General features: G+C 43.8%; 1 protein-coding gene across 1 annotated transcript; it reads right to left on the bottom strand.

Annotated features, from left to right (window-relative positions):
* Nucleotides 1-2609: 2609 nt before the first annotated feature.
* On the bottom strand, nucleotides 2610-47989 carry LOC138265755 (complement C1q and tumor necrosis factor-related protein 9A-like). Its single transcript, XM_069213764.1, has 5 exons — nucleotides 47901-47989; nucleotides 43635-43878; nucleotides 39551-39631; nucleotides 36838-36918; nucleotides 2610-4507 (listed from the first exon to the last, which is right to left on the bottom strand). Exons 2-5 carry the CDS (start codon nucleotides 43867-43869, stop codon nucleotides 3546-3548), a joined length of 1359 nt encoding a protein of 452 aa, XP_069069865.1. The 5' UTR covers nucleotides 43870-43878; nucleotides 47901-47989; the 3' UTR covers nucleotides 2610-3545.
* Between the last annotated feature and the right edge of the window lie 12959 nt (nucleotides 47990-60948).

Here is a 60948-nt window from a genome sequence, read left to right as displayed (position 1 = left end):
AAACATAGCTCAGACCTGCGACTGCAGGGTGTGTAGTTTTAAACTGCCAATTCTACTTGGCAAGTGTACCCACTTGCCAGGCCTAAACCCTCCCTTTTCTTACATGTAAGACACCCCTAAGGCAGGTCCTTGGTAGTCCCATGGGCAGGGTGCAGTGTGTGTTTAAGGTAGGACATATACTAGTGTGTTTTATATGTCCTGACAGTGAACTACTGCCAAATTCTGTTTTCACTGTGCAAGGCCTATCTCTCTCTTAGGTTAACATGGGGTCTGCCTTTAAATATTATTAAAGCACAGATTCCCTTTGGGAGCAGACAAACATGTGGAGTTTGGGGTTTCTGAACTCACAATTTAAAAATACATATTTTAATGAAGTTGATTTTAAGATTGTGCGTACTTTTAGAAAGTAGGCATTTTCTTGCTTAGACCATTCTGTGACTCTGGGGGTTATTCCAACTTTGGAGGAGTGTTAATCCGTCCCAAAAGTGACGGTAAAGTGACGGATATACCACCAGCCGTATTACGAGTTCCATAGGATATAATGGACTCGTAATACGGATGGTGGTATATCCATCACTTTACCGTCACTTTTGGGACGGATTAACACTTCCTCCAAAGTTGGAATAACCCCCTCTGTCTGTTTGTGGATTCCCTGTCTGGGTCAGTTTGACAGTTGGGCTGTTTGCACCTCTCTCTAGACAGTGACACAAAGGGGGCTGAGGTGTAGCCTGCATATCCTGATGAGCCACCTGTGCTAGGAGGGAGGGGAGGAGTGGTACTTATACCTGAAAGGGCTGTGCCTGTCCTCACACAATGCAGTCTCCAACCCCTGGGGTAGTCTGGGGCCTAGCCTGGGCAAGGCAAGATCCTGAAAACAACAGAGACTTCTCTTTGCAGTAAGCCTACTTCAAAGGCAGAAAGGTGTATAAGAAGAGCCCCCAAAAACCCTGAAAATTAGATCACTTCTGGAATCAAGAGGAATCTCTGCCAAGAGCTAAAGAGCTGAGGAGAAGTGCTGCCCTTGCCTGTGCTTTGTTTGGCTATCCTGCAGTTGATACTTCTGCCTGTGAAAGGGAACAAAGACTGGACTTTGTTGTGCATTCCTGCTTGAGAAGAATCTCCAAGGGCTTGAACTGAGCTTGCCTCCTGTTGTTGAAGTCTCAGGACCATCAAAGACTTCCCCTACCAGCACCTGGACTCTCTGCTGAGACTCCTGCCCTACCAAGTGGTGCCCTATCCAGTGCCTAGGCCCTTGAGAGGTGAAGCAGGCAGCTAAGAACTGAAAATCCATGCGAAGACCACAGTGCAGGGAAACTTTCGAAGCACCACCCGCCTCGCGGCTGTTAAATGACACACCGCTGGCCTCACGGCTAAAATTGATGCTCCATCTGCATCGCGGCTGGGAGATCAACGCAACATAGCTGGAGAAACGATGCGCAACACCTGCAGTGGCTGCCGTTAACGATGCAAGCCCCCACACAGCACAGTTTATTGACACCGTGCGACCGGATTTCAATGCAACATCGCTGGGCACGGAAAAGCGACGCAAAGCCTGCCCGGTCCCAAGGTGCCCATCCACATCGCTACATTGTCCTCTTGCAGGAGAGAAGAAACAACGCACGCCGACCCGACCGAAGGAGGAACGACACACGTTCTCACTTGCGGATGAGAAATCGATGCATCGCTGACCTTTTTTGACGCACTCTCGCCTGTGCAGCTTTATTTTGATGCTAACCTGGTACTTTTGTGCACTAACAGCATTCTCACTGGTTTCTAAGGATTAAGGCCCTCATTTCGTCCTCGTGGTCTTTTTTTTAAAGACCGCCTTGGTACCGCCGTGCTGAAGAGCGCCATTGCAGGCGGTTTTCCGCACAGCGTATTATGACTGCTGGTAGCCCTCCGTCCTTTTTTGGATGGAGAGCCGCCAGCAGCCATACTGGCGGTCGGCGGGAAGTGGAGGCTGCTCCACCTCCACCACCCGTCTTCAGAACACTGCCCACCGAATCACGTCCCATGATTCGGTGTGGTGGTGTTCTGGTGACGCGGGAGCAGGTGGCGGAGCAGCCCACATGGATCCTGTCCCCTCGTGGAGGATCAACGGACAAGGTAAGTTGATCGTCCATTAGGGGAGGGGGGAGGGGGGTGGGGGTTGTTGTGTGTTGTGTGCGAGCATGGGTATGCATATAGGATGAAATGGCCCTGCATGTCATTTTAGGATATACTGAAGTGGCAGACTGCATTGATAAATTACAGTCCGTAACTTCCCCTCCCTCCTCCTCCCCTCTTTTCCTTGCTTAGTCTTCTGTTTCTCTTTTTGTTCCTTTATGGAACTTCGTGCAGTGGATACCACCTTATTACAATCGTTTCTGGATTATTTAAATATCTTTCGCCCTGATATTGACCTTAACTCCGTGGCATGCCCTCCAGCTTATGATTGTTTTGATGATTTTTTTTGTTTCTTTATTTATATCTTCCAATAAAATTGTTCTTGAATTAAAACAGATTCATTTTCTTATTTTCCTTCTGTTTCTCTGTACATAATGTCTAACAGAAATTAGTTTAATTTGAAATAAATCAAAAACGGAATAAAACAGAGCCTGGAACAATAATATTTTCCATATATTCACTTTATTATAAAAGAATGCTGCAGAAGGAGGAACAAACAGACCCCATTAGGAATGGGTGGGAACAGGTTCAAGGATCATAACTGGACGCGCCTCATGATACAAAACACCTAGAAGGCAGTTATCCGCCATAGTGCCTGTGACCAGAAGGTGCATATGGCATCTTGAAGAATATTTGGGACATCTTAATAGGAGGCCTCTTCACCTTTTACAGAGCTTAGCCGTACCATTGTCAGGGTAAAGCAATGAATGCATCACACCAGAGGCCCTCATACTGCAACCTTTACACTTTGACCTGAAAGAGGATCTATGCTTCCAACCACCCGAAAGTCGTCTTCGTCTCTGATCCAGATGGCTTTTTTCATGTCCATATTCACTGCTTTGCAATGAAGGAGACACTCACAACATCTCTTTATAATGTGGTGGACTCCTTTACTAAGTTTGAGAGAATCACTGCTTCTGTTCTGCAGATTTGGGCACTTAGTTCAGGCTCCCCCTACGTGGGATGGAGGATTAGACGGACATAGACCTTCCGTCCCCTGCTCACTCTCACCTCTGCTTCATCTAGAAGGAGGGCTGTGCAAACGATGCTACAGAGAGGGGTTCATTTCTCAATGGACAGAGTGAGAGGGCGGCAGCAGAAAAGGATGAATCTGACCCGACTGTAGGTGATGCTTTTTCAGCTTTTTGGCAAGTGTCTGGGACACTGTCGCTAGATTCACCCTACACATTAGCTCAAAAAGGAGGAAGATCACTGGGTAGAATGAGAGGGGTTGTAGCAACTGATATTACGCTAGTGAGCTCTGTTTGCGTGGTCGTCGTGAAGAGCAGGACAAACTGTGACAGGTGCACTTAGAGTGTGGAAGAGGGACTCAGCTACCAAAAAACAGCTGGTGGGGAAAGGATTCAAAGCTGGCCATCTTAGCCTGAAGGAGGCATGTGCGAAGGGTTAAAGGTGACCTCTGGTTCAGCGGGAAATCCTGGATAACTAGTAGGTACAGGAGGAGGTGCGAACCCAGCCCCAAAGCTGCGAGTCACTGAAGCATCACAGGTGTCAGGGTAGATCAGGTACCCGGTGAAGGTGCTGTCGCTGTTCGTGTCAAAGTAGACACCGTTGCTCTGGTCATTCTTGGTCTGGAGCCAAACGGTGTCTCCGGCAGAGAGGCGCATCACCAGGGTCTGCGAGCAGACTCCCCGGTTGGCATCCTGGGCTGCTCTGGAGACCACCCTACCGTTCCTGAAGAGGCCGACCACAAGGACCCTGCCGTAGACGGACAGCTGGAAGCTGATGAGATAGGTGCCGTTGGTGGGGGCAATGTAGATGGAGTTCACTGCATCGTAGTGGTTCTGAGGGTTATGAAGAATCCTGGTAAATGGGATGGGAAGGCTGGATTTGGGGTAGGAAACGGTGAGCATAGCAGAGAAGGAAGACTGCACAGCTGGGGTACAAGGACCTGGCACCCCTTGATATCCCTGCTCCCCTTGGCTCCCCTTATCCCCCTGCACTCCCTGGTCACCTTTTGCCCCTGCATTCCCTCTAGGACCCACTGCGCCCGGTAGCCCCTGTGGGCCCTGAGCACCTACTGCTCCCGCTGGCCCTGGGGCCCCATTAACGCAGTTGCAGAGTCCCTGTGGCCCCAAGTCTCCCTTGGCTCCAGGAGGGCCCCCTACTCCGGGGGGTCCAGCATCTCCTTTGTCGCCCTTGCTTCCGTTGACCCCATTGACACCTGCCAGTCCGTTGTTCCCTGAAGCGCCGGCGGGCCCGGGGGGTCCAGCGACGCCAGCAGCGCCTTTCTGGCCAGTACAGGGTGGGCAGACGCCTTGTAGTCCTGGGGGGCCCTGAGTTCCCGGAACTCCGTCATTGCCCGAATCACCTTTATCACCTATGAAGAAAAGAAGAAGGTGTTTTATTGCGCAGTAAATTTTAGACTGTTAGGCTCTTTTATCCCCCCACCCCCAAGAAGCCTTCTGCCGGAGCAAGTCCCATAAACAGAAGCAGCCTTTCCCGCAGGTCACTTTACGATAACAGCCAGTGCTTAGTTCGTCAAAATAATAGACACAGGGGGCCTAGGTTTATCACAGGAGCCCACTGCTAGTGGTGTCGGCTGGCGGGGTTACCAAACACCAGCGCTGCCTAGTTGTGATTCCACACCATGCCTCTCTCTTCCACACCCTACAGTTTCTGGGTCTTCATCTAACTCTCGCAGGTTCTTTTCCAGCCCTTCTTTCCACCTCTCTCGCAGGTTTCCTCTCATTCTCTTCCTTTATTTTACTCCCCTTTCTGCATCTATCTCTCTTGCAAAGTCCGACGGTGAAGAACAAGTCCGATGCTCAGGCAGGAGCGTTAGACCTCCTCCAAACGGTATGAATTAAGGACTGATAGCCCCTTAGTGACTCGCTATCTGAATGAGCACCACCTGCCAACTAACTCCCACAACAGGAAAAGCAACATCTGTAAAACATGGCGCCTCCCATTCCACTACACAGCGCCTCACCTGTTTTGCTACAGTTCTATTGCCTTTATTCAACTTCGCTATTCATTTACTACGACCTACATCATCCAACCACATCACGGTGCAAGGGATTAGCCAGAACATTATGATAGACCCATTTTAACTAAAATGCTGCTGCCACCATGTAAGGGAAGCAAGTGAGCCAAACGCTCACAACTTCCTTGTCTATTCCATCTATGCATCTATCCATTCATTCTCTCACCATTACATTCATCTGCTGAGACCCACCATTTCACCTTTACATACTTTCATACATCATTCTTTCATCCGTCATTCAATTTTCTCCATCCACCCATGCAGTCTGCCATCCATCTACTCTGCCATCCATCCATCCCTCCACTCTGTCATCCATTAATCTATCCACTCTGCCATCCATCTACTTTGCCATCCATGCAACCGCTCTGCCATCTATTAACTCACCTTGCGATCCTTCCATCCATTCGCTCTCTGATCCATCCATCTAAATACTCTGTCATCCATCCATCCCTACACTAAGCCTCCATCCAGCTACCTATCCAATCTGCCACCCATCCTCTCTGCCATCCATTCATCAATCCATCCACTCTCCCATAATGCATCTATTCTACCACCCATCCATACTTCCACACTGCCATCCATCCACTCTGACATCCATCGTCCCCTTCGCCATTCACCCATCAGTCCATCCATCCATCCACTCTGCCATCCATCCATCCACTCTGCCATCCATCAATCTACTCTGCCAAACGTCCATCATCCATCCACCCATCTATCCACTCTGCCATCCATCCATCCACTCTGCATCCATCCATCCATCCACTCACTCTGCCATCTATTGTTTCACTCTGTCATCCATCAGTCCACTCTGCCATCCATTCACTCATCTTTTCAGCCAGTCATCCATCCATTAACTCTGCTATCCTTTCACTTGCATGCCCACCTATCCATCCATCTCTACTCTGCCATCCTTTCACCTGTCCATCCACTATTCATCCCTTTACTCTGCCATTGTTCTACCTGTCCGTCTACCTATCTATCCATCTTTTTACTCTGTCATCTTTTCACCTGTTCATCCACCTGCCCCTTCACTCATTCATCCATCCATTTACTCTGCCAGCCTTTCACTCGTCTAATCAGCTATCCATTCACTCATCCATCCATCTACCCCTCCCTTTACTTCGCCATCCTTTCACCTGCTCATCCACCTTTAATTCACTAATCTTTTCACCACACATTCATCAATGCTTTCTTCTTTTCACCGTCCTTTCAATACTCCTTTGTTTCCCAGTTCTATTTACTTAGCTGTCGCTTTTTCTTCACCTTGCTTGCTCTTATATTGAACTGTACTCCAGCGTTATTGAAGAGGCCCACAAAGAACCCCACCGCCGCTGTAGCTACTAAAGCAGGGTGTTCGCCACGCCCTGGCACAGTGTCTCCATCAGACCCCGAAATGGGCCTCACACTCGTTCTCCGCACAACCGCAATTTGATAGATCTGTATCATGTAAAATTTAAACAAGACAATACCTAACTAGAGATACAGGGGAGTCTTGAATAACAAAATAGTCCATAAACCAGGTACACATCTAGTAAACATTTAAAGTTAGGGGAGGAAGGAAATAAAAAAACCAGGGAAATAGTCAATCAAAACATCGTAGCCCTGATAACAACTATGGCATAACAAGCATTGGCAAAACCAATAGGTCTCAACTATGCACAATGTGTTTTAGCCATGTTGTACATCAGTGAGGCTGCTGTTCAGCATGACTAAAGGTTAGTGGAGTTGAGTGGAATAGATTGGAGTATAATGGAGTGGGGTAGAGTGGAGTGAGTACATTGGGTAGAGTGAAGTGAGGTGGAGTGGGGTAGAATGGCGTAGAATGTAGTGGAATAGAATGGGGTACAGTAGATTGAAGTTGGGGAGTGGGAAATATTGGTGTGGTAGATAGGAGTGGGGTAGATTTAACTGCGGTAGCTTGGGGTAGAATGAGGTGGAGTAAGATAGACTGGAGTGGGGTATATTGGAGTGGGGTAGATTGGAGAGGAGGAATGGGGTAGATTGGAGTGAAGTGGAGTGGATTGGGGTGGGTTAGAGTGGGGTAGATAGGAGTGGGGTAGGTCAGAGTAGATTCAGGAATATTGGTATAGATGGGAGTAGATGGGTAGATTGGGGAAGAGTGGAGTGGGGTAGACTGTGGTAGAATAGAGTGAAGTGGCTTCAATTGGAGTGTGGAGATTTGGAGTGTGGTCGATTAGCTAGATTAAAGTAGGATAGATTGGAATTGAGTGGGGTAGATTGGGTTAGATTGAAGAGGAGTGGGGTAGACTGAGGTGGGGTAGATTGGAATGGGATAGATTTAAGAGGGCTGGGTTGGAGTGGAATGGGGTATAGAGGAGGGAGTTGAGTGGTGTTTGGTAGATTTGAATGGAGGGGAAGAGTGGTGTGGGGTAGATTGGGATGTGGTAAAGTAGACTGGGTGGAGTGGGGTAGATTGGAGTAGAGAGTCGAAGACAGGAGTGAAGCGAAGTAGATTGGAGTGGCACAGTTTGCAGAAGATTGGAGTGGGGGGGTAGATCAGGGTGGGGTAGATTGGGGTGGGGTAGATTGGGATGAAGTAGGGGAAGTAGATTGGAGTGAGGTGGACTAGGGTGGATGGGATGGAGTCTGTTCGATTATACTGTAGTGGAGTAGACTTCAGTCAAGTATAGTCGATTGGAGTGAAGAAGAGTGGAGTAGATTGGAGAGTGGTAGATAGGGGTACAGTAAAGTGGAGTGGGATCAGTTGGGGTGGAGTGGGGATAGACTGTGGTACACTGGACTGAGGTACATTGGGGTAGAGTAGAGTGGGGTAGATCGGAGTGGAATTAGATAGACTGGAGTGGAGATTGGAGTGGAGTGGGGTAGATTGGAAAAGAGGGGAGTCAGAGTGGAGACTGGACTAGGAAGGGGTAGATTGAGGAAGACTGTAGACGGTGGATTGGGGAAGAGTGGAATGTAGTGGACTGGGGTAGATTGGAGTGGAGTGGTGTAGATTGGGTGGGTTAGAGTAGGTTAGATTGGAATGGAGTGGAGTAGATTGGTGCAGACTGGACTGAGGGAGGTCGATTAAAGTGGGATGTTTTGGAGTGGGGTAAATTGGAGTAGAGGGAGTGAGGTAGATTGGAGTGCATTGGGTAGATTAGAGTAGAATAGAGTGGAGTGCGGTCAAGTGGTGGGTAGATTGAGGTGGCATCATGGAGACTGTAGTGGAGTAGAGGAGTGGATTATGGAATAGTGGAGTGGTGGGTGGTAGATTGGGTTGGACTGAAATGGAGAGGGGTAGAATGCAGTGGGGTAGATTGGGATGGGTGGAGTGGGGTGTGGTAGATTGGGGTGGGATGGGGTGGGGTGGAGAGGGAGATTGGAGTGGGTGAATGGGGATGATCGGGTTAGATTGGATTAAAGTGGAATGGGGTAGTTTGAATGGTGTGGGGTAGATTCGAGTGGAGTGGAGTAGATTGAAGTGGAGTAGACTGAAGCAGATTAAAGTGAGATTGACGGGGCAGATTGGGGGTAGAGTGGAGAGGATTGGGGTAAACTGGAATGGGATAAATTGGGATGGATTGGAGTGGAGTAGGTTGAAGTGGGGTAGGTGGGGGTGGATTGGAGTGGAGTGGGGTAGGCTGGAGTAGATTGGAGTGAGGTTAAGTAGTGTGGGGGGAGGGACATGGAGTAGAGTGGCATAGAGGGGCATGATGTCTCGTGGAGTGAGTGGCAAAGAGTGGAGTGGTGAGGAGTTGAATGGCATGGCAGATCATGGCATGTCGTAAAATGTCAGAGTGGAGGGGGTAGAGTGGAGTGGTATATCATAGAGTAGAGCGGAGTGTCGTAAAACAGAGTGGCATGACATAGAGTGGAAGGACAGAGTGGAGTAGTGTGTTTTAGAGCGAAGAGGTGTGAAGTGGAGTGGCGTAGTGTGGAGTATGCATGGTGTGGTAGCACACTGCCATTACAGAAAACACATTGTAATTGAAATGTTCATTAAATTTGCACCGACTTCCACTTTTATTGCGCACTAACAATAATGTGCGGGAATGTCACCACCTAGTGGATTAATGTATTTTGATTATATCCAAATATTTGATTCCACAATACTTAAGAATAACAGAAAATGTGCTTCATGTGTACTTTCCTAGTTATGATATATTCTGAAACAGTAGCAAAGTTCATTTTTGTTGTGAGCTTGAAAAAAGATAATCCTAAAGCCTCTCCATTCCATGGGTACCCAGCAGGATTGTCACATAAATGATCGCACTTTGGAGTCAGAGAAGGAAAAGTAAATACCAAGCTCCCTTGGATGACAGAGCCTGGCATTTGACCTCCGTCCTTAAATGTACAGCAAATGTAACAAGATAAGAACAATATTCAAAGGCCTGTTTAATTAAAGCAAGTATTCTGAAGAATACAGTTAACAGAGAATGGTTCGTGGAAAGGAGGAACTCAAGCTGGACAGTCTAAAGCAAATAAAGCCATAAAAAAGAAAGCAAGCAACTGTGAGTTACAAAAAACAAAGCATTCAGTAAGCAGTGGGTGAAATGCATTGCCAGGGAAGCTTTCAGAATGCCCACAAGAAGTTGTAAGCAACCCAGACAGTTCTGCTGTCTGGTATACTTCAACCTACAAACAACAACTTTAAAGACTTGGAAACTTAAAAAGCAGTCGGGATCTAAGAAAGCAGGGAGTTTCAGAGGGGAAGAGATGCAGAAGTGACACAATAAGCAGAAATACTAGCATGACAAGACTACAGAAAATCACGTGGCAATAGTCCTAGGTTATAGCCTAGTGCTTAAATTGGAAAAAAGGAAGTGCATGTGCAACATTTTTAGCTCTCACCTATGAAAAGCTTCTAACAGTCTGTTATCGAAGACATATTGTGAAAAGTAATACTACTTACAGAGGGTCTTGGGTCAGCCCATTGCTTATCTCTAGTTGTTTTTCTTTTAAGTCTAATATGCTTGCTTCCTCATCAATGGCTTCCCTTCCTCTTCTTGCATTTGTCCCTCCCCTGTCACTTCTCTACCAAACTTTTGAATAGATGACTTGGATCCAGCCATGGTTCCACAACAGGGAAGTACTTGTTCCTTTTTCTTTCAGCATTCTATGGGAGTGCATGTGTTTCCTTGGCCTCTCCTCCTTGTGCTGCTCTCCCCCTTATACCGCTGAGCACTATTGGCAAAAGCACTGGTAAAACCAAAAGCCCAAAGTTTGTTTTCCCCAGGAGCCCATCGCAGGCGCTGCAGAATGCCAGGGTTGCTGAATATCATGATTGCCTAGTCTTGATTCTACTTTTTGCCTCTTTCAACCACAACCTTATAATTTCAGTTGCTTCACCTCTTGCAAAAATTAGGCTTGTTCTAGACTCCCAGGAACTCTGGAGACTAGAAGGAAAGGTCATAGAGCCAGATGTACGACCCTTTGGTACTGCGTCTCACAATTTGCTAATCTTTGCGATTCGCATATTGTGAGTCGCAATACCAAATGCACAACAAGTGTAATTCAGACTGTTTACGATTCCCAGTGGGCTCGCAAATTACCCACCTCATTAATATTCATGGGGTAGGTCGCAATTTGCAACCCCATTGGGAATGGCCACACTCAAGAGGATGGTGGCCTGCTGAGGACAGCAGACCACAATGTCCGTGAATCCTTTTAAATAAAACAGTATTTATTTATTTTTAAAGACAGCCGTTTTCCTTAAAGGAAAACAGAATGCATTTAAATAACAAAAATGAAAAGTTTTCTTTTCATTTTTTCAGAGTAGACAGTTCTCCGTGGGACCCCTGTCTGCTCTGAAAAAATATTTTTGCATGCATTCACAAAGGGGAAGGGGTTGTGAATGGATTAGCATCAATTTGAAATTGGTGCTAACTGCAATTGTTTTGTGACCACATTCACGGTCCCAAAACAATCATACATTGCACTGTGACTCGCAATTAGAAAGGGAACGCCCCTACCTAACTGCAACTCGCAAACCCATTTTGCGATTCGGTAAAGAGATTACCAAATCAATAAAAATGGGTTTGTGCATCGCAAAATGTGAATTGGGCCGTTTGTGACAAGAAAAAAGCTTTGTAAATACAGCCCTTAGTCTTTCTGTTACACACGTTAGTAGGGTTTCTTTAGTATAGGAAGTTCTAACAGTGGAAGAGAGGAAGCATGCCATAGGGGCCAGAAGTCAGATAAAAAGACATGCAACAGGAAGAAATGCAAAATTGGTCTGAAAAGGAGAGATAGGAATGTTGCATCAACTTCCTGAAGGTACACGGTGTGACTTTCTGAAAGAGTTTTCAACCTGAGCAAGTCTGCTAGACATGTTACATAGTCATGGATCTGAAATACAACAACCCCAGACCTACAGTGTAGATGCTGACGCTGCCTACATTTGTACTGAATTCAGCAGAGTCTGCATATCTTTATCACACAGCACCTCATTATCTTTCCTACATTATAGCATAGAAACACAACTACATCACTTGAGCTTTGTTACAGCACAGAAACAATACTGCATCACATATGGTATTACAGAGTAGTACACAGGAATTTTCCTTTATTAAAGCTTAGACATGTGACTGCATAAACTCAGCTAGATTAAAACAGGCTTAAAACCAGTCTACCATTGCTAATAACACAAAAACGTCACTAACAATGTATGAAAACCCAGAACCAAGACTGCTTCACATCCATTAGACATCACAACAATGACACAACTGTATCACTTCTGCTATAATGCACTAGATACACAAGACTGCATCAGTGCTGAGAGGCTACATCACTGAGACAAAACCGTGTCACGTTTCCTGTAACACAACATCTGGTGTGTCACAACAAGAGGCAAAGATGAATTCAGTGGCAATAGACTTGAACTTGGTCAGTGAAGACCAACATAAACTCACACATCAAGTACTTCAGGCAGAATCTACCCTTCAAACACAGTACCTGCAACAAGAGATATGGATGACCATGTGTGGCTCCTAGAGGGGAGACTTGGAGAATCAGAAAGTCAGTGGCAAAGAAGGAACATAAGAATAGTGAATTTAGTTTAAGCAATGGAAGGCAAAAATGTGAATTAATTATTCCTGGAAAACAGGATCTTCTCATTAGTGCTTCCCCTATGCTTATCCCTCTTCGTTCGAAATCCACCCACCCTATAGTAGCAAAGTTTCTCTAACACAAGTATCAGGACACTATCCTTCAGGAGCGAGCATTACGGTCCACTACCATTTATAAAAAAAGGGCACAAAGAGTCACAACAAACGTTTTAGAGGGGACGGCATTCACCAACAGGTTGGCTGCATCTAGTAATTGCAGTTTACAACCATACTCCACGCAACTACCAACATAAGTAAATATAGTTTCCTAACTCTGTACAATTGGGGTTTAGGACACTTGCTTTGGATGAAGTCTGGGATTCCATTTGTGCCTTTTGTATAGCAGATTGACTCTGATGTTCGATATGTTTTTGTGTGTGGTTTACTCAGTGGTAAAAAAAAAAAAAAACATTTCTTGGACTATGGAGCCCTAATAGAAGCCAAGTAGTGCTATTGGGCTCTATCTACACGGTGCTGTTAGCAATTTTTCACAATCTTCCTTCAGTAGTGGAAGAGTTTAACAATGATTCAGGCACAGATCTTTATCTTGACAGATCTCATCCCACACTGCCGGAAGCAGTGACCTGGAGAATTACAGGATACTTAACAGAGGGGGCACTGAGGTAGTGACTAATGGAAACCTGGAGACCTGGAAAGTGACCTATTCCACAGCAAGGGAATATTCCTATTATTCATGCTTACACACATTACACGCCCTCATAGACTTACATTCCTGAACATTTCACATTTTTAAATTGACTCACAGGTTTGAAAATCTAGCTAAGACGGTGGCAGACCACAATCCTTTACTTTTAAGGGTACTATGGGGTATTCAACCAACCTTTATACCAGCATGGCGTTTACAACCCTCAGATGATACAATCTACAGGCTAATGCTGAATAAATAGCTAATTCCTTTGATACTTTGTCAGAGAGACACTTATTTATTGGGAGTCATTTAAGGCCAACATGAGAGGCATTTGTGTGAGCTCTTCATCAGTGGACAATTAGATATGGCCCACACCAATGCAACACATGACATCAAAGATCTCCTTAAGAAAAGGCTCTTATATTCAGAGTTGCTCTTTAGGCTAAGTTCCCATGATTACAAAGAACACCTTTCATTGATACACTCTGAAGAGGATAAACTGGGGAAACTGCTGGGCATGTTTTCTCAGTCCACAAACCCATATACAACTACCACTGCCTTAGACATCCCCAAGGGCATATATTAAATATTCAACTGTGTATTAATCAAGAATTGACCTCTTACTATGACAAGTTGTATGCTTTTAATGTAATTTTATAGAATGTAGGAACATTGCATTCAAGCCACCGGCCACCCCAACTTGGAGCCTGATCAATCAACTGTCCTAGAAACACTCTGGGGGTCATTTTGACCTTGGCGGACGGCGGAGGCCGTCCGCCAAGGTACCGCCGCTGAATGACCGCACCGCGGTCAAAAGACCGCGGCGGCCATTCAGACATTTCCTCTGGGCCGGCGGGCGCTCTCCAAAAGAGCGCCCGCCGGCCCAGAGGAAATGCCCCTGCAACGAGGACGCCGGCTCAGAATTGAGCCGGCGTAGTTGCAGGGGTGCGACGGGTGCAGTTGCACCCGTCGCGTATTTCAGTGTCTGCTTAGCAGACACTGAAATACTTTGCGGGGCCCTCTTACGGGGGCCCCTGCAGTGCCCATGCCATGGGCACTGCAGGGGCCCCCAGGGGCCCCGCGGCACCCCCTACCGCCATCCTGTTCCTGGCAGGAGACCCGCCAGGAACAGGATGGCGGTAGGGGGTGTCAGAATCCCCATGGCTGCGGAGCGCGCTCCGCAGCCATGGAGGATTCACAAGGGCAGTGGTAAACCGGCGGGAGACCGCCGGTTTACCCTTTCTGGCCGCGGCTGAACCGCCGCGGTCAGAATGCCCTCGGGAGCACCGCCAGCCTGTTGGCGGTGCTCCCGTGGTCGGTGACCCTGGCGGTCACCGGCCGCCAGGGTCAGAATGACCCCCTCTGTCTCTCTGGCAGCAATTAACTAAGCAATAGACCGACTGGTCACAGGAAACGTGCTAGGCAGTGATGGGCTGTCTTTAGAATTCTGCTGTTTAAATTCACAACAAGGGAGACCTCCGGTGTAGAAAGAGACCAGGGGTGTATGTATTTAAAAGGAACAAAGGTTCCTTAACAAGAAAATGCAGCTACTAATTATACATAGATATACAATGAAATCTATAGATCTTTTCCAAATGGAATGACCATTATTAATACTGATAAAGCATAATAAAAGGTGAGAAAACAAACACAGAAAGCCAAAAAGATTTGTCAGGCTCAGGCAGGTTGTAGTGACAAAACATCACAAACTGTTTAAGTCACATCCTTATCCGTACCAATGCTCATACACAGAAATAGATATACATAATTATTGAGTCAAGGTACATCAGTCGATCTCCTACATAAAATAAAGAGATCATCCTCAGTACAATTAGATTACGCCTGAGGCTTTATTTAGGTCTATAACAATCATAACCCTATATCACCTGAAGCTACAAACTATACCAAGAATAAGTAGAAAAAGGAAAAAAGAAGACTAAAAGATAAAAATGAGTCCCCATAATTAAAATCGGAAACGATTCTTTGTAAACGCAAAATGGTCCTATTAGGAGCAAAGTGAATACAATAAAGTCCCATTCATGCATTACAAGCATACACACTCATAGAAGTGGTAGCCAAATACTTGCAATAAAATTAAAGTGAAACTAAGATTTACCAATCATGTAACAAGGACAAAATATGCAGGGACTGTCTATATCTGCTTGTGGGCACCCAGGGAGCACAATAATGTCGACATGAAATTATGAGACCACAGAGATCAGCAGGCCCAAATTGGGAGCCTAGATGCAAAACTGAAAATTGAGACTGGGACGTGCGGCAGTCAACTATGCAAAATCGTGTACCTTAGAACAATTGTATACTTGTGCAATGGACAGAAGATGGCACAATAGGGCTTCAACCTAGACAACTGCTAGATATAAGGGACGGAAAGAATACATTCAGAGCGAATAGGAGACAAAGGAAGTGTCAACAGGGTGTTCAGGCAGGGTAATCCTTACTCAGTGGCCGACGTGAAGAATGTTGGCTCCCACCCGACAGTGCAACACGCGTCCTATTGAGAGAGTGATCTATCTCCTTAAAGAGATGAGGCATGCAGGGCTTACCAACCTGTAATGTCACAACATGTGAATGCAATGCTTTAACCACTAATGAGAAAGGCATTTTTCCATCTAACTCTAAAGAGTCATTTATCATGATGTTACTAAAACTGAATAGAGATAAGCTAAATGGCTTATCTTATCGACCGCTGTCCATAATAAACTTCTGGGCAAGGTCATGTCTAAATGCAGTTCTCCAGCAGCTTAATGCAGATCTAAATAGCTTTGTTCCCAAAAGATGCATAGCAGCCAGTCGCTGCAGATTGTTTCATGTCATAGATCAGACACCAAAGAACAGAGCTTATGCAGTGGTAATATCCTAAATCATGAAGAAGCATTTGATAACCTTGATTTCGGGTCTTAAAGAGACTGTGATTGGAGACGGGGTCCCTTCCTGGATCAAGCTCCACTATGCTATCCATAAAGCGCAAATTAAAGCTGGTAGAATTTTATCAAATCATAAACAAGTAGAATGAGGAACTATGCAGGGGGGTGCCCCTTATCGCCATGGCTATTCTCTTTCACAATGCAACATTTTGCAAGCCAGATGCAACATATAGGGGACCATATTGGTTTAGAGGTGCAAGGCCATGCTCACATCATTCCAATATATGCAGATGATGTCTTATACCTCCGAGATGTATCCATTGGTCTCCCAGCAGCCCTGCAGGCACTTGACGAATCAAGCAAGGTCTATGGGCTCAAATAAAAAAGGACTAAGGTGGTCATTACGATCTTGGCGGTGTTGCCCGCCATGCCGGCATTGGCGGGAAAACCTGCCGGCCGGCATGGCGGGCCACACCGCCACAAAACAACACCATGAGGGCTTCCATCGGCAGCCCTCACTCGGCGGTGGTCGGAATCATTATCCGACAGGGCAGCGGTGCTGCCCCTCGGATAATGATCCCTACATCTTCCAGCCTTTCCCGAGCGGGGAAACCCACCAGGCAAAGGCTGGCGGAGGGGGTGCCCCTGCACTGCCCATGCACTTGCCATGGGCAGTGCAGGGGCCCCTGTGCAGTGCCCCAGCGTGCAGGCCACTGCCCGAAATCTGCGCAACATGTGCAGCTGCACCCACCGCACAGAGGCATTAGCGGCAGCTCCATGTGGAGCTGCCGTCAATGTCCTGGCCAGGCATTCCTCTGGGCCGGCGGGCGGAAACAATGTTTCCGCCCGCCGGCCCAGAGGAATGTTCCTAATACGGCCGACGGGGATCTGGGGACGCTGGCGGTCAGTAGTTTGACCGCCAGAACTGCTGTGTTCATTATGAGGGTCTAAGTCTTGTATTTTCCCATTACAGAACTTGGAGCACAGGAGCTAGCTTTACTAGACACTGGTGGTCTTGAGCTATCTCTGCACACAATGAAATACCTAGGATTCAATATCTATATGAAACAACCTGTTTTAATTTCTGGCAAATTAGCAGCTGTCGGAACATCCATGGTCTTTTGGAAGAAATTGTCCCTTTCACACCCAGTAAGTGTTGCAAAAGCCCAAATGATTCTTCTTTCTTGTCTGCTGTTTAATTTCCCCTCTATACCTGTTGTACGCAGAAACCCTTTTTTTTCAAACTGTAAATATAGTGTTAGGACACCTGATTTTGGGATAGGCAAATATAGCTTTACCCAAATTACACCTACCTATTGTTGAAAGAGCCCTGTGCATGCCTAATTCTGAGACACATTACAATGTTGTGCAGCTGGATAACATCAACTCAAGCACCTGAATCACAATATATAGACCCTGTATTGAAAGGAGTACATATAACTGAATTTCTTTTTGGACGGTGTCTCATTGATGGATCGCCTTGTTTGTTGCTAGTAGCTAAACACAGCTGACACAGGTACTTTAAAAAAATCAAGTGGCAAGCATTTTGCCCCCCTGGAGCTGCATTGTGATCCTAGCGGGACGTTGACCAAATCAAGGAAATGACTAACTTGTCAAAGTGGAATACTACGACCATTATACACCTAGGGCAGCTTCATCACTCTGGGTATTTTATGTCCCTTGCGGAAATAAGGCAAGAAGATAACATAACAGTAGACCAGTTCTTAGCACATGCAGCATTATAAAGGGTGGTGAAATTCCTCTAGGGGCCATCTTATGAGGAACCCAAAGCCGATCACACTAATGCAGGTACTCTTGAGATGGGGGCAGTTCACTGCATGGTCTTCAATAACTACAAATCCTTAGGTCAACACAAAGCAGAGACCTACATATCTACAGACCTACAACTGACAAAAGTCTGTTGGAAGATTGACTTAATGGTAGATCATATGGACATAGAATGGGTGGCCTCTCTCAGGCATGCTACTAAAAGCCCTAGGAATGCTGGTCTGAAATTTCTGCAATTCAGTTACCTGCACTTTACTTATCTCACCCTATTCAAATTGCACAGAACGTTTACCGCAGACTCTGACATATGCCCTAGATGTTCTAATTCAAGGTATATTCCTCTGGCTTGTATGCTGGCCGATTGTCAAATCTTTTTGCTGTAAAATTATGGACTTGATTTCAAGCTGGACAGGTAAACAGTGCTTACTGCAACCAAAAATATATTTCTAGGACTAATATCTAGACATAAAGCAGGCAGAATGAAAAGTAGTTTAACTGATTTAGCTAACTTGACAGTTAAGCGAGCTATCACAGCCTGTTGGAAGTCAGCTGTGCACCTGAAAATACCTACAAGAGATCAAAACTTTATAGATGGGCTTTCTATAAGACTCTATAACTAGACTTCTGCTATGCGGTGCAAGGAAGCTGGTTGAGTTAACTGATTGGGACTCTATTCTCTATCCCAGCTGATTATGTGACGTACTTTCTGGCCTGATGTACTTTTGTTTTTTACCTATCAACAACACCTGAGACAATGTATCAATGCTTTTGGAAAGGGAAAAGAGACATTCAGTATACAGGAAGGGAGAAACACTCTCCCTGGTTTCAACTAATACACCACCCAAAGTATACCATGCATGGTTCTCTTTTTTTCCTTTTAAGTACATTAGTTCATCATTTAACTATTACCCTGCAGGGAAAGAAAAAAGTTAATTTGAACAAAGTTAAATTTTTTCTTTGCTAGCAGGGTTATACATAGGAGATTAACTAATGTACTTAAAAGGAAAAAAAGCAAAGCATGGGAAATGTTTGGTAATGTATTTGTACCTTTTTTCAAGTCATGACAACATTATGCTAAAATGTAAGCCTCTTGTTTTTACTATTGTTTTCTCTCTTTTACTGGTACCAATTCATGCTGTACCAGGACGCTTCTCTTGCACACCTCCTGACTTATACGGCTAAGCATATCTTTATAGACAGTGCACCTGTCTAGTTTGCTACAACATCTTGAGGACATCAAGAAAACTTCCATGGGAATGCATTCCGCTCATTGCTTATCATTAATTTTGTGGTTGGGAACTCAAATGGCTTGCATTCTGTTTACTGGCTCTGTTTGTTTTAGGCTGTCCAGCTTGATTTTGTTCCTTTCCTTCCCCATACCGTATTTAGGCACGTATTTATACTTTTTTAGCGCTGCATTTGCGGGTTTTTTTAACGTAAAATCGGCGCAAACTTACAAAATACAATTGTATTTAGTAAGTTTGCACCGATTTTGCGCCAAAAAATGACACAATTGCGGCGCTAAAAAAGTATAAATACGGGCCTTACTGTCTTCTCATTTTGTCACATTTGTTGTGCATTCAAAGGCAGAGGCCAAATGTTAGGCTGTGTCTTTGAGGTAGCTTACTGTTTACTTCTCTTTCTCAAACTTCAAAGTGAGAGGATTTATGTGACAATCATGCTTGCTATTGGGATGGTGCATGAAGAAGGCAGTACAATGTTTGTTCTTTCTAACACACAACTACATTTAAATATCTGTAAATTAACTGTGCAGATATTTACAGAATACATCAGATTTAGAAAAGCACACATGAAGCATATTTTTGATAATTCTGAAGGGTGGTGGAAAGAAATATTTTCGAACAATCAAAACAAATCAATGCACTACATAATGACATTTCCAAACATTATCATTTGGGCGCTGTATACCTTTATCAGTAACACTGTATGTCTGTGGAAATGGAATGATCATTTCAATTGAAAAAATGTTGTCTGTAACAGCAGAGCACTACCACACCACACATACTCCACTTTACCCCACTCCACTCTACTCTCCACCGGTCGTGGCTCACAGCTTCTAAAAGTGGCGAGGAGGGTGCAGCATGACGGGGAGGGAAAGGGGGAACAGAGAGAGGTGGGAGCAGGGGAAGAATACATTAAATTATTGTGAAAAAATAAAAATACAAAACTTACCTTAACTCGCAGCGGGCTGCTCGTCTGTCTCTGCTGCCTTCTGCTGCCGGCACAGGCTCCCAGCCTGCCCAGCGCCAAACCTGATGCTGCTCAGAGCAGCGTCAGGATCAGCTGGCAGTGCCCAGCCAGGGGGCTCCCAGGCAGACTGGAAGCCTGTGCAGGCTCTTTCCAGCCCAGCAACACGGTTGCCGGGCTGGAGACAGCCTACTGTGCATGTGTGTTTGGCTGGCCCAAGACTGCCAGGCAAACACACATGCGCGCTCGGAGGGAGAGTGGTGAGCACTCTCCCTCAGTGCACGGTCCCCCCCAATGCCCCTTCTTTCAGAACGAAAGGATGATAAACATAGTTTATCATTTTTTCTTCATCCTTTCGTTCTGAACGGTTTGCAGCTTCTCCTCCCAAATGGAGGAGCCACCCCTGCTCTCCATCCTTCCACACTATGCCACTCCACACTGTGTCACTGCATTCTACTCTGCACCACTCCACTCTACATCTCTCAACTCTACACCATTCTACTCTATGCCAACGCACTCTACCACACTGAACTCTACTATGCTCCACTACACTACACTCTGCGCCACTCCTATCTATGCCACCCTACTCCGCAATACTGTACTCTATGCCGATGCATTCTACTCTGTACCACGCCACTCCACACCAGTGCACTCTATGCCAAACCTCTCTATGCCACTCTAATCTACTCTCCACTGTATGCCACTGTACTCTACACCACTATATTCTACCGTACACAGCCCCACTTGACTCTGACACAATCCATTCTATGCTGCTGCACTCACCACTGCACTCAGGGCCACTCCACCCAGCGCCATTCCACTCAGCACCACTCCACTCAACACCACTCTGCTCGACTCTGTGTCACTCCAGTCTACTCTGCACCACTTCACTCTTCTCTACATCACTGCACTCTACATCAATGCACTCTATACCAATTTACTTAAAACCAATGCACTCTACACTACTGCAGTCTAGGCTAATCTACTCCACACCACTGCACTCGACACCACTATATTCTACTTTGCAACACTTTACACCACTGCACTCTACGCTGTTGTACTCTACGTCACTACAATATATGCCTCTATTCTACGCTGCACCACTGCACTGTACTCTGCATCGCTGTACTCTACATGAATACACTCAATACCACTTTACTCAAAAACAATGCACTATACACCACTGCACTCTAGGCTAATCTATTTTGCACTACTGCACTCTATACCACTATACTCTACTCTGCAACACTTTACGCCACTGCACTCAACACCATTGTTCTCTATGTTACTGCACTCTATGCCTCTCTATTCTACCCGGCACCACTGAACTCTACTCTGCATCACTGTACACAAATACACTCTATACTACTCAAAACCAATGCACTATACACCACTCCACTCTGCAACACTGCACTCTCCATCACTGAAATCTACACCATTGTACTCTGCACCTCCTTACCCTGCACCACTGCACTCTATGCCACTGCATTCCACTCTGCACCACTCTATTCTACGAAACTCTACTGCACTCTACGCCAATGTATTCTTTGCCAATGCACTTTAAGCCAATGCATTCTACGCCACTCTAATCTACTGTGCACCACTGCAATCTAACACTGCACTCTCCACCTCTTCACTCTATGCATCGCCACTATCCCCTCTGGCAGTGCCCTTCATCCCCCTTTACTAGGTACCCCTGCACTTTACACCACTACACTCTATTAAGCACCACTCCACAGTACGCCACTCCACTCTAAGCCACTCTACTCTGCAACACTGCACTCTATTATGCAAGTGCACTCTACTCTGCATCATTCCACTCCACCCTGCAACACTCCACTGTACGCCACTTCACTCTACTCTGAAACAATATACTCTATGCCACTGCACTCTATGCCTCTCTACTGTACTCTTCACCACTCTCCCCTATGGCAGTGCACTCTATCCCCCTCTACTATGCACCCCTGCACTCTACACTACTACACTCTATTAAGCACCACTCCACACTATGCTACTTCACTCTACTCTGCAGCGCTGCACTCTATGCAAGTGCACTCTAGACCACTACTCTATGCCAATGCACTCTACTCTGCACCACTCCACTCGACTGTACGCCACTTCACTCTACTCTGAAACACTGCAGTCTATGCCCCTGCATTCTACATCTATCAGGCTGTTGCAGTGGAAGGTCTTGGTTGGCTACCCAGAGATCAATACAGCTGGATGCAATTGTGCCCTTTCATAGCTCCGAGACAAATGGAGAGATTCCATGCAATTGGAGTGGAGTGTCCACCAAACACTGGAAAATAGGAGAAGCCACACCAAACCCAAAGCAGCCAAACACCACACAAAAAAATAATGAATCCCAGCCCATAATAGCTGGGGCAACTGAGAGTAAATCAGGATAAACAAAAATACCATCTTTTCTTACAAATTGTTATGGTTGGATCAACATGGGTTTATTGTTGGAAAAGAATATTCATGATCATTCTGCAGATCTTATTCTGGCCATAGATTTACAACTCAAAACACAATTTTAATATATACAATTATCATAGGTACAGAAAAGGCTTCCAATAGTCTAAGACTGTGGCATTTGTGAGCAACAGTGAGAAAGCCTGATCAGTTATCAAAGCTACTGAAGTCCTATATGTCAATCTGAGAGCCTCTGTAATGATTAATAATGGAACACCACCTTTTTTTTTTCTTTTTTGTCCTCATCTCACTATTCCACTCTGGCAGGGGAGACCTTAGGTTTGTATCTCCAAGCGCGGGCCCCTTAAAATCAACGGGCCACACCACCTGTTGACACGCTCCAGATCTGTCACACATAACATTAAGCAATCACTGCACAGGAAACCAGCTTTATTTGCCCATATAGCAATCATACTGGATGCCAGCAAATGGGTAGAGAGGAATTTTAATCATCGGACTCCAATTAAAAAAAAAAAAAAAAACAAGCGATAAACCCATAGAGTTCATTACTTGAAAAGCATTTTCCCAAATCCACCAAAACTCATCTCTCCTGCTAGCGGGACTGATCCGTTCCAATGTGCATATCCGATTTACTGATGTTTCCAACTCCTGAACTGTGGGAGGTAAAGGCAAAACCCTTTTACGACAAATTACGCGTCCAGCCAAGAGCATCAGAACAAACAGCAAATACTCTTGCTGCACAGTAGCTTTCGTACCTCGGAACTCTTGGTTGCATACCCCAAAAATAATAATTGAAAAACGTATCTCCAGCTCCAAACTAAGTATTTCCTTAAGAGTTGTTTTAATACCTTGTCAAACTTCGTCAGAACATGATAATTCCCATAAACTAACAACATCCAGGACTGGAAAGACCTCCCTCCACTTCAACAACGGAAGTGGCGGATCCTCTTCCGCCGCATCCAACAGCTCATGATACGACAAAGCCACTTCCTTATCAATAAATATCCGCCATAATGTCTCCTCCCAAGGACTCTTTTCAATTTCTCCTTTCTGAAGAGACTTGACCCAACTGGACAGTTGTTAATATTTAAACGTAGGGACTATATCACCCGCTCGTTCCAAAAATGTACACCAAGGTACCATCTCGAAGTCCTCTATAATTTGCCCCCACTCAATCACCCCATTGGCTTTCAAAGGGACTGATAGCTTATCTAAAAAACACTCAGGAGTACCTGGTGAATCCCAAACGGGTGCCGAACGACAGTATAAGCTATCCCTAAAACACTCTGAATCTGTGACCAAATTTTGCATGCCTGTTTAGGGATCGGAACAACACCATTGTTTGAGATCATAAGAGACACATAACAGGGCGGACGCCGCGGCCCAGAACTTTTCGGTCTGCAGATCGAGCGCTAGCAGTACAAATCAGGGAAAATATGATGCTGTAAACAGAGGGAAATTATGAGACCTGCTAAAATATAAATGGCCTTGATGATTATTTAATGGTTTGTGACAGGGATATTCCCCAGAATGGGGAGCAAGCCATCCCAGTTCTCTTATATATGGACAATGCTGTCCTAATAACAAGAGCAGCAAATGGTTTACAAATTTTGTTGGATGGGTTTGTGTCCTTTATGCCTCTTTTATGAACGTTCCTGACCTAAAGGTAAATATGCCCAAGTTCTACAATTTTGGGATCTAGAAAACGAAGGCTAAAATACATGCTATGGACTCCTCATTGATTAATAGGTTGAAACATTTAACTACCTGAGTATTCCCGTTAATGAGGATCTGAAGTGGCCCTGCAAACTTAACACCCGGTCTATCCAGTTTCTGAGATCTGCTGATGCAGTCTCTAGATATGCATAAGACTCACACATACACCTGTGAAGGAACGTATTGATATTTACAAGGCAAAATGCTCTGCAGTGGTCTTATATGAAGCAAGCGTTTGAGGTCATACTAAATCTCTCTTACTGCAGAGAATTGAATATAGCTTTATGTGTACGGGTTGGCAGTACCAAGGGCCACAGCAAACATAAAATGTCATAGCGAAGTAGACTGAACTTCCTGGAAACAAGCATCCTAGGAAGGGTGACACCCTGAAACTGGTCCCAGGATGCTTGTTTCTGGTCCAGGGAGGGCCTGGCCTGGCAGTTCGGGCTGGACTGTTCCCCTGGGGAACAGGGTCAAGGCTGATTTTCATTTGACTGGGTCCAAACTGGAATGGCATGGCAAGCAAAAAAACTGATGGATTCAACCCAGATCTGTGACTGGGGGTGAATGTTTGATTTGTTTTGCATTCCGTCCATCATCTGTTGTTTTTGCGTTTGTCGCCCCAGGTGGGAAGATTATGCCCAGAAGTGGGTCCCGTGCTTGCTATGCCACCAGCTTCAAGCTAGTTTGGCTGATGAAGGGTGATACCCTGAAACCAGTCCCAGGATGCTTGTTTCTGGTCCAGGGTGGACCTGGCCTGGCAGTTCGAGCTGGACTGTTCCCATGGGGAAAAGGGTCAAGACTGATTTGCATATGGCTAGGTCCAAACTGGAATGGCATGGCAAGCAAAAAAGCTGATGGATTAAACCCAGATCTGTGACTGGGAGTGAATGTTTGATTTCCGTCCATCATCTATTGTTTTTGCATTAGTTAATTCTTAGACATTGTAAGTGCAGTGTGGCCATATTGTGTATATGGGCTGGGGATTTGTCATTACGATCTCCACAGCTCCATAGTGGCTTCACTGAATACTTGGAAGTTGGTATAAAACTTCTCAGCACAATAAACCCACACTGATGCCAGTGTTGGATTTATTGAGAAATGCACTCAGAGGGCATCTTAGAGATGCCCCATGTATGTTAGCCAAACTGCTAGTGCAGGACTGACCAGTCTGTACCAGCCTGCCACTTTCAGACACGTTTCTGACCACATGGGTGACAGCCTTTGTGTTCTCTGTGGCCAGAAAAAAAGTGTGTCCTGGGTGGAGGTGCTTCACACCTTCTCCCTGCAGGAACTGTAAAACCTGGTGGTGAGCCTCTAAGGCTCTTGCCTTCTGCTACAGTGTCCCGGAGCACTCCAACTAGTGGAGATGCCCGCCCCCAGACAAAGTCCCACTTTTGGCAGCAAGTCCGGTGGGAAAATTAGGGTAAACGAGAAGGAGTGCCCACCTCAGCTGAGACCACCCCTAAAGTGACCAGAGCTGAGGTGACTCCCTCCTTCAAAATCCTCCATCTTATTTTAGAGGACAGGGACCAGTAAGGTTAGGTCTGTGTCCCCTTCCCCAAAGGGAGAGGGCACAAGAAGGGTGTAGCCACCCTCAGGGACAGAAGCCATTGGCTAATGCCCTCTGACCCCTGTAATGCCCCTAAAACCAGAATTTAAGGGCTCCCCTGAGCCTAGCTCATCAGATTCCTAGCAACCTCATCAGAAGAAAGAAGGAGGACTCCTATGGAGACTAGGGGCACTTTGACCTTTGCACCCGGCCAGCCTGTGTTGCTGGTGACGGGTGTTTGGGATTAACTTGAACCCCGACCTGTGGGCATCCTAATCCCCAGAAACTGGAACTGTAAGTATTGTACTTACCTCTAAACTATGCTAACTTTTTCCATCCTAGAACTGTTTCTGAATATTGCACTGTCAACTTTTTAAACAGGTTATTGCTATTTATTTAAAAACTATATAACTTGCCAAATTGAAACATAGTGGGATTGATGCATATGTTGGATACTTACTTGAAAATCTACTTACCTGCAACTTGAATCTTGTGGTTGTAGAAACAAAGTAACAAAATATAATTTTGCTATTGAAAACCTTCGGCCTGGAGTTAGTTATTGAGTGTCTGCTTCCCTTGTTGTCTGTGTGTGTACAACAAATGTTTTGCACTAACCTTTGATAAGCCTAACTGCTCGACCTCAATATCACAAAAGAGAGCATTAGTATTATCTACTTTAGCCTCTGTTAAGCCTTTGTGGAAATCCTGGACTCTGTGCACACTATATCTCATTTTAATATAGTATATGCATAGCCAACTTCCTACAATATGTATATGCTTTTATCTAATTTATCTGTATTTTGCTTCTATGGCTTTGAGCCAAATAAAGTATTTGTCGATTTGATTCTAAGTTAAACTATCAAGATAAGCTAGGCATGACAGCACAAGAACCAAAGGGAGTTGGTAATCTTCAATTATCCCTCACTGGCTGTATTAACTACATTAAGATGTACTAAAACTTATCTTTACCATGCAGTCAGTCCCATTATGTGTCCACAAAATATTGCTATAAATTAAAATGGAACATAAACAGCTTCCTGTTGTATGATAAAAGGATCATCATTTAAGAAGTTGACAGAATCAAAACAGAAAACGGGTTTGAATGTACCAGAACTGTGCTATCCTGTTTAGCAACTACTGTTAGATATAGTTACTTGCAGTAACTTTAGACCTTCACTATGTGCCTTAGTGTAAGAAAGGCTACAATATCAAGAAACATACACATTCTGATATTCTTGATATTAAAAAAAGATCACATTGAAAGTAATGAAAACTATAAGGGACTCTTGGAAATATGAAGTTAGGTAGTGTGGGCTATATGAGGTCAGGGAAGGAACATATCTTGTGATAAATACTTAACAATTTGGCATTAAATAATTTTCAAGAGTAATCTTCTGATTTCAAATACAGGGCTAAAGTAAGGGCAGCTAGCATAATATAGCCTTAGAGCCTGCTGTAGCGAGATATACCGGCTATTAATGGCCCGCTCCAGCGTTAAAGGCATGATTCAGCTCTGGCCTTTAACAAGTGAGCGGTACTTTAATTGCCGGTATAGCCCAGTAACGAAGGGCTATAAGGCTATTAGAACATTCAGCCACTAGAGGGCAGAATGTTCTAATAAATAAAACAAAGTCCTCAGGGGATTGAAATCCCTTTGGGCTCCATGAGGCCTTTGTTCACACCTGTTGCTGTGAACAAAGAACATTGGAATGTTGATGCTCTGGGATTTTACCTGCCAGTAAAAGCTCTGAGCACTCCACTGTCTCTAATAGAGCTTGCAACATTCCAATAATGGTTAAAGACAAATAATATAGCTATAAACTGATCAGCTATTTAAAGGCAAGACAACTAGAATTTACATCACATACACCTATTAAAATGTCTTCCTTTTTTATGTACAGACTAATGCAATAATGTATAGTCAACAACAATTATGCCTGTCAATACTACAAGAAGATGCAAAACAAGAAATACTTGCTGGAAAACGTGTGTGCTACTTCTCCACAGAAAGACCGGTGCTGCCATGAGACCCTAATACTTTATGTTGAAGCAGGGTTGGCTTTAGGGCAGTGCGGCCTGTGCAGCTGCACTGGGTGCTGACCTGAATGGAGAGGGGGCTTTGACCTCAGGGCAGCGCTGTGTTGAGCAATAACTTGACCATTTAAAAGCACCTACTGCAGAGTTCCTTGTGGTCCAGCTTTCAGGCATTAATAAAAATGTCAAGATAACTCTTGTGATTAATGTTCCTGCTAGAGAGAGAGGGAGGAGTTTTGTCTAGTGGCTGTTTTGACTCACAGTAAAGTAGTGCAGAGGGCTAATATGTCTGCTGCAAAGAACAGATCTGTATTTTATGTGGATAGCAGATTCGATTAGTAAAGCCAGCCTTTACCAGTGCTTAAAAACAAATGAAGTGCATTTGAGAGAGGGGGATATAGAGGGATGAGGGGCATAGGCATCAATTCACTGAAACAACAGGGTATCAAAAGTGACATTGTACGCCCTTTGACTTCCACTTTAACTCACACACACATACTTATACAAACACACAAATTCATACTTACTTACAACCTCTCTCACATAAACACACTCTCACCCGCAAGCACACACTCAACATTCATTTAAAGGCATTTTTTACTTACTTCATCTGCCATGGAAGAGCATATTCCAGCTAATTATACTCCATTTTACTACAGTAATAGAGAATAATATATTAATCTTCACTATTAGTGTAATAAACATTTGACAGAAAACTAAGAGAGTGGAGCCCCAATAGACGTCCATAAGGACGAGTTGCCACTGTGTCCCTGGCACTGAATTTGCCATCTCTGAGGCCAGAGGTCCCAAAGACGGTGCCAGGGGTAGCAAAGAGCAAGCCAGGTGTTGCAGCTGTGACCTCTGGCAACCCCTGAATGACATCCATGCCAAGAGGACAAATCTGAAACAGTCAAAAGATGCACCCGGGTCTGCCTGCCCCAGGAGTGCTATCCAAGTCCAGATTTGTTGCACCCAAGGGACACTAGGCCCCACATAAGGATTTCACACCAACTGCTGTGCAGATTGACCGGTAGCCCAGAATTTGCTGGCCTGCTAAAGCAACGTGGAAAACTTTGAGGGACCCCGATCTCTGTGACCAGGCTCGCCCAATTCAACTGTGGACCAAAGAGCAGCCACAGAGACACGTCCATCGACCGCAACAGAAACGGAGCATACTTTGAGCATCAGGACCACACTACTGTATTACCATTTATGGGGGTTGTCCTGTAAAGTTTAGATTTTGTAATTTGCTTCAAAAAAGCTCTGGTGGCCAGGTAACTGTCCAAAGTGTCCACTCTGCCCCCCTAGACCTTTCTCCTGCCAAAACTGGTTGTCCAATCTGGGTCACAGTGGCCTAACTGTTTAAAACTTTTGAGAAGTTACCAAACTTTTTGTTGACGAATGCTTGTTTGCGGTTGCATTTAAAAGTGATAATATTCTAAGAAATCTGTATCTCCAGAACCCTCTAGTGTATTCTGGTCATCAAGGTCTCTCAAAATTCATAAAAATATAATCTATTTTTATAAATTGGTGCCTTCTTTCTTTTGTGTTTCATTGCTTTCCTATTTCTTTGTTTAGTGCTGTTAAATGCCTTACACATAGTTTGTTTGCTAAGCCTTACTGCTCGCACAGATACCAAGGGTTGAGTGTGACGTTAAGTAAAGGAGCCCGACTGTACCCAAGATGGTATTTGCGGTATTTGTGAGTACTGCACAATATGGCCCCAAAGCCATATCATATAGTGCACCCAAATCATCACATTGTCCCACTGGGCTTTTAAGGTAAGATGTGACCTTTCACAATATCCTTGTACCCTTAACTTCTGCTCAGTCTAGGTTTTGCCCTTCTACAGAGCTGATGTTTTCTTTGTTGTGCTCCCAGTTTACTTCTCTACAGTTCCCATTGTGTTTTCCGAAGTGCGTTTAGGAAGCAGCAGGCCTTTCTTTCACCTCGAGAAGCCTCCTCCTGTCTCTTCAAGAAAGCAGCCATTGTCACTTCTACTAGTGCATGCTGCCACCACACAACCTATAGCTAAGCCCAGAAAGTTGTGGGCACAGATGAATGCCTGTTTCTATTCCTTATACCCAGTTCACTTTCCCCCTAGAACTCTATGGTAATAACAACAACAACAAAAACAACAACAGCAACAACAACAATAATAATAATCATAATAATAAAATTCATAACAATAACACGTATTAATATTGTTAGTAGTACTATTATTAGTAGTAGTATTACTATTATTGTGTCTGTTATTATTATTATTGATATTATTATTAGCAGTGTCATTAATAATTATGACTATCAGTGTTTATTATTATTATTATTATTATTAAAGTGTTATTATTATTGGAAGTATTGTTATTATTAATATTGTTATTCTTATTATTATGCTACATTCTTAAAGAGTCTCTTGTCATTGGACACTTTTCCCCATAGAGCTCTCTGGTAATATTAATAACAACAATAATAATGGTAATAACAATAATAATAATAGTAATTGCCATCACTATGATTATGATTATGATAATTGCTATTGTTACTACTACTAATAATATAAATAATAATAATAATAATAATAATAATTGGCATCCCTGTGATTATGAATATTAATATTGTTATTGTTAATGATAATAATCATTGTTTTGTTATTATTATTAGTAGTAGTATTCTTATTCTTATTATACATTCTTAAAGAGTCTCTTGTTATTGGGCCAAGAAGATTAAGGAGAAACCACTGTACAAAGAGGCAAATTAATTTAATGGCAATCCAAGTTTGCCAGATATAAGATGATTTGATTCTTCAAGAATCTCAAAAATGACATTCCAGAATTAGGCACCCAGCACTTTAAAAGCTCTTCCTTCCAACATTTAATATTAGAGTTAAGGGACTTTAAAGAGAAAATGGGTGGAAACTATCAATGCTCTACTGTAGGCACACTTAAGGAATTTCTTGTGCAAAAACTAGGGGCTGCGGGCATTAAATACCCATTGCATTATACATATAGATTTAAAGATAATCCTCATCTGGCTTTCATCAGATGATTAGGATGTTCCATGACAGTATCAACATTTTTCAGTTGACTTTCTAATAATCTGAAGTAGTAGAATGCTTTACTTAAGAAGGCACAGGTACTAATTAAATTCAGACTAGACACTGCGATGCGGGAGTATATCATCAGCATGTTTAATAATGACTATTCCTAGGCCAACAAATATCAGGGATATCAGAAGCTCCAAATACAATTAGTGAAACATATGGTTGAGTCCTGAGGTACTCGAAATGTCAGTGGGCAATGAGGGGCACTTTTGCCAGGTTGTAATGAGGGAATCCGAGGTGGCGTTCCTGGGGAAAAGAGCCCAAAAAAGATTGTCACACCGAGCGCCACCAGTGCTAAAGCCGGCACTGCTACGAAGTGCAGATATCTAATTCCAGATGGGCTGTCCAAATCTGGTGTTAAATAACAGCCTTGAGAACACATAGGATATATAGCAGCTGTCTCCTCCATCCCTACTGGGGTTACGTAAGTGCACCTACTAATTAGATATGCACACTGAAAATTATATTTTGACCCCTTGAGTCATATGTTTGGTTAACTGGAGAACAAGAGAACCAAGTGAATCAAACAACCAGGAAACAAAATACATTTTTAGCAAGGCAGGAAATAATACACTATTGGAAAACTGTGGAAACTGTGGAAACTGCTAATTGTTATACATGGCTGTCTAGGGCATGTTATACACAAAAAAGTAGAAGTTGAATGTATTGCTTTTACTGATCTCCTGTTTTAGAAAAATGAGAATTCATCTCTGATGAGGGAAACTGTTCCAGGATGGAGTTTTAAACAAATCATAGATAACTGCAACACCATGCGAGTAAACACCTGTAAACTGTAAACTGAGAGGAAACAAATCAAGCACTCCTCTGAATAGGACATTTGCATTTCATAGGCTCTTCTGTAAGGTATTAAGGGTGGGTTTGTTCCATCTATACAGGTGAATATGATCGCACTCAGACATCCCCAAGTAAGGTCTTCTTGTAGCTAGATGATGTCATCCTGCATTCAGTATGGCACCATACAGCACCCATATAGGATACCATACAAACACCATGTCACATAACACCGCACTCCATGGGGTAGAGGGAGTAGAATCATGCTACACTCCTGACCAGCAGAGTCTTTTGTTCTGCATGTGACTTTTATCTCTATAGATGTGGCAGACTATTTTCGATGTTTAGAGCGGTCCTATTCAAGGGGGCAGGGTTTAGCTCAGTGATTCGAAACTAGTACAATCTGATAAAACACCTAATCCTCTAACCAAAATTAAAATGTGAATCCAAACCTATAGTAATTATCGTTTCCTTCGGCCAACATTAAGTCAAAGTTCCTGTGTCCACTTTTTATAAAGCCACTGCTAAACTAGTGGTTGGTGACCAGTTTCAGCTCCATCAAGGTTCCAATTCTACACTTGCTGGTGCTGAATATGAACTTAGTAACTACTATAACCATCCTTAGGGCACCACACGTTAGAGGACCATATCCCAGAAACAGTTTTACATTGTTCGGAGCAAGCAAAGAACATGAAGCACCCACTTAATCATGTGGTTACCACAAAAATTGAGTAGTGTAGTGGTTCAAAGCTAAAGTCCTAACCAACCTCTAATCAGTCATATGTAGTATAATAATAGTCTAAACATTTCTGTAATCTTCAGCTAAAGGACACACCCAAAGAATGTGGAATGACAGAGAAAATCCTAGACATGTAGGTCGCATATAATGGAGGTTTGGCCGTGGATGGGGATTTGGGGGAAGGCCTGTCCAAAGACTGTGCCCTGCGGCCAACCCCTCGCTGTGCACATCCAATGCAGGGCCAGCTTTAGGGTGGTGCAACTTGTGTCACAGCACTGGGGGCCGACCATGTGTTATGGGTTTAAAAGTACCTGCTGCAAAATTCTTTGTGTGCCCAGCAATTTTCAGGCAACAATAAAAAGGTCAAGATAAGTCTTGTGATTCTATTACCTGCTGGAGAGAGGTCGGAGTTTTGTCTAGTTGCAGATTTGACTTGTCATAAAGTAGCACGGAGAGTTAATAATCCTGCAGCAAAGCATGTGTATCATGCAGAACACAATTTGTTTATTATATAGATAACTCAGTGGGTTACTGCTTTTGTCACAGAGATGCTTTTGTTACATGCAGTTCAAATGTTACAATGCTGATATAGCACAATGAGCTACGAACTGTCATCAAAGAGCTGCATGCAAACTGTAAAGTATATGTGACAACATTATGTTTTGTCCCTATCTTTCATTTTCCTAATGCTGTTATAAAGAACATTCTTTTTAGTAAAGCCAACACCAACCGCTGTGTCACGTTTTAAATCCTGAGTTTGTGATTCTCCACACCAAGCACTCTCAAAGTATACTGCCTACCAGTATGGATGAAATGTGACCTCTACACCTTGTAGTGCTCTTTGACTTACGTTACAATTCCTATACATTGATTTACACATGTATGAATCATTGTCTCTGTATACTGTGTGTGAAATAAAGTGCTCTGACACCCTACACTGGTATGAGTGGTCAGAGCACCAATAAAGATTGTCGCACTGGACACCACCAGTGCTAAAGCTATCCGTGATCCAAAGGCTGTGCACAGCGAGGAGTGTGCCCTCTGAAGGGGGTGGTCATATGCAGCAGGGAAATGGGAATAGGTCCTGGCCAGAGGACAGACCCTGTGGCTAACGTCCACTGTCCATGGCCTACATCGGAGAACAGCAGGTGCTTGGTCACCCAAGGAGGGGTGTGGAGCAGAGCTTTCAGCCACAAGGCCATGTACAGTAGGAGAGTTAGTTGAATATGATAAAAAAGACAGAAATTCACTAAATACCGAAGGTTAAAGTGAGGTTATAGTTAGGTGTTGAAAATAGAAAAAACTTTTTTTTCCAACCAATCACTGAAATTCACTAGTTATAGTTTACTAAGCTAACTGTAGCTTGTCATGTTCTGCTTATCACTTCAAATATCACATCACTCATGACATGTTACATAACATCATTCATGTAATCACTGATGACCTCTCAAATACTACTCATGCTTTCTAGTCCTTCTCACTTCACTCTGCTCTCAAATTGATTGCTTCCTTTCTATTCCTGTGTTTGTCCTTCCCAGGACAGTTTTGGACTCACAGTGTTTTGATTGGGTGATGTATCCTTCCACCGGTGACATCGAACCTTACATGCTCCTCTTCCTCCTCCATTCCCCTTCCTTATTAACCCCCAATAGATACCCCAAATAGAGCCCCAGACCTCAGCATGATTGGTGGGTGGCCCTCCTAAAATGGGCTTAACCATTCAAAGTTGCCCACCATTGTGTGCGAGTTCGCACTCATGCATGACAGGCAGTGCTTAATTTGTAAATAAAAAGGTGACGGTGCCCAAAGCCCTCCTCTTAAACATGCGGCTGCTGCAACTAAATTGGTGAACATGGAATACTGAGGAGGCGTAATCCTGAAACCTTTGTTGGGCCTCGTCAATCCATATAAAGCCACTCGCTGCCCCTTCAACTCACTCTTGCAGCTTTCTAATTTCTCCCTTTGTGACGCTTTTTCGTTTTTTCCCCTTCCTCCGTTTTTCCCATATGTGTCTTTTGCTCGCAGCAAACGCTTGAGGCAGAAGAATACGCCCGGCCCTCAAAAATAAGTGCCAGTGCTCAGCACCGGAAACAACAAGCACAAATTAAGTACTGATGACAGCCATTATTCAATGCATTTTTTTATAACTTAAGAAATCCCATTCAAAAATAGTCACTGTAGATGCATGCACAATCACAGCAGCGATTGTTCAATTTATTTTTGTGCATTAATATCTTATACACTAAAAGATGTCCTCCTTAGATGCATGCAGATCCGCAGTGGACACCTTTCAATTACTTTTCTTATACTTTAGGAAACTTCATTCAAAGGTGGCTGTCATGGAGGTAAGCACAACTGTGGTGGCCATTCTTGAATGGAATTTCTTAAAACGTAGGAAAATAATTCAAAAGGAGCAGACCCCGATGCATGCCCATTCCTGGTAGCTAGTTCAAATGAGAATAAAAAACAAGCACTAACAAAGCCAATAGGTTTCACGGGCAAAACACCAATGCTTGTTTTTTTTTCCTTTGCAAAATGGTCCGACCACCCTTCTTGCTGGTAGAGATATCCTACAGCATAAAGATAGTGCTTCATTCTACCCAGTTATAGAAACATTTGTAATATAATTTTTAGATATATTATATATTGTTTTGAACGGGTGATTACTCCTCGGCCATTGACTATCTTGGTAGGCACTGCTTCTAAACAGCTCTAGTTTTAGGCAATTGTCAATTTCTGTTTGTTCAAATGCTCACTGCTGGATCACTGATTACTACACCATGGAAGTCTGACACTGCCATAATTTAAATGAAAACGTTTATCTAGAAAAGGATTGTGCATTAAGAAACACATAAACCCATTTCTGAATGTGTAACTGGCTTGATTTACTTTAATTGCATAAGTCTGTGAATATGCCATTAAGTGTTGTAAGAGTTCAAGTTTATATTTCTATAATCGCATAATCAAGAGTGTAATTAGCCTTTGCCTTGAGTTAATCAACAATTACATTAGGTACAGTAAAAATATTGCCGCGCATTTGTTTGATAGATGAACTTCTTCATATGTATAAATATGGTTTATTATTTTTGTATGGAACGCAAAAAAATATTAAGGTTAAAATAATTGTGGAGGGAGGGGTGTGTGGACCTAGGAGTGACAACCATGAATGTAAAAAAGATAAAACTACATCTGAGAAAATAATGGGAGAGTTACAATTAGGCCCAGAAAACAAATTCTCATTTTCTTTTTAGTTTCTGTGATAGGTTACAATAGGGAACCTTTGATTTAAGATTGCACTACTGAATATTGAGAATAGGAATACTGTGATACCATATTAAAATAAAATATTGATGGACAAAATATAGGAAGGTAAGCACATTTAGACAAAATATAGATTTATTAGATCTTAACTCCACATCTACCTTGAAGATATATCTATATTGTCAAGGAACATATATGTGGGGTTAAGTAAAGAAATTCTATAAATACTTACCTTTCAATATTTTGCCCCTTTTAATATTGTCCATGATATTAAGGTCATACAATGTTCCCCACTCAATATCAAGGGTGCACACCTTATTTTGAGGCTAATTTTCTCTGTTATGGGTAAGAGCATGAAGAGGAATAGTTAATGAAAAGTTGATAAATTGAAACTCTGGACCAACCTGCAAGCCTAGGTGGAACAGAAGCGAGACAGTGGCCTGAGATTATTGAAAAACTGCGTTCAGGTCGAAGGTCTCATTGAGACTTTCAAGAGTGGCAAGAAAGACAAAGAAAGCCAAGATAATAATGTATGAGACTAAAATGAACGAACTTGGATAGTTTCTGTGGAAATGCTAGTTTAACGCTTGGATGGATAACTTGGTAAAAACAGATTTACGTGTTGCCCACCAGTCCAGACAATACTTGAGCCCTAAAAGTGATATTTGCCTTGGTCAACCACTAACTCTGATTGAGACATACTATACCTAAGACACCAAGGAAGAAACAAACTGTGAGCCTGATATCCATTAAGTAAGGTTAGTTGTGTGAGCAAGGGGATTTTAGTGTTAAGCCCAGACGCCCCGCCCAGGGTTTTGAATGGTGTAAATGTAGACAAGTGGTACAACCATGTGGAATCTAAGCAAATCTTGTAGAATTATATGGGTGAATGAAGAAGAAAATGAAGCTATTGAATTTGGGTACATGACGAACAGACTGAACAGTAGTCAGTCCCAGAGCTTAGTCTGTGTAGTGCTTAGTCTGTGCAGGCGGCTGTATGTGGTTATGTGGTGGGCACCACCACGAATTTGTGGGACCCAGGCTTATTTTTTATCATCACACTTTGGCCCAGAGTAGGAAAGAGAAAAGCTACGCAGGAGAAATCAGGAAGAAGCAAAAGATAAGAAAATACTGACAAAAGAAGAAGGACAGAATGAAAATAACTGGGAAGCAGGATAAGACAGGAAGTGCATTGGGGAAGAAAAACTAGGCAGCCTTGCTTACTGGCAGCCTTGGCATTAGTCAGCACCAGCGACAGTCACCTAAAAAAAACTTTTGGTCCTGCACTTTATTTTTTATGATGCCTTCTTAATGCAGACGGTCCACTTTGTTTCACTGGTGGGGAAGTTTTCGTTGGAATAGTCAAATACACCATAGGACATCTATTAACGTGCTCAACTGCAACCACCCTTCTCTGACATCATCCTAGCTCACCTTTCTCTCCAGTATTTCCTCTCATCCCTATGTTTCCTGGTGGTCCCTTTTCTCCTGGCTCTCCTGCCGCTCCTTTGAAGCCTGGAACACAACGTGGGAGGGAAAGTAGGGATTAGTGATTTTTGAGAAAAACTTGAACAAGAATTTATAATAATTGTTATATTTCTGAATCATTTAGTGATGGCCACCCCATCACTGCAGAACTTAAACTGAGGCTCATTATTTTCCATGCTAACAACAGATGCTGCCGTGATTCAATTAAAGTTTTTTTCTCCAATCACTTAATACTGGATGTGTAGGTTAGAATTTGCAAAGAAGACCCAGGTAAGTTCATTTCCAGCATAGAATTAGCCAGAACACACTTCATTCCCAACTCAAGAAATGGTCAGCCTGGACGATACACAGCAGTGTAAGTCAGAATCAGATGCATTTGTCATCTCCTGTGACCATCAGAAGAATTGTCAGTATTGGATATAAATGCAATTCTCCGAGGGCGGAGCAAGATCAGTGAATATTGTACATACAGATTATTTCCTGTTCCTATAGCAGGATCTGCCAACATCAGATACATAAGTCACTATCAGTACATGTAGCCAGATCAGATAGCATCAGATAAAAACATTAGTCTCCGTGTATGTAGCAAGATCGCCTGTAATTGGTATACAATTCATTCTCTGTAACCACTGCACGATCGGTCAATGTGAGCTACATAAGTCATCCTATGTACCCACTGCAATATTAGTGTCTTTCAGATAAACTTGCCATTCTCTGTGGGTAGACACATATTAGCTGAAATCAGATACACAAGACACTTTCTGGGGATGGATAAGGATCATCCCGTATTACATACACAAGTCATTCTCTAGCAAGCAGGATCAGTCAATATCAGATATACAAGTCACTCGCAGTGAGCAGACAGAGGGTCAGCCCGTATCAGACAAAAAGACATTCTCCGTGGATGAAGCAGGGTCAGACAGTATTGCATATAACAGATGTTCTCTACTCAGAGTAGGATCAGCTAGAACTGACTACACCAAGCTGCCTGTGTTCCCAAAAAACGTTCAACCAGTATGAGGGGCTTCTGTGTAGAATATCACCTACAGAAATATTGTGCTACAAGAATGTTGTAGGACAAATATCTACTACCAAATCATTGTGGAGACAAGTATGTATTGGTAGATTTACAATTTTTAGCACCACATCTACATTGCCTGTAGGACGGTAAACATATGTGAAGTTAAGTGGAGTAAACCTATACTTACCGATATATACTTAATTTGTCATTATTATGGTTATCATCATTTTGTTACAGTATATTTGTGACACAGTATTTAAAATTTGATATTGCAGTACCACATCACCTGTGTGACTGGGAATAGATCCTACATTGTTAGAGGCATAGGCTAGATCCTGTCACCAGGTCACTGAGAACCAGATACCAAGATCCTTCTTTGTAACTGGGTAAGGGTTTGCAAAGGGTTTGCAAATATTAGATGCACAAGCCAGTCTTACTACCTGATTCCAAAGTTAGCCAAGATCAGCTGCTCAAGTAAGATGTTATGCCAGGTGAGCACTCCACTAAGGATGCAGATATAATTGTATATGCCTATGGAAGGGTCAGTCGGAGTGAGATACCCAAGTATTTATATATGCAGGTTGATGTCAGTTATGTTCAGGTAGAGAGGCCACCTACTCCCACCCAGAGTACTCTCACCTTGGAGTAAATATAGATATGGATCTCCATTCCCCGAAGTAGGTAAGTCAAGGTCAAGGATACATTTCACTACATTGACCTTGGGCTGGGTCAATAAAGATAACTAGTACAGATCCTTCTTTTTATACAGAGAAGAAGGGCTTTTTATGAAGAGACTCACAGGTCATTTGCCATGCCGAAATCAAAATGTGCTCGGATTAAAGGTACAGGTCAATCCCATAGTGCATTCCTGGGCAGTGCCTGATTAGAGAAAACCTAGGATACTTTATATTCCCATGTCTTTCTTGTTGTCCTTATAGGAAATACAGCCATTGTCTTTCCCCATCCCTGATCTGCCCTTGGTCAAGAGAATGATGTAGATCACTCCCTATTCCGATAGATGGGATATCCTTGATTAGAGGAAATGCAGGCCCCTCTATGCCCATGGGCGTCGTATCGTCGTTATAGAGAATGTAAGCCATACCCGTTTCCCACGGATCAGCAGCACTTATCTAGAAGAGAGGGGGGACATTCTCTGTCCTTTCACTGATTTTTTCTTGTCTAAAGATGTTTTATGCATATTTTTTGATCTGTCATTAAGCTGCCCTTGCTGATAAGAAATGCAGGATACATTGTGCAAATCGATATTACAAGTCTAGAGGAATGATTCCAGGAGCACTGTTACAGTTTTCTCTTTCAGATAAATTAAGTTGGGAAAGAGCTTTACCAATCCAGCCACTCTCTTCTGGGACTCGCTCCCTGAGCATCTATGTGTTATGGCAGATCAGTAGAAGTTTTGCAAGGCCTTACAGACCTTATAAGTAAGGCCCTGAATCCTTGTTTATGCAGTAGACATGGAAGCTGTACGATGCTATCCATTAATCAATATCAAGGGAGCCCTTTGAGATAGTAGTGCACTTTGGTAATGTAATTAAAGTGTTACTATAATATTTGGTGATGACTGTTCCCATGAAAAAAGTTAGATTTAGAATTTTGGAATAGAAGAATCTGTTTTCTCACCTCTTGGTCCTTGCAGTCCTTGGAGCCCTGCTGCTCCTGGGCTTCCTTTTGCACCTCTCATGCCAGGACTTCCAGGACTACCTGTAAGGGGAATAGGAGAGTAAGACAGTCACTTAAAACATGAGAAAATAGTGGCAAGGACAATGAGAGGTATGAAGCAAAGATACGCAAATGAGAGGGTGAGGGGTGCTCTTTCAATGGAATTCCCTTAGGGCAGGGGTCTTCAAACTGGGGTGCAAGCCCCCCCCTAGGGGGGCCTCAAGTGATCCCGGGGGGGCGCCAGGCTCTGGCCAAAAGAAGCATTTCACAGATAACAGTGTTTTGTTTTAAGCAGAAACATGTTGTTGCATTTTTAAAATGGCAACAGTTCTTATCTGCAATGTTTAAATATATCTAGACATATTTAAACATTGCCATCTTTATAAAATATTTGTAAAACATTCTGAAGGGGGGCCCAGTGATTTTTATTTTTCAACTGGGGGTGCGTGGCATTAAAAAGTTTGGAGACCTCTGCCTTAGGGTGTTGAGGATGAAGGTGACGTTCTGAGATTCACTTATTAGGATGAGCTTTGGAGAAAACCTGCTGATACCAAAAGCAACTGTGTCATACATACTGTGTATAGCGAATACTGCCTGATGTCTAGGCCACGTACAGTTGTCTGTCAAAATAAGTCAAGAAATTGACTGACCGCATGTGTCAGGTGGTTATCTGTTGGCAAATCTACCACTATGCGTTCCCCAAGGTAATTCTTCAGGTGTGCTTAGAGATTTGGACCCTGGGGCTTCAATATGATCCCAGAGCCTTCTTTGCAGAGTCTTGAGTCTGATCCTACAATCAAGTGTTTTCTTACTGGGGCACTTGCTGTTGGGCTGCCTAGGTCATAGTCTGTGGTGTTTTCCTTTTAGCCGTGTAGGAAGCAGTGCTGGTTAGGTGAATCATAGGTATATTATGCCTCAGTGGGGCTGCTGATATCATATCGTACTTGAAGGTATTTTCCACCTGGGAATACCTGTGGTGTTGCTGGTACCATAAGTTCTACTGTGATTTCCTCCTGGGAGTGTGTAGCATGGTACCTGAGATGAGGTGAGGTGTTTGAATTTCTGTTTTTACGATGATGTTTGAATGCAGGGGTGCTTTTATTTTTTATATTCTTGTAATGGGGCTGATAATGTGAGTTCTCTGCAAAACCATGGGTGTTAGACAGTGGCATCCACCACAGTGTAGTTATGATTCATCTGCACTTTCCATTGGAATGACATTTGCACCAAATTAGCCTTTCCCTTAGCATAGGCATGTAAGGTTCTGTAAAAACAAATGAATGAAGTGTCAAATAAATGTATGTTCCCATTTTAGCTCCTATACAAAAGTTTGCTCACAGCTACAGGAAAACTGTTGAAAATATTTACACCAAACTTAGCATAAAAGTTTTTTCAATTTTGACAAGAAAATGTGCTTTTCATGTTTTGGTGTAGAATCGTTCAGTAGTTTTTGAAATGTTAGCGTTTGAAAAAGGTGCTAGGTGGATTTGTATGGGGTTAACACTTTTGTAAATCTTGTCATTTGAAAATCCATTGTTTGATTTGCTTATAGCTTTTGCAACATTCAACAAATGTGCATGAAATGTTGCAGACGCTTAGGGCCTGATTACGACCTTGGCGGAGGGGATTACTCTGTCACAAACGTGATGGATATACTGCCCGCCGTATTACAAATTCCATTATTTCCCATGGAACTTGTAATTTGGCGGACGGGATATCCGTCACGTTTGTGACCGAGTAATCTCCTCTGCCAAGATTGTAACTAGGCCCTAAGTATGTTGCAAAACTTTTGATAATTTGATTGATGTAGATCCACCGACAACAATGCGGAACATAGACCCCCGCATCCCCTGCAGTGCGGGGGAAGGCCCGAGCTATTGGGGCCCCCTCAGCACAGTACCGTGGCCAGAGAACTCTTGATTGAATCTGGAGGGGGCCCCCTCCATGTACTTTGCAGGGAGAGCCCTCTATTTTGAGGGTCTATTTTTACCACTGACCAACGGAAGAGGTCGCTAAAAAGGGGCAGGCATAAAAGTGGTAATTGGCTGATAACCTTGGGACTTTGTAATGAACCTACACAAAATCTGGCAGAACTTGGAAGGATTAGTTTTCTATTGGTATGGCAGGTTTTGTGAAAAGAATGGGAAAATAAAAGAGGGGGTGATAAAAGTTTAATTTGGTTATAATTTTGACATTGTTTGATGAATCTGCACCAATATGTCAGGTAGTTAGCAAGAGACACAAAGGGCCACATTTATTAAAAAGTGGCGCAGAGCAGAGCTACACCAAGATTTGCAGCGCTGCACTGCTTCACTTTAGAAATGCAGGCATGTGCTGTATTTACTAAATACAGTGCACCCCTGTGTTTCCCCCTGCGCTAAACTTAGCTGCCAACGCATGCACCCTTGCACCATAGTGCAAGGGTGTCTATGTTGAGGGGGTTGATTTTTTATGTACAGGAAGGTGTCCCTTCCTGCACATAAACAATCTACAATGGAAATTTGGCACTTCTATGTGTGCTGCAGAATGCAGCACACATAAAAGTAGCAAATCATCATTTTTGAACGATTGTTTATGTGCAGGAAATGACACCTTCCTCCACATAAACATGAATTCATGGTCTTTTGTTCTTTCTATGTGTGATGTAGAATACAGCACACATGCAAAAAGCAAAAACAAGGAGGAATAAAAGTATTCCCCCTCGTTGTGCCATGCCAACGCCACCCCTGGGGCTTAGCGCCGCCTTGCAAATGTGGCGCACTGCACAGCACCACCGGAGAGTCACAAAAATATTCAATTTGGCAGACTGCAAATTAAGCCTAGTGTAAGGCCAGGGAGATGATGCAACTAACCTTCACTGTGCATGGTCAAGGAAGATTGACTAAGGGGTGTGGCTGAAAGCTGTGCACAGTAAATAATGGGTACATGGCAGATGAATGTGGACAATATAAAAAAGCATGACATTTACTGAAAAACAGAGTTAAAGGTTAGTTATGGTTTAGTGAACACAAATCTGAAAAAACAGGAATTCTCTATTTAAGGTATGCAATGCACAGCACATACTAGGTTCATGGATGGCATGTGAAAAAAGCTTATTTACGAAAATCAAAAAAATGCGGTTGCCCTGAGTTAGGGAGTGTTTTGCACACATAACTGGAGAATTTCAGGTCTAATAAACCTCTTGGTTCACTGAACCATAAATTATTTTTAACTGTATTATTTTTCAGTAAATATATTCACTGAAAGAAAAGAGGTAAAGGTTAGTTATGGTTCATTCACGCAAACATGAAAACCCCAGAAATGTCCTGTTATTGTATGCACTGACAAACAACACACTTCATAACTCACCCCCCCCCCCCCCAAGATTTAAGAAAAGTGGTACTGCACCCACTGCAGCGCCACTTTCCTTGTGCTCTTTAGTGCCCCCTCTAACGCCACCATGTGTGCGCCATATCTAAGTGACGGTGCGCCATGACTGTAGTGAGGGAACTAGCGTCAAAATCTTTAACGCCAGTTCGGAGCTTTGCAGGATTAACGTAAAAAAAAGTTGATGCTAATCTTGCAAAGCACATTGAGGCCATTGTAAACAATGGTGTGCCTCCTTTTAATACTTGCTCTAAGCAGGCGTTAAAAGTGCCAAAAAAAAATGAGCCATTTTGTCGGCCCCCCTAACGGGAGAACACCCCCTTTGCATACATTATTCCTGGCGCAGACCTAATGTAGCGCAAAGGGTTACAAAGTGGCGCAATGGATGCATTGCTCCACTTTGTACATTTGGCACAGCACTTTTGGCTTCTTTGGGCCACATTAGCGTTAAAAAATGATGCTCATGTGGCACAAGGAGCCACTAGGAACTGTTAAATCTGCCCCGTAGTGTGCACTGTTCATTGCATACCATAACCTGCGAAGTTATGGGGGGGTTCCGATTAGTGTTCAATGAACCACAGCAAACCTTTAGCTGTGTTTTGTTAGTGCCTTTCTGAGACTTTTTCGAGGTGTAAAGTGATTTGGTAGCATAAGGCTACTGCGTCTTTCTTCGCCTTACCTGGAACTCCCTGGGCACCCTTGGCCCCTGAGACACCCTGTGTTCCCTTGCAGGAGTAGCACAGGCAGCTCCAGGGCACAGACATCGGGGTCGGACTGCTGCTTAGCACTTCCTGGCACATGGCTGCTTGGTCCAGCACACTAACCGGGGCCGTCGAAGAACTTGGCAAAGCATTTCCAACACAGACAAAGGCCAGGAGAAGCCGGACACCACCAAAGACCCACCTACGCATCATGTGATCTGCCTGCGGAAAGGAAGGAATATTTTGCATTTGCCAAGGTAAAGGTTTAATGGAATCAATTGTACAAGTTCCCACATGTATACCCTCTATATTATTCTGTACTTGTGTCGAACATAATTCTACGTATATGCAACGAAAAATCCTTTCATTAAAGAGATTAAAACAAAACAAAGAGAAGGAATTGGGGGATGATGACCCCAGGTGCAGAGAAAAAGGCGACCCAACATATACATATTTTCCTTGGATAAATGTGAAAGAATCATATTCTGCTGCGGTCACAAAGCGCTATTTAGGACACCATATTTTGTCCTAAAATATTTAGCTTCAAATACTCTGGGAACATACCGCCTTGCCACACCACAATCCATTGACCATATGGTAGCATTGGAAAAACTGTAATTGGGAGGGCCTATGCTGTGCACAATCATAAAAGGCACAACGCATTTAATAACGCTACAGAAAAACTACACAACTATTTATTTTCTTTTAAAATTATACATTAGGAGCTTTGTGTATAGCTGAATTTCAACCTCGTCCTGTCTTACATCAGCTGCATGCCTGTATTGGCAAGTCTCACCCAATAATAAACCTACACTACGATGTATCTCGAAGTGGGTTGTAGCTATGGGCTTCTCTTGGCCACACTTCCAGAAGTAGGGTAAGTACAACCACATTCTCTTTGGAATCCAGTGACATCATCGATTAGTCCACTTGTTTAACCATTAGTCACTCAACTGTTCAGGAGAAGAGTCATCTTCACACACAGCCTGGGTTTAAGTGACCACAACATCACCCCCATCACGGGAGACTTCACTTGCTCGAAGTCTTCAATGTCCTTATATGCAGAGCTACAGCAATTATGCGATTCTGCAACTGCTGTATTGTCTGCATAATTACGGTTTTAGTGCCGTTGCCACATTATTCGCCATCTGCTGCATAATTTTCAGATTTCAATAGAAATGCTTCTATCTCAAAATGATCAACAGTTATTTAAAAAAAAAAAGCACGCACACGTGGTGCTGTCTCTGGCAGGCCTTTTGCAGAGGTTATCTGACTACCTTTTAGTTAGATGGTGATTGCTGGAATTCACTGGTTGAACTCGTCGCATTGATGTGAAATATGTGTCCAGGCAGTAATAACAGGTTTTACAATTACAAAATACTGAAATAATACCCATACAGCATGTGCTCCATTATGCTGCATAATTCAAAACTCTAATTTATTCTCTAACCTTACCTAACTAATCCAAAATTAATCTCACTCCCAAAGAATCTTAGATGTAATTCATGGCATGGTTCAATTTAGGAGCACAAAACTAAAATCAGTTCATTAATTTCCACACAGGTTTTTTTTCATCTGAATGAAACAATGGATTAACCACTAACCCTGTCTTTGATGAAGTAGCATGTTACCAGCCAAACAAAATGCTGTAACACCTCTTCTGGGGTAGTATGGGCCCTATGAAAGCAATTACAATAAAATCAAACACCATGCAATATGCTTTTCTTAACTACACATATATGTAGCTATATATAAATATCTTCCGGATATATAGATGTAGAATTAGGACAAATACATTTATACTTACCTATATGTACTCACCTACACAATACTATGGTAGTCAATATTCTGGATACAATATTATTGCACTTTGACATTTTGTCTCCGATATTGTGACATATATCCATTTCCTACTTGGAATGAGGCATGACATTCAGTTGGAGTTTGCACGCCTGGCTTTCCACCTTTTGGGTTGTTTTTCCCTGACCCATTGGGCCCCATTATTAGTGGGCTGGAAAATGCTCCAGCATTCCATCCACCCCAAGTCACTAATACCATTGGAAATTTAGGAGAGCAAAATATCCTTGGTTGCATGTTTTGGGGGATTAACTTGCAGGAATCCGTGTATCAGCACCTGCCAATTTTCCACTTAGATTCACGCAGACATTTTGCATGTTTCAAACATGTGACATGTAAGGGTGAAAAGCACTGGCGTCACAGGGATCCTAGTCACCTTGTAGCCACAAGGGGTCCAGTAACTCCTGGTATCAGGCCCATCGCCTTTGCTTGGGCATCATAATGGGGCACATTGCGCCATGCTTCCTAGCGCACTGTGAAAGGGCAACTGTTGGGATATGCGGTAATAGCAGCAGAACTCCCAGTCCCGAGTGGTGCTTAAATCACGACTTGGGGCTGGTTGAAATGAGGTTCAAGATACAACTTCCAGAGTGAGAAAGGTGAGTCACTTTAGTCCAAAACAATTTAGTTCCTCTATACTATTATATAAGTTGCAGGATTGCTGGCTGTCACTTTTCAGGGGCTGCAAATATCATTTTTGCATTGCTCACGTGGAATTGCACAGGCAAGATGCAACCTATAAAATTACTAGGCTGTGTCTGAGAACTGGAACTTATCAGTATTTCAAACTACCTCTAACTTTAACCAGACCCGCCTTCACTCAGCAGTGGTAAAATGGCCATGGGACTCCAAGTCTTGCCAAGTCTTGCCATGGCAGTTGTACCAGTGTGAAGCATCCTCGACCAGAACTGATCCAAGTCCTAAGCTCCGCCATTGCAGACTCCATAAAGATCTCACTTCACCAAGATAACATGCCTTCACCTCATCCATCACACAACCATGGAACTGAGCACATGGCACTGCCACATTGGGCAACAGGCAACCCACATAGACCGTCCTCCTCCTACCAGCAAACACTGGAGAAGGTGTGGTCAAGGCCAGTCTCGAGGAGAATAAACTGTTGGAAGACGCAGACAGGATTCTAATACTACTAAAGGAGTTATATATATGTCCACAATATCAAGTGCAGAGAACATGTTGAGAAGAACCAAGATGGTGGCACGCAATAGGTCGCCTCAAACTCTATAAACAGCAGAGTTCTGTGCTCTGTTATAAAGGTGGTGGTTCACTTGACCACATGCGATCAAAAGCCTGACAATAACATTGCACCTCTACATCTGCTACATGGCAAAGTTAGTGTATAATGACTATTATTAACTCTATCTATACGATTGGAAGATAAATACAGTATAACCGGAGTTAAGAGCCCGTCTATACTTGCCTCCAAAGGTGAGTACTTAAGATTAATAACTATATACTTACCGTATGTACTTACCTTGGTGATGTAGTGGTGGGCTGTGTCACGGATGTAATTTTATTGTCGTTCAATATCGTTGACATCAATACATCAACATACAACTCTTCTAAAACCAGCATGGCATTTTGCTTCATCAGAATCTTTCATTTCGCATCTCGAAGCACGCCAGTCCCATCACCCAACAGCCCTAGTTGCTCCTCTTCTCAGATCTTACCTATGTGGGTGCAAGTGCGCAGGCTCCACTCAAGCTCACCCACAAGCCCTGCACACGACCAATCCTCTACCTTACACATATAGTACACATGCGACCTGCATACCCGCACGTCATTCACATGCCTGTGAGCAGGCTCTCCGGTCACCTCAGGATTAAGCCCGTGCACGATAGTCCTCCTGACGCGCATGCCCGAGCAGGCTTCCTCTGCTCTCTCACACATGCCAGCCAGTACATGCTTCCACCATAGGGTGACAGACTTCCCGGATTTGTCGGGACAGTCCCGGTTTTTCACCAACTGTCCTGGCAGATTTCCGAAAATGTAGTTTATGTCCTAGTTTTAAAAGCGCGTCAATAGAAAACAGTGGGTGGTGCGTTTTTATGTTTTCCAAAGCAGGGATGGCTATCAGCTTTTATAACTAAATAATTTAATTAAAATGCAATTTTTAAAGCTAGTATCATGCCTGTAACTTATGTTCTTTGTGCCTCTTCGCAACTCTATGCTGGTGAGAGCTGTCATTCTAAACACTCGGTAGAAGTAAAGTCTTAGTCTCTTTTCTATTTTTGTGAAATGTCCCGATTTTTGTCTTTAGAAATATGGGCTCCCTACTGCACGAGTCCCTTTTCTGTGCACACGCCGCGGAAGCCCCCTATCGTCATCTATTCCACAAAGAGGGAGGCCTTACCTTGCTCTTTTACCTTGCTCTTCCTTTGAGATGGGGCTGGAGAGTTTGGTCTGCCCGATCTGATGGGTATTCTTATATGCGTCCAGGTGAATACCTCCCACCACCCGGGAGTTACTCTGACTATTCAGGCTGACCCCATTCCACGGATAAAAGGGCTCCTGGCTCAACAGGCCCGCCCGAACCCCAGCGGAGTCATTGGCAGGGAAGGAGCGGTTCCTTTCATCCTAGTGCTGGGAAAAGACCGCCCAGTCAGCTTCCCTTTGTGCAGCCTGAATTCACACACAGATCACAGGCACCCCAGAAAGAAAGGCAGCACCCCACCCTTTCACAGAACTCCCCGCTCCCAGGTGACTTATCTCGAAGTGGCCCACCGGCTAATAGACGTTTATTTATAGATGGATACAGCCAGGCTGCTACAGAGACAGACATACAGACAGGCCAGATGGGTAGACAAGCAGACAGAGACTTTATGTTTAAGTTCTTTATTGAGTACAGCCACATCTCTGAAACCTTCCCAGAATAAAATCTGCACCACATGCAATATTTAGTATCTTCAGAGGTTAATATACTGGCTAGAATGAAAGTTACTCCCAACGAGAGATTTCATTTTTAGTGGAGAGTTTGGGGCAGTGGCCTCGACTTTTTTTGCCGTTTTTGAGTATTTTCCGGGTTATCTTGCAGAGGCGAGCTTTTAATTCTCGGCCTATGGAGAACAGTTTTAAGGTATCTCCAGACCACAGACAATCACATTTAGAGGAACAGACGGGTGGACGAAGAGCTGGGTGGATGGAGAGCTAGGTACAAAGAGAGACGAGTGGGTGGAAAGACCGATGGGAGAAGAAATGGTGGATGGATAGAAAGAAATGAATAAAACGATAGTTATATGGACGGGAAGGATAAACGAGTAGGCTGAGAGACGCACGGGTTGCTGATGGGATGGTAGAGAGAATGTGGATGACAGAGAGGTTGATAAATAAATGATGGATTGGAGGTTGGACGGGTGGAGTGTTATAAAGAGAAACCGCTGGAGAGAAGGATCGTCAAAAGTTGGATGGATAGATGCACGGATAGATATGTACGGGGTGGATGGATGTGCATACCGGGGCAGCAATATAGATCAGTGTATATATAGATGGATGGACGGGCAGAAAATGAACAGACTATTGAGGGGATTCAGAATAGTGGCAGAAGAGTAGATGAATGGAAGAGGGCAGAACAGGAAGACCTGATGTGAGTGTTTGGTAGATAGGTGAGAAGTTGGATTGGTGGGTAGATAGACAAGCAGATGGCTAATTGAGAAGATGGACAGATGAATGGATGCAAGCTTGCTTGGGTAGATAGATGTATGAAGAGGGATAGACAGTTGATTAAATGAATAGGTGTGTGAATGGACAGATGGCACAATCAAATGAATGGATTGACAAATTCGTCAATGGAGGGTTAGACAAGCTGAGTGACCTATATCAGTGGACAAGTGCATCCACTTCAGGGTCTCACTTTGACCCTGTAGTCAATGGTTTGAATCCCACCAAGTCCCCTAGGCTTTTCATCCTTATGAAATCGATAAAATGATTACAAGCGAGTTGGGTACTAGCAAACATCTGTTATTCAGCGTTAAGAATCTCCCACATGGTAAACATTTGCTGTATGAATACTCATTTTATGCTATTTTAGGAGGTGGATGGTTGAGTAGATGAATGGATGTGTGGGAGGAAGGACAGATGGTTGGGAGATTCAAGATGGTTGGATAGCTGAGTGAACTGATTGAAACATTTGGGCCCTTGTGACTCTGATCAATTTTTACCCCAGGATAAAACGCTCTTTGTCTTTTTTCTGTGATTATTATGCCTTTTTGTGACATAAAGTTATTTTGCCAGTACTAAAGTCTGTGAATTTTGTACATGCGTAAGTGGCTCTATCATAATTGCGATCCTGACTTTCAGCTCATGTTTGTTTTGCTATTGCATCCTTAATAGGTGGGGCACTTAAAGTGAGTACAATCATGTGATTGCATACGTTTTATATGAAATGTTTAGATATTTAAATCTTTTAAATTGCAAAATGATGAAGATGATTGGTAATGCTTGAATTGTATTGTGTTTTAAAATTGTATGGGTTGCACCTGGCCCTTTTTGCAGGGTTATCCCCAGTCTTTTTGCCTCCTTTCTCCTAATTTTTCTGACCAGTGTTTGTTGGCTTTTGGACTCTGGAAACTTTACCACTGCTAAAACAGTGCCAAAGTGCATATGCTCTCTGTGTAAATTATTCTGTTGATTGGTTTATTCATGATTGGCATACTTGATGTACTGCTAAGTCCCTAGTAAAGTGCACTAGAGGTGCCCAGGGCCTGTAAATCAAATGCTACTAGTGGGCCTGCAGCACTGGTTGTGCCAGCCACACTAGTAGCCCTGTAAACATGGCGCAGACCTGCCACTGCAGTGTCTGTGTGTTCAGTTTTAAACTGTCAATTTGACTTGGCAAGTGTACCCACTTGCCAGGCCTAAACCTTCCCTTTTACTACATGTCAGGCACCCCTAAGGTAGGACCTTGGTAGCCCCAGGGGCAGGGTGCAGTGTATGTTTAAGGTAGGGCATATACTAGTGTGTTTTATATGCCCTAACCGTGAAATACTGCCAAATTCGGTTTTCACTGTGCAAGGCCTATCTCTCTCATAGGTTAACATGAGGGCTGCCTTTAAATATCCTTAAAGCATAGATTCCCTTTGAGAGCAGATAAAATGTGGAGTTTAGGGTCTCTGAACTCACAATTTAAAAATACATCTTTTAGTGAAGTTGGTTTTTAAATTGAAAAGTAGGCATCTTCTTGCTTAAACCATTCTGTGACTCTGCCTGTTTGTGGATTGTCTGTCTGGGTCAGTTTGACAGTTGGGCTGTTTTGCACATCTCTAGACAGTGACACAAAGGGAGCTGGGGTGTAGCCTGCATATCCTGATGAGCCATCTGAGCTAGAGGGGAGGGAGGAGTGGTCGTTCACACCTGATAGGACTGTGCCTGCCCTCACACAATGCAGTCTCCAACCCCCTGGTGTGTGTCTGGGGCCTGGCCTGGACATGGAAGGATCTCACAAACACTTGAGACTTTTGCTTTGAAGTTTGCCAACTTCAAAGGTAGAAAGGGGTATAAGAAGAAGAAGACTCAAAATCCCAGACCTTTAGAATCTTTCTGGAATCAAGAGGAACCTCTGCCACGGAGAAGAGCTGAAGAGCTGGAGGAGGAGTACTGTCCCTTTGCTGGACTGGCCTGCAGTTGCTGCTTCTGCCTGAAAAGAGTGCAAAAGGTGAACTTTGCCGTGTGTCCTGCTTGAGAAAGTTCTCCAAGGGCTTGGAGTAGAGCTTGCCTCCTGTTGAAAGTCTCAGGGACACCAAAGACATCAGTTTCCTGGACCTGCAGCACTGGGAATGGTGTGTTTTGTGCTGTTCAAGAGGAGAAGCCAAGCAACGCCGCCAACGAAGCCGCTGGCCTGCACCGTGACCTGCCGACGTCGCACGGAGCCGCACTGCCCGCTTCCCACTGCGACCTTGGTCCCACCGACGGCATCATCAGATGACTTCACCGAGCTGCTGCTCGCACCACAACCTGTGGGCCCCGCACTCTGGTATCGCCTGCTCACACTGCAGCCTGGGTATCCCCGACGCTGCAGCTCCTGCTGACACCGGTGCCGCTGCCTGCACCGTGGCCTGTGGACACCGCTCTTGAGGAGCACGAAGCACCATCCCATCCTGCACCGCACCCCCGGTCCACCGATGCCAGCACCATCGACTCCAGTGTTGTCACCAGGTATCACTGTCTGTACCGTGGCCTATGGACACCGCTTGTGAGGGTCACGAAGCACCATCCCGTCCCGCACCGCTAGCTTGGGCCTACCGACGATAGTGCCTCAGCAACGACGATGACGCTGCCTGCAGCGTGACCTAGTGGCACCACACATCGCACCGCCCACCTCACACCACAGCCCTGGTCTTACCAACACCGCTGGACACCATCACCGAGCCACTGCCTGCACCGTGACCTTTGGGCACCACACGTCACATCATCGCGCTCTGCAACGCAGCCCCAGCGCCATCCACGCCAGCGCTCCTGACTTCATCAGCCAGAGTTCGATCCGCAACATGGTGAACTTTAAGGGCCCGACACTCCCGCACCAACTCGGGAATCCACACTGCAAAATCAGCGACACCGCTCTCCAGAGCTCACTTCAGGGATTACAATGCCCTGCAAATCCAAGGTACTGTTTGCGGGTCTTCCCGATACCATAGCTGGCCAGCGGCCAGCCTGAACTGTTGGTTTTGTTGATCACAACGCCGTGATAGTCCCAGGTGGAGCTATAGACTTCAAGGAACTGTATTTTTTAGTAACTCTTGCAAAATTCATATCTTTAACACTGTATTTTGGATTTGTATCGTTTTGGTCTTGGTTTACACAGATAAATATTGGCTATTTTTCTAAAACTGGTGTGGTGTCCTTTTGTAATGTTTTCACTGTATTACTGTGTGTTATGTGCAAATGCTTAACACATTGCTTCTGAAATAAGCCTGACTGCTCATGCCAAGCTACTAAGGGGAAGAGCAGGGGTTATCTGAGAGGGTATGTCCCTTATCCTAACTAGAGTGAAGGTCCCTACTTGGACAAGGTTCAAATTGACAGCCAACTAGAGACTCCATTTCTAACAGTATGATATTTTGTACTTTTAAGGTTTATATAAAGCAAAATAAAGATTGGATGATGATGAAGTGGTTAGTGGATGAGTGGAAGATTAGATGGTTTTGTGAGTGACTGGATGGACAGGGAAATGTGTGAGAGGTAGGTGGATAAGTAAGTAGATGGATGGGCGGATGGATAAACAGACCAATGGATGACTGAGCAGATGGAGAGATGTTTGGATGGATAGACATGTGGACCAATGGGTGGAAGGATGAATTAACAAATGGATGGGTGGAAAAATGGAAATCAGATGAGTGGATGGAGAGATGAATGGACAAATGTGATTGACAGATGGGAGGATGAATGTGTGGGTGGGTGCGAATGAATGGACAGATGGAATGATGGATGAATTGATGGGCCAATGTAGAGAATGATAAGGAACATTAAGTTGGTGGAAAAGTGAAAGGAGTGATAAACAAATGGATGGACTGGTGGAAGGTGGACAGACAGATGGGTCAGTGCATCGAATGCTTTACGTATAGATGTGCAGGCGAGTGTAGAGGCAGAAGCACAAGATGAGAATGGTAGGTAGACAGTAGATTTGAAAGATGAATGGAGAAAATAATAGCTCCCCAGACATATGTATCAGTGGACAAGACCTTCAAGAGTTGATAGGAGGATGGATGGATTCTTTGATGGCTGGAAGAATGTGAAGGAGCATAACCTGACTGCACCATTGTGCTTCTTAGAAAATGAGACAAAGGGATGGTTGTTTTTTTCTTTGTAATGTGTAAAACTAATTGTTAAATGTAGTGCCCTGAAATATATTAGTGAAAGTGCACAATTAAGCTATTGTTTCATGTAACCCACATTTAATACTCATTTGCAAGAATGCCTGTGTTATAGTATTTTACAAATGTTATTCTTTATAATCATTTTATATTCAACAAGCTAGACATTTAAAGCATATTTGAACTAAAGTGTATTTATGTTCATTTTTGTTGGTCAAAGTGAAGGTTGAATTATTTTTGTATGTTCTAATCTTGAACGTGAAAGCTTATTTTCCCAAAACTGCTGGTGCTGAAACTAACAAGGAGCTCGTTATGCATGAGAGATAAGAGACTCTAAAAGAAGATCTACCAGACGAAAGTAGTATGTTGGCATTGGCAGCTATAGCTTTTGAGATTCTCTGAGTGCAAGTGTGTATCAAGCTCGAGCTCCGAAGGCTTTGGAAGACTGAAGTATTAATTATTCTAATGAGAGTTTTGGTTATCATGTCATCACTTTTGGAAAAAAATAAGATTTAAGTGTGGTTTAGTGAGCAGGAGATTCAGATTATCTTTGCCCCTTGCTCAGCGTGGACATTTTGAGGTAAAGATCGCATTCTTTCTAAGTGGCTTTATGTCACCGTACCTCTTTTGAAAATAATCTTGTACTGAAGTCTGTTTGCTAACCTTTCTCAGATTTTCCTTTAGTATTAGAATATTTTAGGAGCTAGATTCAATGGTTAGGCAAGAAAACTTAATTTTAGAATCCAGACACCACATACTCCTCCTGATTTTCTGCATTGTTGCTATTGAATTCTTGATCTTTTATATGTTGCTTTGATTTAATATTGTGTGACTCCTTAATTCTCCATTGGTTATTTTGTATATTTATACCATGGTTGTGAGAATCACTTATGTAACTTTGGCTTCAAGCCTGTAATAAAACCCTTTGAAACTTTAATTTGAAACTGAGGTATAATGTGCGACTATTTCAGTTACACTGAAATTGATTTGAATATACTGGTAAAGGTTGATGAAGCAAAAAATGAAGGTTTTGATTTATTAACGCTTAAACGTAGTGCTGAAATAATCATGTGTGACTTTAACCGAACTAATAAAGATTGTACGGGGACAAAATGTGCCCTCAGAGTAGTTTGCCAACATTTATAAGCGTGCTTTATATAACGTGGTGTATTAGAATTGCACTAATCCGACATACTCGTAAACGTGTGCTATGATTTGCTTGTTTGAAATACTCTAGCTTAGCATAACTTTAGCGGAGGCTTTGGCCTAGTGGCCTGGTCTCACGGTTTAGATGCTCGTATTTTTCCACTGTGCTAATAAATGTGTATTTTTGCTTGAAGCTGTACTTTTCCACAGAAACTGTTCACATGCTTATCTTAAAGTTAGTGCCAGCCTGGCATATTTTCTCTTTACTTCAAGGTCGACTTGCAGGTGCGGACAATGGAAGCTCTGAAAGTGAGTTAATTGGTAGACAATGTTGCGATTTGCGTACCCATCTCCAAGGATAATGTATGCTTAAGTAAAAGCTTGAGAACTGTCGTTTTTGATTGGTCAATTTGAGGCTAACCTATGAACCCTCCAATGGAGACCCTACTGGACTTGAACTGTTGTCTATAAAAACCAGGTGCACGAGAAGAAGGTGGCCATTACGCGCTATGATTGCCATTGCGCTATCATCTCTCTCTATCATCGGACATCCCGCCATTTTGACTTCGTAGCTATTATGGCCCACTTTGCTGCGACGCCATTTTGAAAGAGACTTTGATTCTTTCTCTAATCGAGAGAAAGAGACTTTAAATGATTCTTGCACTAGAGACTTTAACTTTGATTTGTCCCTTTGCATGAAGTAGTAGTTTACCTTGCTGCCGTGAGGCATTTGCCCCGTCCACCCCTGCCCCTTTGTCCCGTCCCATGCTGATCAAGAAACGGTACCCACGCTGACCGAAGAACGGTACCTGTGAGACGAAGACTTCCTTGTATGCTGATCGTAATTGGTAAATATGAAAGGAAATTGTAAAATTGCATTGTGTTTCTTTTAGGTAACCAACTGCTGATTTTGGTAAGATCCCTAGTTAGGAGTTTTCTAAATTAATGTTGCTAAATTGTTTTTGCATGAAGTCCCACATGCAGATGCTAATTTGAGGTTAGACGAGGATTCCATATGTCGCACGATGCAATTTGAGATCTTGTTATGCTGACTAAATGTATGCCATTAGTTCATTACAGATTATCGTATTAGTGATTTGCATTGCCATTATCGAATGCCTCGTGATTCAAATGCTTCATAGATTGCACTTGTTTCGACGTTATGGACAGCTATTAATGTTCATATATGTTTATCATTTGGTGTTGAGACACATTTATATTGTGCTAGCTTTGTTAATATAGGGAAATAAAATTCACTAACTTTGCAATAAACTGGTGTGGTTATTCCTGGCTGAGAGGTCAGGTTCGCCGAAATGTATTCTGGACTAATTGTTAAGTGTTATGTTGATCAAGGTGTTGCTTATGTTCATTATTGATTATTGATTTTAATGACATTGATTAATTAAGAGTACAGAGAGTTCCCACTAAGTCAAAAGATTCATCGGCCTAAAGAGCGTCCGAACACAGGTAAATTATTATTACGGACCGCTCTATCAGTAGATGGTAGCAGAGGACGGTTACGTCTTTTGGGACCCTGTGCTCTTAAAGTACATGGTGTTGAATTAACGGTTACGCATTTTGAGACCCCATTCGAGAAATTGAATTAGATTTTTCTTGGATAAAATAGATTGACAGAATGATGATGGGCTAGGTCCACCGCGACTTTCCCGGGATCTCGGAGCTTGCGAATGGAGAGAACGGAGGTGTGGAATCAGCGTTGGCGGTACTAGTGATGGTATGAGTGAAGCTAGGGTTTTGCGCTTGCACAGCTTATTGCCGCAGGGTGTGTGAAAAGGTTGCGAGGATTTTTTTCTTTTTAAGGATAGCGGAGGTGCGACTCCGAGTGTAGAAGTAGAGAAGTCGTCGAACTTCATAGAGATAGCGGAGGTGCGGCTCCGAGTGTGAGAGTAGGGAAGTCGTCGAACTTCATGTGCGTGTGGCGCTTTGTGCATAAAAAGGTCCACGTGGTTGTTGTTGTTGAGACGGGCCCTGCGAGGTCAAGAGACTCCGGAGTATGTTGATCCATGTTGTGGTCTGGGCGGTTTAGTAGGTTGATCGGGCGTGGTCAACAAGTCGGTACGTGTGTTAGGGAGTGAAAGAAACTTCGACTTCGGGCTTTGACAAGATTCTAAGTGCACTAGAACAGATCATTGACAAGTTGAGAGTAGGTCTGCGGGTCAGATTTGCTTGCGAATGTGGGGACCGAGAAAGACGGAATAGCGGCCGAGGCTAGTGAAAGGTCCCTAAGGTCCTGAAGCGACTGTGTTACCCTTCCTGTAGTAAACCGACAGATCTGTTTTATTTTTTGGTAGCTCGCGATACATGCAAAAGTTGTTACGAGAGGAGGTGAGTGAAGGAAGACTAGCCGCGAAGCTTTGTCAGCCGCAGTGTGTGTGAGTGTGACGTCACTAAGAGCCGCGCTGGGATAGGTTGGTTGCAGAGAAGGGTCGAGCACGGATTGGACGCAGTCCGTGGGGCTCGATTGGAAGGGGAAAGGCAGGTGAAGAGTATTCCGGGAATTAAAGTCACCTATTGATTACAAACTTTGTGAAATAAAAGACGAGAAAATGAAATTCTTTAAAGCATTCAGGAGCGCGATGAAAGGGGAGTCTTACATTAAAGCGAGCGTAGGAGAGGAGACGCCGCCCGAGGGTACACCAGCTTACATTGTAATGGAAGAGAAGGGGGTAGCTCCGTGCCTTTGGCTAAAGCAATGGCACAAACTGACAGAGAAACATGGGAGCGTAGCGTTCCCGATACATGGGACATTCAATATAAGGATCCTAGAGAATTTGAGATTCACGATGTACGACATGAAGGTGCCTCCAAGGCCAGCCCAGTTTGAGGCTCTAGCGATTTGGGAATTAATGGCTAGACAGCAACAGAAAGATAAGTTTGAAACAAGGATGAGGAAAGTAGAAAAGACACTAGCGGATGCTAGGTGGGATAATGCACAGAAGGTGTGGAGGTCAGATGTATTGCAGGGGATAAAATTGTTCCCCGCAATTACTAAGGAAGAAGAGGAGACAGGTAAGAAAGCTACCTGTAAGACAGACAGGAAGTGTTCCAAGGATAGAGAGGACGAGGAAAAGTTGAGAAGGGAAGAGGAGTTAGAGGATGAGGAGTTAATAATGCAATTGCTGAACGACCGTCCACCACCTTATGCAGAGAATGGACAAGGTCCAAGTACCAGTTCTGCCCCTCCGGCATCGGTACAGAACAGTGAAATCCAGAGTTCAGGAGCGTCATCGGGATCTAAGGACCCAAGTTTATTGTTCAGCCCGCGGATACCGCAGGTGAGGAGAATATATCCAGATGTGCCCATGCTGAAACCAGCAGAAAATTATCAGCCGCAGATGCCAGGGTACTACAGCAGTGACAACAGTGCAGGAATGATTATAGATCCAACCGTAAGGGGAGGACAGAATGGTCACAACCAGACATTGACACAAGCTGAATCAACTCAGTTTTTGATGCCTCAAAAGCAGATGCAGGGAGGAAATGCACATGCTCAGATGACGGGGAGTCAGATGGGCATGCCGGCAATGATGACCCATGGTGTAGGAATGAACATGCCTCAGAACAGGGGAAATGGACAGAACCCAGACGCGATATCACTACCCCTTACTGTAGGTCCACCGGTACCTTTGTATAGTCAGCCTAACTTAGGTATGAGCGGTCAGGGGTCAATGCTGCAGAATGGGACAGAAAGAAGGTGCATAGAGAACACTCCAGGGATAACTCCGATAGCGGCTCAGCCAACTGGATCTGGGTCCTTGATGGAGTTTAGTCCCATATGTGCTCAGTCGACACTGGTGAGGTCGAGCCCCCCATTGATAATACCTCTGACATCGAACACTGAAAAGTTGCCGCAACCATCAATGGCAGTCGATGTGAACGCTACACTTATGGGGGTAAATGCGCAACAGCTGACACAGTGGTTCAACAGTTTGAATTCCACACAAAGTTCAGACAGTGGGAAAGGAGAAGATTACCTGAATAGGATGAGGCTGAACATGGAAGCACAAGAATTGGTGGAAGGGACTATGGGTGTGAATAGGTTAGAGTCCTACACGGAAGAAGAGCTGAGATATCTATGTCCAAAGATTACGAAAGAAGTGAACAAGGTACATAAAAGTTTGCAGGAAGTAGCGGACAGAAACGGGATTGACATAGGCAAGATGAAACACTTGAGCAGAAGCTAGAGGTTGGATTTTGGGACCACAGATTTTGAACACATGAGGTCAGCAGGCATGAAGGCACACCTTAGAGAATTGCTGCAGAGTGCACAAGTGTGGAGGTGCTTAGACAAGTGGGAAAGCAGGTGGGTAAAGAGAAAGGAGAAGAGGAGGGACAGCGCTACAGAGCACAATGAGAAAAGACCACAGAGCAGTGATACAGTGACTATGTTACCAATGAGGGAGACAGCAGGGGGAAAATTAGTACATGTACCATGGCACAGAAGCGACATTCAGGGCCTGATTCTAACTTTGGAGGACGGTGTTAAACCGTCCCAAAAGTGGCGGATATACCACCGACCGTATTACGAGTCCATTATATCCTATGGAACTCGTAATACGGTCGGTGGTATATCCGCCACTTTTGGGACGGTTTAACACCGTCCTCCAAAGTTAGAATCAGGCCCTCAGTCTTTTACGGATGATTTTCCCAAACTGAGAGAGAAACCGATTGAATGGTATCAGCAGACTGATAGGTTTGTGAAGCTTGCGAAATGCCTTTGGGAAGACCTGAATACTCTCTTTGAGATTGTAGTTCCAGCAGATTTGTGGGAGGATTGCAAAAGAGCTGTAGGTTGGCCGACGAGTGAACCAGAAAGAGACAGGGAGACGGGTGCACCATCGCCTATGGTGATGAGCTTGTACTATAAGGTGATTGAGCATTTGAAGACGAAGGTAGCAGCGAAAAATGTGGATTGGCAGAAGATCGATCGAACGGCCCAAGAGGTTAAAGAGTCGATCCATAGTTACTATGAGAGGTTGTTGAAGGCGTTTAAGAACTATAGTGGCACGGAAACAATAGAGGCGAAGGACATGCTTCATTTTGTGTTCAGGTTTGTGGAAGGGCTGAGACCGGAGATAAGTCAGATGATAAAGTCGCATTTGATTTGTTGGCAGTCGAAACCGATTGATGAGGTGTTGAATTATGCGAAATACTGTAGCGACGAAATTGAAGTGAAACAGAAAAGGTTGAAAGAGAAGGTGATGATGATGCAGCTTAAAGCATCTCAGACAGGTTTACAAGGTTTGCAAGGTCTGCAAGGGTTGCAAGGGTTCCAACAGCAGGTACCGCAACCGCAGCCGCAGTTGCAGGGAAACATGGCGTTTCAGCCACAGGCGAGAGGCAGAGGCAGAGGAGGTTTTGTGAATAACGGTCCGGATTTGAACACTGTTGTGACGGGTGTGCAGGCAATGAAGAAGGTGATGCCGTGTCACGTGTGCGGAATTGTCGGTCATTGGAAACGCGAGTGCCCGATGGTGGTGCAGGAAGGTGCAGGTGCAGGTGTTGGTCAGCAAAACAATGATGTCAATGCATTTCAGACAATGAGGGGACCGAAAATGAGAGGCCCAAGCCCAAATTTTCAGACAGTAAATCAATTGCAGGGATTGCAACCTATGCAGCCGCAGCAGATGCATATGCCCCGTATGCAGATGACGCAAATGCAGCCAATGCAACAGCAGTTACCTATGGTACCTAATCAGCAAATGCAAATACCCTTGGCACCAATGAGTCAGCAGCAAGTGATGGTTCCTCCACAGGTCTCGGGTCAGGTAATGAGTACAAATGGCACCGTACAACAGTTCCCATTACATAGTGAGAGTGGAATAAACAATGTATGGGAGAGTGAAAGCTCAGAAGAAGAAGGAGATTGTGTGCTTGCAGCATCCTTGGAAATTGATCAAAGGGGTCCGTACGTAGAGGGAAGAGTAATGGGTCATCGTGTCTCATTCTTGGTTGACACGGGAGCCACACGTTCAACTGTTAAGAGTAGTGAAGTACCAAATTTGCCACTCTCAGGGAGGACAGTTCAAGTGGTGGGAGTAGCAAACAGGCACCTGACGAACCCAATTACAGATCCGGTACCAGTCAGTATCGGTAACTATCAAGGGGTACATCAGTTTGTGGTATGTGACTCAAGCCCGATAGCACTGTTAGGGAGAGACCTATTGTGCAAATTGGGTTGTTCGATCATGTGTTCGAACGAAGGAATAACAATTCAGACGAGCAGTGATGGGGAAGAAGAGGACAGTGTAGAGGGGGATGAGGAGGAAACGGTAGATGAAGAGTATCCTCTAATTTGTCTTTTCCCGATGATAACTGAAGAAGATATTCCAGCTGAATTACGGGAGACAGTCGGAAAGGAAGTGTGGGACATGACAGGGAAAGAGGTGGGATTGATGAAAGGAGTGGAACCAGTAAAAGTGACTGTAAAGCCCAATGCAAT

The sequence above is a fragment of the Pleurodeles waltl genome, chromosome 11 (genome assembly GCF_031143425.1).
Source record: "Pleurodeles waltl isolate 20211129_DDA chromosome 11, aPleWal1.hap1.20221129, whole genome shotgun sequence".
In the NCBI taxonomy this organism is placed as follows: domain Eukaryota; kingdom Metazoa; phylum Chordata; class Amphibia; order Caudata; family Salamandridae; genus Pleurodeles; species Pleurodeles waltl.
Note: the sequence above shows the minus strand (reverse complement) of the source record. Positions and strands in the feature narration are given on the sequence as shown.

What these genes read in the sequence shown, in the direction of transcription:
- LOC138265755 (XM_069213764.1), bottom strand. Translation starts at nt 43,869, where the DNA reads ATGATGCGTAGGTGGGTCTTTGGTGGTGTCCGGCTTCTCCTGGCCTTT. An exon ending in AGGACTGCAAGGACCAAGAG is followed by an intron (nt 36,919 to 39,550) that starts GTGAGAAAACAG and finishes GTTGTGTTCCAG; the next exon opens with GCTTCAAAGGAGCGGCAGGA. An exon ending in AGGAAATACTGGAGAGAAAG is followed by an intron (nt 4,508 to 36,837) that starts GTGAGCTAGGAT and finishes TTTTCTTCATAG; the next exon opens with GTGATAAAGGTGATTCGGGC.